At 33.2% G+C, this 72,089-nt stretch overlaps 1 protein-coding gene across 1 annotated transcript; it reads left to right on the top strand.

The window, feature by feature from the left end:
• Positions 1 to 41,052: 41,052 nt before the first annotated feature.
• On the top strand, positions 41,053 to 45,814 carry LOC147393221 (putative receptor-like protein kinase At1g80640). Its single transcript, XM_086456804.1, has 10 exons — positions 41,053 to 41,455; positions 41,775 to 41,948; positions 42,091 to 42,341; positions 42,438 to 42,570; positions 42,674 to 42,737; positions 42,855 to 42,951; positions 43,123 to 43,225; positions 44,666 to 44,784; positions 44,881 to 44,970; positions 45,066 to 45,814. Exons 1-10 carry the CDS (start codon positions 41,272 to 41,274, stop codon positions 45,228 to 45,230), a joined length of 1,380 nt encoding a protein of 459 aa, XP_086312930.1. The 5' UTR covers positions 41,053 to 41,271; the 3' UTR covers positions 45,231 to 45,814.
• The last annotated feature ends 26,275 nt before the right edge of the window (positions 45,815 to 72,089 follow it).

Below are 72,089 nucleotides of genomic sequence, written 5' to 3'. Positions count from 1 at the left end.
TTTAACATGAATATGCCCAAAACTTATTAATCTAATGTTATCCTCACTATTTATTTCCTAATTAATCGTATGCCACTTACTATTTTGGGGGGCCAGACACCATTTTTTGTGCTATATCATTATGGTCAGTCCTTTCATCTTCTACTGCGTGTGCTTGGTTGTGTGTCCTTTGTTTTCAATTTGGAACCAAGTTGAGACAAGTTGGTTCTTCGAACTATTAAATGTGTATTTGTAGGTTATTCTCACACTTAGAAGATTATCAGTGCTATAGTCCAAAGCATCATTAGTTTTATGTGAGTGTAGATGTCATTTTATTTGAGTCAACACATTTCTTTTTTGAAAGGGTGAAATTTTTTTAGTCAGATATGATCTCTTCGAGCTAGTGATAGTTTCTTCAATCTACCCTTGTTCCAATTATTCCTTTATTTATAGACAATATTTTGGTTTCATTGTAAGTTTATCAGTGAAACGATATGAGAAAAGCAACACGTGAAAGCGCCCTTGATCCGCGGGGTGCGCGGATCTGCTTTTGACTCTTGAGGTTTGGGAGTCGCCACCTAGTTATTGTGGTCTAGGAACCAAACTGACTTTAACATGGATAAAAAGAACTAATCTACCACAAAAAATCTGAATTCGGGGATCATGTTACGGGGTTGGAAGGTGTTAGGCACCAACCCCGCCCGGCCAAAGTCGGTCTCTACTAACTTCCCAAATATATCACATTGCTAAAAACCTAGATAAAAATAAAAAAATTACATACCTTTCCGATAGCAAGGATTTTGTTCCCTCAGATCTGACAAAAAGAGCTCCTTGTACTGTACTCCCTTGCTTCGTTTTGTCTCCGGATTTGACTTCGGATCTCCTAGATCAAGGTATCTCCTTGTTTTTGGATCTGAACTCTTCAAGTTTGTTGCGGATTTGGGGGTGTTTTGGAGGGATTTTAGGTGTTTTCTAGACTAAAATTGAAGGAGAGATGTTAGGTAAGGAGTTGGGGCTCCAAAACTAGGGTTTATGGGGGGCTAGGGGAGCTTCTAGACCTACTTCTCTTAGGGTTTATGATTTGATACGAAAATAGGGTGTGAGCACCTCTATTTATAGAATTTTTTTAAGGTTGATTTGGATAGAGTTAGTGTTTAATTAGAGATCTTTTAATTAGAGTTGTGTTTTAGTTAAAATTGTTTTAGGTAGAATTGTGTTTTAATTAGAATTGTTTTAGGTAGAATTGTTTTTAAGTTAGAACTCTATTAGATAGAGTTATTATTTAATTAGAATTCTATTATGACTTTTGGTCTTATTTGATTGACTTTTAATGTTTTGACTTTAGTCTTAATTGATTGACTTTTAATATTTTGACTTCAGTCTTGCTTAATTGACTTTAATTTTGACTTTAGTCTCACTTGATTGACTTTAATACTTTGACTACAGTCTTTCTTGATTGACTTTAAATTTTTGGAGAACCCCCTTCCATTATTTCTTTAATTCTTTGGACCCCCAAATGGAGGGGTCCTTAAAGAAATATCCCACGAACCCTCAACAATTTTACCCGAAAGTCCGATTGATCGATATTTTAGGTTCAAAATTTTAAATTAATTTCATCAATGTTTCACTTTAATTATTTAATATTTTATTTATTAATTTCGAATTTTTTAATTATGAAAATTGTGAAATTACCGTTTTGCCCCCGGAGAGGACTTTTCACGTTTCAAGTCGATTTTTAATGTTTTAGGATGTTTTAGAATCAATTTTTCGTGAGGAATTCAATTAGAATGTTGGTTTGTGTCATTTATGAAAATTTTTATGTGAAATGATTGTGAACTTTATGAGGGGCATTTTCGTAATTTTGTCAAATTCTGTTAAAATTGGTAAAATGATTTATTTGGTTCCGATTTGTTATTTTATGTGTTCGAGAGAGTTTTCCGAAGCGTAACGTAGGCTCTAGGGTTGTTTTGAGGTTAGGGGTATTTTGGAAATTTGGTAATTTTTTAGTGATTTTTATCGTGAAGTTTCTTTTTGGTCTGCAAGATGATGATTTCTATGTTTCTGGGGTCGTATTTTCCTAGCGTAGCGTGGTTTCTAAGGTTTTGTCAATTCGAGATACCTCATCCGGATTTCTGAAACACATCTGGTAACAAAATAAAGCAACGGAATACACATTCATCATTAGGAATCATTGCAATCGGATTGACGAGTTGATTAATCAAGCGAGTGCAAAAATGGGGTGTCTACAGATGCCCCTCTTTGGCAGAGGGTTGAAGCAAACTAGATTGCAAATCTATTTTGGTAGATAGTGCGATATCTGAATGCCAAAGGTAGTGACAGTTCATTTTGCAGCCTGATTTAGCAATTCGTCGGGGTGTTCGGATCCTTGAGGGTAAAGCTCTCCCCGAATTAAAAGATTGTCAGGTCCTTGAGCGAGAGCTCTCACTGACAGTGTCAGATCCTTGAATTTTAGAGAATTCTCCCTGACTAAAAAGTGCAAGTGTGTGCACTGTGTGAAATTGATTAAAATCTGAGTAAAACAAAACTCGAGAAAATTTGAATGATATTTGAGACATATCTGAGCAAAAGTTGGGAGAAAGTTAAATGTCCTACTCTACCTACTCTAGGTGAAAGAGTAATAAATTTAAATTTTTTGAGAGTCTTATTCTACCTACTCAGAGTGAAAGAGTAATGCACTAAATTTTTTTTGGGAAGTTCTACTCTACCTACTTGGAGTGAAAGAGTAATGAACTATTTTTTTTTTTTTTTGGAAGTTCTACTCTACCTACTCGGAGTGAAAGAGTAATGAACTAAGCTTTTTAGAAGTCCTACTCTACCTGCCCAGGGTAAAAGAGTAATGAACTAATTTTTTAGGAGTCCTACTCTACCTACCCAGGGTGAAAGAGTAATGAACTAATTTTTTTTTGGAAAGTTCTACTCTACTCTACCTACTCGGAGTGAAAGAGTAATGAACCAAGCTTTTTGAGAGTCCTACTCTACCTGCCCAGGGTGAAAGAGTAATGAACTAATTATTTTGGGAACTTCTACTCTACCTACTCGGAGTGAAATAGTAATGAACTAATTGTTTTGGGAATCCTACTCTACCTGCCCAGGGTGAAAGAGTAATGAATTAATTATTTTAGGAAGTTCTACTCTACCTACTCGGAGTGAAAGAGTAATGAACTAATTGTTTTGGGAGTCCTACTCTACCTTCCCAGGGTGAAAGAGTAATAAACTAATTTTTTTTTTGGAAGTTCTACTCTACCTACTCGGAGTGAAAGAGTAATGAACTAAATTTTTTTTTTGGAAGTTCTACTCTACCTACTCAAAGTGAAAGAGTATGAACTAATTTTTTCTAGGAAGTTCTACTCTACCTACTAGGAGTGAAAGAGTAATGAACTAATTTTTTTTTTTTTTAGGAAGTTCTATTCTACCTGCCCAGGGTGCAAGAATAATGAACTAAGCTTTGAGGGAACAAACGGGGGATTAACCTCGCATTTGACTCTTTTTTTTTAATAAAAAGTTGGATTTTATGAAGCTCTGGTAAATATTTTAACTCTCTTTGAATCTGAGGAGTTTTCAAAATTGCTATCAAGAGGGTAACCTTTAATGCAAAGTTAACCTTATCCTTTGGGGTTGAAATTGACCAGGCATCAGAACAAAAATGCCCTTAGTTTGACAAGGAACATTGCACTAGGGATAATTGAATATAATTTGAAAATAAATGCCCCTAGTGTAAGGGGGGAAACTGTACTCTTTAGAAAAAAGAAAGTGCCCTTGTTATGAAAGTTTGAAATCCTTGATTACCGCAAGCGCCATAAAGGTTTAACTTTTAATTTTGACTTTTTATATTGAAGATTTTGAGTCAGGCTCAAAGACATTGGAACAAAATATTTCTTTCTGAAATTCATCATAGAATTTGTTCTTTTTCCCCGTCGATTCGCTTAGGGACATGAAACTCTTCAGATCAATCATAAACGAGATACTTGTATCCACTGAGTCTATATTTGGTTCAAACTGGGTATTGAAACTTGATCATTCGGACTTCTGATATTTCGGCTCGGGCTACCTTTTCAGCTTCTCAACTCAACGGAGATTTTCTTTTATTTTTTTGATAGCTCTAAGTTTTGCCTAGATTGCCTATCCAGGTTTTCAATCTAGCGAGCATGCTCTAGATTTTGCCTAGATCGCCTTTTTAGGTTTTCGATTTAGCGAGCTTACAATTTTTTCTTTTTTCCTTGCTTTGATTGTTGCCAGGGTCATCCTTTCAGATCTTCAACCTTGCGAGCTTACCTTAATTTTTGCCTAAGCCGCCCTTTTTGGGTTTTCAACTTAGCAGATTTTTTTCTTCTTCTTCCCTTCTGAACTTCTGGAGTTGTTGTCTGATCATGCTTTGCTATCTTCCTTGACTTCTCGCACGGTACTTAGGAGGACTTTCATTGGTAAGCTTAGGACTAGGTATAAAAAGAAAGGGATTTTGAGGCTCAAAAACCCAAATGCCCCTTGTGTGACATTTCCTTTTAAATTATTTTCTCTATCCTTGAATTTTCTTCCCCACTTTGACAATTTTTTTCTTTTGAATTTTTTTTTTTTATAGATTTTTTCTTTGTCGGGGAATCTATTTTTATTTTTTTGATGTGGTCGGGCCTGAAGTAACTTCTAAGGTTGCCTACGTACCCCAGAATTTTGGGATCAGACCAAAACGTAGTTCGAATTTTCCCTCCCCTAGGTTAGGTGATCGGGCTAAGAAATAAAAAGGCATCATTTTTTTTTTTGAAAAGGCTGCAAAGGGCTGAGAAAGGAGATAATGAACTGGGTAGCAGGAAAATTGATTCGGCCAAAGATGGCCTCCTTAAATGTAGTACCATTTGATCCGGTCAAGGTTGGTTGACTCTGGTTGTTAACTTTCATCATAATCTTGAAGTCTGACGACTTTTCCAGACAGTATTTCCTTAATTAATGAATTTCTCCAATTTGGTTCAGACTTTCTCCTATAGTCGAGGAGGAGTGTTCAATTTTCTTTGAAGTCTAATAGTTAAATCCTTGACTTGTAAAGGATGAGCTTTGACCTTTTTGTCAAATGCACGGGTGACTCTTCTTAGATAAGCTTGTACATGGTACATGGCTTTAACTCGTTTTCTTCAATCAAGTTTAATTCTTCATACTGCTGACGAACCCAATCTGTTTCTAACAAATGATTTTCCAACAAGACCCTGAGAGACGAAATTTTCATTTCAACTGGCAAGACTGCTTCCATGCCATACACTAAGGAGTAGGGAGTAGCTCTAGTAGAGGATCGAATTGAAGTTCGATATGTCCATAGCGTGAATGATAATTTTTCTGACCAATCTCGATGTGATTGACACATTTTCCTGATGATAGTCTTGAGACTCTTACTAACTGCTTCAACCGTTCCATTGATCTGAGGACGGTAGGAGGATGATTTGTGCTTCTAGATCTTTAACTTTAAACATAGAGTAATGATTTATGCTTTGAAGTACGACCCATTATCAGAGATCAGTTTAAAAGGTACCCCCATATCGACTGATAATATGTGATTTGAAACTCAATATGTAGTAAGGATAGTGCTGATACATTTTATAACATCTCTATCGATATTTTCATCTCATCAAGCGAGTATCTATTCCGTGTTGAACAATACCCAAGCTTGCACCTAACATATCCTCATCGGATCACACGAACAAGTCTTTTGAAATTTCTGAGTAAATTCATTATCCCCTCGTGTTCCTCTAGGGATATGAGGGTTTCTATTTTAATCTCTTTAGAAATTATTTTCTGTTTTGAGGTCAATAACCTTTGTTTTCTCGATTAAACGTTGAACCTGACTCTTATCTTCTTACTCAGGAAAGAAATCTATCCTTGAAGCCAGATTAGTAGTTAATTCGTTAATGCGCTCGAGGTATTCAAATATTTCCTTTAGCCAATCAAATTCAAAAGGGGCGACAGACACCTCTATGACTCGACAAACTAACTCGACTCAACAGAAAAAGAGTAGACTCGATCTAAAGAAAATATGACATTGAAAAATTGGACTCGAGCTAACTCAAATAACTCATGAAAACTCAATACAACTAATCACACGAGTCTGATTAGGACTGAGGACTGAGATCTTGCTTATAACCGGTAGGATTGAAGCACTATGATCTTCAAAGAACAACTGGACGATGTTGAGAAATTTTGAAGTCATTTCTGACTATTGACTTGATATTGACGTTTACTCTAACTGACCGGATTTACAACCCTAACTAGACGATGGACGATTGAGCTTAGATACAATGATAACCCTTAAACCTTTTTAAAGATGAATTTAACCAATTTCAGTGTCACCCCCTTGATAATATTTTAAATGAACCTTGAGATTTTATTGAATTTTGTGCACCAATCCATTAAACAATTCATTCATTCAATGATTATTCAGAAGGAAAATAATTTTATTGCACTCTTGAAAATAATATTTTTATTGAATAACAATTTTCACAATTCTGATTATTTTTTGCAATCATTTTCTTTTGAGAAAAACATATTTTGATAATTTTACAAGGTCTATGCAAAAAATAGATTTTTGGTAAAAAACATATTTCAAAAATTTTCCATGCAAAAATAGATCTTTTGTAAATCATTTTTCCTTCATTTTCTTTTCTTTCGAAAAATATTTTCTTCTGAAAAATAGTTTGTTATTTGGAAAGCATTTTCTCTTGGAAAATCTTGTTCTTATGGAAAACACTTTTTCTTAGAAAACATTATTTTCTAGAGAATAACACTTTTTCTGAAAAATATATATATATTTTTTAGAGAACATTTCTTCTAGAAAATACTTTCCTTTTGTAAACCATTTCTCTTCTTTAAAAATGGGTTGAAACCCGAATTTAGAAAAGAATTTGATTTCCATTTTGATCTAAATGGCCCGACCCATCATGATTATTGGATCGAGATAGACTGGGTCATTATAGATTATTGCAAAAAATTGATTCTTTATTGGCTCGATGCACCCATTTTATTTTCAAAAAGAAAATTTTTTATCCTTGAGGACAACCATACATTCTTGATCTCATCATTCACATCACTCACATACATTCATCAATCACATGCATTCATTCAAAAAACAACCCGGGAACACTCACGATAAGTTCGAGTCGTGACCTACTAGGAAGGTTTCTAGACTCTAAGTTTACTACGTGCAATGCATTTTTATCTGGCCACCCTTGCCCAAGCACACCTATATACCTTTCGATACGTGGTGACTTGGTTTGATATACCGTATAGGTGATAATCTAAAACCTCAATTCACTTCTCTGAAGCCAAAAACAGCCAGTTTGATCTCCAGTTGAGAGGTGGCGCACAATGCTGAGCAAGGGCCCACTTAAATACCTCTCGTCTAGAATAGACGTAGTCTATCCCCCTTGTACAGTAGGGTACAACGGGGCAAGATCTTGCTTAGGCACCGGTTTTGACCAAGAAGTGCAATTGATATACTTAGACTATCTTTTATACCTACGGGTACGAGTCAAGAGTTGTAGCTTTCATAAATGGTTTGGCATCCCACGAGGGGGCTGACCACGTACTAGTACTACGTTGGCAATCGGGACATGTGACTGTGTGGCTTACAATAGGTCAAAGGCTCAGGTCGCTCCAGCCTGGGTGCATCAACATACTTCTCAGAATCACCTGATCAGATGGTATTGATGCCCCCAGTTTGATATACCCTAAGGTACGTGACTGGAGTTGTGGGTTTCATGAATGACGTCGCATCTCCGAAGAGACCGGGCCACGCACTAGTGCCACGTTGGCTAAATGGGACGTGTAAGTGAGTAAAACAGTAAATGTGCATGTGGTGTGTGCAAAACAGGGTGGGGTGTGCCCGGGACCTTTTTCAAACAAATGGGCCCATGGATCCAATCAAATCAATCATACATTTAATCAAAATCAAAATCATTCAAATCATATGAATATTCAATTAAGATCACATTATTCCCATCACATAAGCACATTAACATTACAATCAACATCAATCATGTATTTCAAGCAAGATCATGGTAAATTAATCAATAAATATGGCATATGATAATGATCAAACAAACATTGCAATAGGCATAATTTTTATAATTTTTAAGGTCCAATCAATGATCACTTTTGGGTGATCCAAAATAAATCGAGATTCCAATAGGTGTTACATTGATAATAGAATGACAATGGTTGAGATGAGCTCACTCTCAAGAACATTAATTGTGCCAACATTAGATAAATTCAGATTTTCTGTGAATTAGGAAAATACAATCTGAACTTGCATCGATGATATCTAAGGCTCCCGATAACGAAATCGAGTGAACTCAAGTTCTAAATTAATCTACTCGATGAGATCTACATTTTATTAATAGGTGTCCAGACTTAGTTCTGACCAGAATGTTCTGTAAAAACGTTTTAACGTTGCTGTCCCAACTTTCATTCAGAAATAATTCCAAATTTATAAATTTAACTTGCATCGATGATATCTAAGGCTTCTGATAATGAAATTGAGTGAACTCAGATTCTAAATTAATCTACTCGACGAGATCTATGTTTTATTAAAGGCTCCCAGACTTAATTCTCACTAGAATATTCTCTAAAAAAGTTTTAACATTGCTGGCCCAACTTTCATTCAGAAATAATTCCAGATTTACAGATTGAACTTGCATCGATGATATCTAAGGCTTCCAATAACGAAATTGAGTGAACTCAGATTCTAAATTAATCTACTCGACGAGATCTATGTTTTATTAAAGGCTCCCAGACTTAATTCTCACTAGAATATTCTCTAAAAACGTTTTAACATTGCTATTCCAACTTTCATTCAGAAATAATTCTAGATTTACAGATTGAACTTGCATCGATGATATCTAAGGCTTCCGATAACGAAATTGAGTGAACTCAGATTCTAAATTAATCTACTCGACGAGATCTATGTTTTATTAATAGGCTCCCAGACTTAATTCTCACTAGAATATTCTCTAAAAAAGTTTTAATATTGCTGTTCCAACTTTCATTCAGAAATAATTCTAGATTTACAGATTGAACTTGCATCGATGATATCTAAGGCTTTCGATAACGAAATTGAGTGAACTCAGATTCTAAATTAATCTACTCGACGAGATCTATGTTTTATTAATAGGCTCCCAGACTTAATTCTCACTAAAATATTCTCTAAAAAAGTTTTAACATTGCTGTTCCAACTTTCATTCAGAAATAATTCTAGATTTACAGATTGAACTTGCATCGATGATATCTAAGGCTTCCGATAACGAAATTGAGTGAACTCAGATTCTAAATTAATCTACTCGACGAGATCTATGTTTTATTAAGAGGTTCCCAGACTTAATTCTCACTAAAATATTCTCTAAAAACGTTTTAATATTTCTGTCCAACCTTCATCATTCCATCATTTTCATAGGTCAATTTGAATCTTTCATTATTTAGGGGTCATCAAAAAGTGATCCTTAATTGGAAAAAAAAATGCAAAACCCAAAATCATCTACAATCAAGACAAAAAATAAATAAACAGAAAAAATAAATAAAATAAATCCAACTAAATAATAAAAAAATCTAGGTCATCTTGGCAATGCTCCCATACTTAGGGTTTTTCAAGTTTCATCCTCAATAGTCCCTAGTGGAGTCGCCACTGAAAGCGCCCTTGATCCGCGGGGTACGCGGATCCACTTTTGACTCTTGAGGTTTGGGAGTCGCCACCTAGTTATTGTGGTCTAGGAACCAAACTGACTCTAACATGGATAAAAAGAATTAATCTACCACAAAAAATCTGAATTCGGGGATCATGTTACGGGGTTGGAAGGTGTTAGGCACCAACCCCGCCCGGCCAAAGTCGGTCTCTACTAACTTTCCAAATATATCACATTGCTAAAAACCTAGATAAAAATAAAAAAATTACATACCTTTCCGATAGCAAGGATTTTGTTCCCTCAGATCTGACAAAAAGAGCTCCTTGTACTGTACTCCCTTGCTTCGTTTTGTCTCTGGATTTGACTTCGGATCTCCTAGATCAAGGTATCTCCTTGTTTTTGGATCTGAACTCTTCAAGTTTGTTGCGGATTTGGGGGTGTTTTGGAGGGATTTTAGGTGTTTTCTAGACTAAAATTGAAGGAGGGATGTTAGGTAAGGAGTTGGGGCTCCAAAACTAGGGTTTATGGGGGGCTAGGGAAGCTTCTAGACCTACTTCTCTTAGGGTTTATGATTTGATACGAAAATAGGGTGTGAGCACCTCTATTTATAGAATTTTTAAAAGGTTGATTTGGATAGAGTTAGTGTTTAATTAGAGATCTTTTAATTAGAGTTGTGTTTTAGTTAAAATTGTTTTAGGTAGAATTGTGTTTTAATTAGAATTGTTTTAGGTAGAATTGCTTTTAAGTTAGAACTCTATTAGATAGAGTTATTATTTAATTAGAATTCTATTATGACTTTTGGTCTTATTTGATTGACTTTTAATGTTTTGACTTTAGTCTTAATTGATTGACTTTTAATATTTTGACTTCAGTCTTGCTTAATTGACTTTAATTTTGACTTTAGTCTCACTTGATTGACTTTAATACTTTGACTACAGTCTTTCTTGATTGACTTTAAATTTTTGGAGAACCCCCTTCCATTATTTCTTTAATTCTTTAGACCCCCAAATGGAGGGGTCCTTAAAGAAATATCCCACGAACCCTCAACAATTTTACCTGAAAGTCCGATTGATCGATATTTTAGGTTCAAAATTTTAAATTAATTTCATCAATGTTTCACTTTAATTATTTAATATTTTATTTATTAATTTCGAATTTTTTAATTATGAAAATTGTGAAATTACCGTTTTGCCCCCGGAGAGGACTTTTCACGTTTCAAGTCGATTTTTAATGTTTTAGGATGTTTTAGAATCGGTTTTTCGTGAGGAATTTAATGAGAATGTTGGTTTGTGTCATTTATGAAAATTTTTATGTGAAATGATTGTGAACTTTATGAGGGGCATTTTCGTAATTTTGTCAAATTCTGTTAAAATTGGTGAAATGATTTATTTGGTTCCGATTTGTTATTTTATGTGTTCGAGAGAGTTTTCCGAAGCGTAATGTAGGCTCTAGGGTTGTTTTGAGGTTAGGGGTATTTTGGAAATTTGGTAATTTTTTAGTGATTTTTATCGTGAAGTTTCTTTTTGGTCTGCAAGATGATGATTTCTATGTTTCTGGGGTCATATTTTCCTAGCGTAGCGTGGTTTCTAAGGTTTTGTCAATTCGAGATACCTCATCCGGATTTCTGAAACACATCTGGTAACAAAATAAAGCAACGGAATACACATTCATCATTAGGAATCATTGCAATCGGATTGACGAGTTGATTAATCAGGCGAGTGCAAAAATGGGGTGTCTACACACGAGGGATACCAGCCCCACATCTAATGTTTTCTAGTTTTGAGGCTCTGAGACCAATTGATTTAAACCAACCAATTACTCACAGAAAAGGTACTTTAGAATATACTAAGCATCTAAAAGTACTCTTAATCTGTGATTGCGGATCCGATTTTTCTATTTTGGGAGTCGCCACTTAATTTTATGTTCTAGGAACCAAAAAAATGACTTTAAATAAATAAGGAACACAGAACTATGAAAAGATTATAGGTACGAGGATTAGATTACGGGATTGGAAGGTGTAAGCACCAATCTCGTCTGGTGAAAGTCGATATCTACTCTTTTCAAAGATTTACATTGCAAAATAACCTAGATTTAGAATAAATGAAAAATTACCCTTATTTTTACCTGATGATTTCGACGGTCGATTCCCTCAGAAAGTGACGGAGAGCGTTCATCATGTAAATCTTCTAAATTTATCGTTATTGTTAGATATGCCTTCAATATTTGAAATGAAACTTATTTCTTCTAGATTTTGATATTTTATTGATTTTTGAGGGTGTTTTTATGGTTTTTAGGTTGAAAATTGGGCCTTGAGGTTAAGTATGGAGTTGAGACTTTAAATTTAGGATTTTGTGAAGTATTGGAAGAGTTTTTTATCTTTGTTTTTTAAGATTTCTCTTGATTTTGCTAAATTAGGTGGTAGAAAGTCCTTTTTAAAATGCTTTCTGATAAGATTAGGTTTTTCAGAGATAAGGTCTATCTCTAACTAATTTGTTAAGTTGTTTAAATTATGATTTAACTAGATTTTATTTGAATTTTTAAACTTGCATAGAATGAGAATTTTTTAAATTTTGGAGAACCCCCACCACCCAATAGATGGATCTTTATTAAATTATTCTAAATTCTTTGGGACCCCCAATATAGGGTTTTTTTATTAAATATTAAGTGGGCACCACTTAAGTAAATGGGCCACCATTTAAAATTTGTCCCGTGGGCTTAATTAATTGATTTTATTTGTTTAAAAATTTTAATTTGATTTATTAAGATTTCATTTTACGTTAATTAATATTTTAATTATTAGTTTTCAATTTTAAATTTTAGGGATAAAAAATTATCGTTTTGCCCTCAAAGATAATTTTTGTATTGAGAGGTAGTTTTTCAACATTTTCAAATGTTTTGGAATTAATTTTTCGTAAAGAATTTAATGAGAATATTGGTTTGTGTCACTTATGAATTTTTGGTGTGAAATGATTGTGGATCGTATGAGGGGCATTTTCATAATTTTTTGGAAATTGACGTAACGATTTATTTGATTTTAGTTTATTATTTTATATGTTTGAAAGGATTTTCCTAAGGGTAATGTGGGCTCTAGAAATGTTCTGATGTTAAGGGTATTTTGGTAATTTGATCATTTTTAGTGATTTTTCTCATAAAACTTATTTTTGTCTCAAAATAATGATTTATATGTTTTTGAGGCATATTTTTCTAACGTAACGTGATTTCTAATGCTTTGTTTGCTTGAATATCTCATCTTAGCTTTGAAAACATATTTAGTAATAACTAAAAACACTATAATAGTCATCATTGGGAACCGTCGCAATGAAGTTTATGAGTTGATTAATCAGGCGAATACAAAAATGAGATGTCTATAGATGTCCTTCTTTGGCAGAGGGTTAAAGCAAACTTAGATAGTAAATCTACTTTGGTAGATAGTACGATATTCGAATGCCAAAGTCAATGACAATTCATTTTACAGCCTGATTTAGCAATTCGTCAGGACATTCAGATCTCTAAGGGTAAAACTCTCCCCGAATTAAAAATTGTCAAGTCCTCCAGCGTAAGCACTTATTGAAGTGTCAGATCCTTGAATTTCAGAAAATTCTCCCTGAATGATGCAAATGTAATGAATGTGCACGTGTTTGTAATAATGTAATGCTGATTTTTAAAAGGTGTGCCTCCATTTTGTGCGTTCATGATGAGAGGATGATGAACTTTAAAAAAATGCAAAAATTGAGTGAGATAATTGAACAAAAGATCTTATGAAAAATCTGGGTAAAATTTGAGTAGATCCAAGCAAAATCTGAGTAAGGTCTGAGTAAAGTCTAAGCAAAATTTGAGAAAAATCTTAGCAAGGTCTATGCAAAATCCAAGAAAAAAAATCCTAGCAAGGTCTGAGCAAAATTCTTAGAAAAAACTTAACAAAAATCTGAGAAAGTCTTAGAAAAAATTCTAGGAAAAATCTAAGTAAAATATGAGAAAGAATGAATATCCTACTCTACTTATTCTGGGTAAAAGGGTGATGAACTATTCTTTGGGCAAAACCAAATGTGATGTTAGAAATACTTTTGCTTAAACCTTAGGAGTTTTTCAAAAAAAATTATGAATCTCAAACCAACATTTTACTTCCTTTGAACTTCAATGGTTTTAAAAAAAATTACAATTATCTTTAGGACTAAGATTGATCAAGTTTGAAAACAAAATGTCCCTAGTTTGAAACAGATCATTCCATTGGAGATAATTGCACACAGTTTGAAAATGAATGCCCCTAGTGTAAAGAGGAAAACTACATGCTTGAGAAAAAAAAAGTGTTCCTTATTATGAAGGATTGAAATCTTTGATTACCAAAAGCACAATAAAGGTTTAACTTAGAATTTCTACTTTTTAAATTGAAGTGAGTCGGACTCAAGAGAACAAAATATTTTCTTTTGAGATTCATCATATAATTCATTCTTCTTCATCTTGGTTCACTTAGAGAAGCAAAAATTTTCAGATCAATCATAGACAAGATACTTATGACTTCTAAGTCTTTAAGTTGGGTATTGAAGCTTAGTGATTAAGAGTTTCCCCCAAAGTCGATAAAGCTTGGTTATTCGAACTTTTAATATTTTGGTTCGGACTGTCTGTTTAGATTTTCAATTCGTCTGAGATTTTCTTTTGGTTGCTCTAACTTTTACCTAGATTATTTTTTCAAGTTTTCAATTTAGTGAGCATGCTCTAGTTTTTACTTAGATTGCCTTTTCAGGTTTTCGATTTAGTGAGCTTACAAATATTATATATATATATATACATATGTATTTTTTTCTTATTATTGCTTAGGCTATCCTTTTGAATTTTTAACTTTGCGAGCTTACCTTAATTTTTTCCTAAATCGTCTTTTCGAGTTTTCAACCTAGTAGATTTTTTTTATTTCCTTTTGTTCTTCCAGAGTTACTGTCTGGTCATGCTTTGCTACTTCTTTTGACTTTTTCGCACGATACTTAGGAAAACTTCCATAAGTAAGTTTAGGACTAGGCATAAAAAAAAAGGTAGTTTGAGGTTCAAAACCCAAATGCCCCTTGTGTGACATTTCTTTTTTTCTTTTGAATTTTTCTCCCTTTCTTGACAATATTTTTTTCTTGTATCTCTTTGTGGGAAAATATTATTTTTTATTGTTGATATGGTCGAGCTTGAAGTAACTTCTTAGATTACCTATGTACCCCAAATATTTGGGATTAGACCAAAACGTAGTTCGAGTACATTCCATCCCCTGGGTTGAATGATTGAGTTGAAAAAGAAGAAGATAATTATTTTTTTATTTTAAAAAATGCTGCAAAGGGCTGAACAAGGATATATTGACTTGAGTAACAAGAAAATTGATTGGATCAAAGATGACCTCCTTAAATGTAGTAAATCTTGATCTAGTCAAAGTTTGTTGGTTCTAATAGTTCAATTCCATCATGGTCATGAAGTCTGACGACATTTTCAAGCAGTATTTCTTTGATGAGGAAATGACATCCCCAATTAGGTTTGAAATTCCCTTTAAGGCCAAAAACAGGTGTTCAATTATCTTAGAGTACCAAATCCTCGACTTGCAAGTAACGAGCTTTGACCTTTTTGTCAAATGCACGAGCGGCTTTTCTCTGATAAGTTTGCATGTGATACAAAGCCCTAAGTGATTTTTTTCAATCAAGTTTAACTCTTCATACAGATGATGGACTCAGCCTGCTTCTGACAACTAATTTTCATCAAGACCCTAAGAGACAGGATTTCCATTTTAACAGGTAGGACTGCTTCCATACCATACATTAGAGAGTAGGGAGTGACTCTTGTGGAAGACTGTATTGAAGTGAGATATGCTCATAACACGAATGGTAACTTCTCTAATCAATCCCTGTGCAATTGACACGTCTTCCTGATGATTGTCTTGAGATTTTTATTGACGGCTTCTACTGCTCTATTAGTATGATGACGGTAGGGAGATGATTTGTGATGCTGAATCTTGAACTTGACCATAGAGTAATAACCTCAACTTTGAAATGTGGCCCGTTATCAATGATCAATTATGAAGGTACCCCGTATAGACTAATGATATTTATTTCGATAAACTTTGCAACTCGAGATGCAGTGAGGACAGCATTGATACATTTTGTAACATCTTTTTTTATTTTATTGATATTTTCATTTTATTGAGTAAGTATCGTGTTGGACAACACCCAAGCGAACATATCCTCCTAAAACTATTAGAACAAGTCTTTTGGAATTTCTGAGTGAATTCATCATATCTTTGTGTTCCTTTAAGGATAAAATGGTTTATATATGAATTTCTTAGGAATTATTTTTTGTTCTAACGTTAATGACTTTTACTTCCTTGGCATTTATCTTTTCATTCAAGTAATTTGATTAATTCATGAATGGGTTCTTTGTTAAAGGAATATCTTCTTGAAGTCATATTATTAGTTAATTCGTTAATGTGCTTGAGGTATTCAGGAATTTCTTTTATTGAATTAAATTTAGATGGAGCGACATATATCATTGCAAACTCAACAAACCAACTCGACTCAAAGGAGATAAAAATGGTGGACTTTATTGTTAAATTGATAAAAAAAAATTAGATTCAAGACTCATCAAAAACTAAAGACAATTACCCACAACGGACTTGATTATAGACTGAGAACTCGGGACATTGTTTCCAAGTAATAGGATTGAGGCACGATGATCTTTAGGGAACCTCTAGGCAATGTTAAAAGATTTCACGATAGCTTGCTAGTCTTAAATTTTTCTTTCAAATTCTTTACCTTGTCCACACTTACTTCTTCTCCCTTGGGCAAGACTGTATATTGGTGGTGAGAATCTCATTAGGGACTATCACTTTAATAAGAGGGGATCTGGGTGAAAGTGCCCTCGATTCACTAGTGTGGATCTAATTTTATTTTGTTGGGAGTTACCACTTAGTTTTACGGTCTAAGAATCAAAACATGACTCTAAATGAATAAGAAATACCGAACTACGAAAAGATTGTGGGTACGGGGATCAAGTTATAGAACTGGAAGGTATTAGGCACCAATCTAGTACAACAAAAATCGGTATCCTCTTCTTAAATATTTACATTGTAAAACAACATTTCTTTTCTAAAATTTCTTGACTTACAAAATCAAGTGGTAGAGGCTCTTTTTTAAAGAGTTTTGTTGATAAGATTAAGATTTGATTAGGTTTCTTAGAGATAAGAAATTCAATGAGAGTATTAATTTGTGTCACATCTGTTAAGTTGATAATTTTATCAAATTTTGTAAAAGTTGATGAAACAGTTTATTATTTTATGTATTCGAAAGGATTTTCCTAAGCATAACGTAGACTCCAGGGATGTTTTGGTATTAGGGGTATTTTGATCATTTTTTATTATTTTTCTCATAAAGCTTTTTTTTATCTCAAAATGATGACTTTTATATTTTGGGTCATATTTTCCTAGCGTAGTGTGGTTTCTAAAGTTTATTTGCATGAAATACCTCATCTGAGCTTGGGAAACACATCTAGTAAAAATATAAAAAACTTTATAATATTTATCCATCATCGGGAATCGTCACAATCAAGTTAATGAATTGGTTAATTAGGCAAGTACAAAAATGAGGTGTCTACATTGGATAGCTTAGGATTGACTAGGCGAATGAAAATGACTAGGTCAAACGAGAGTTAAGTATTGGATACCATATTCAAAGTCTAAGGAGGTTGGTAAGTGGGTAGAGAATTAGTTGTAACATTTGACTACGCAAGGAAAGGGACAATAACCTTTTTGGCATTGACGAGGTCTTGAACTATATGACGAAAAGTGACGTAAAGATGAATAAGATGACTGAGATTTTAGTGAAACTCACAAAATAAGTTGAGATTGTGAGAAGTAGGGAGTAGATTTAGTAAAGATCAAGGTTGGAGAGGTATAATAAACCCTTTACTTAATAGTTTTTAAAAAATAATACTCAAATACATCCTAAGATTAGTGAATTTCTTGCACAGTCGAGGCTGATTAGGGTTAACTTAGTTAATAGGTAGGGTATTAGATTTGATGGGTATAGTAGATGTTGGTTACATAGGCATGATTAGTACTAGACTTAGAATTGGTGAATGATTTTTTGAACTTATTGTTAGAAGGGTTGAAAATGACCCTAGAAGTGAAATCATCTTCCAGTTGGCTACCGCCTTACAATAGAGACTCGAATGTAAGAAGATATTGGGAGACTAGATGATGAGCATACCCTTGTGAGAGATTTTTCAAGATGATAGGTATGTGTTCCTTCTCTGATAGTTTATCCGACATTTGTGCAATCTTAGCTATCTAACGACCAATGAAGTTAATAAATGTTTTCCCGTTCTTTTACTTAGTCAACTCCAAATCCCTTCGAGAAGTTTCAATCTCAGTACTATACTTGTATTGGTTCTAGAAAAACTTTGACATATTCTCCCATGTTTTGATTGCAGACTGATCTTAAGACATTAACCATCGTAGCATCGATCCTGATAGGGTATGTGGAAAAAGTAATGTCATCTATTCATCACTTAGGCCCAAGGTACGCATATTAGTGACGTATACCTTGAGATGTGTATTTGCACAACCTATCCCATTAAACTTTTCCATCTCTGACATTATGAACTTTTTAAGTAGACGGATCTTAGGAATTTGATTCAAAGTCTCGTTATCTATTGCGATTTCATCAATCCCTTTTATATTCCTTTGGATTACTTCCAACTGAGTCATTTTGTTGGTTAGTATTGGACTCTTCGTTTCCATCAAGTTCATAAATCTTTTGCGGATTCCTGTTTCAAATACCTTACCCCTTTGATCGTCAAAGAGATTTTTGTTCATTTAGAGATTTTTTATAACACTTCTACTTTGCTCTTTATGTTGTTTATGTCCATTACAAAGACTGCCAGGATTTTGTAGGTCTCAACGAGTTTAGATTCAGAGGACATTTCTAATGGTTCACTTGGTGCTGATGTCCGCCTTGACTGACTTGACTTTCGACTCCAATTAGGTGGTGGATGCTTAAGTTTGGGCACAATGGTGTCTTGAAACACCATCAAAAGTGGATTATTGGTTGTAGACCGAAGAGTAAGTTTTTAGTAATTAGAAATAAAGGTCCTTCTTAATAGCATTTATTAAGTTAACCCCCTAGATTCAGAGTCTTTGATCGATAAAACCTTCCGAGCAAGAAATTGCATGAAGATAATTTACCGATTGATCAGGAATCTTAGAAAATTTTAAACCATGATTAAGGGTTGTACGATCTACAAAAAGTAAGATCTGGGTTTTGCTAGTCGGTACACTACTTAATATGTTTTTTACTAATCTTGACTTGTCGATTATGGAATATCTAGTCCATTGAATTAAATTAGCCAATATAAAGAAATTGGGACTATATACCTATTTGAGTTTGGGTCGATTAGACCTAATGGATCTGGATATTCTACTTGAATCACATCATCCACTATTTTTAAGTTAATTAGTCTAACTGGTCCATGTGTTGATCTATAGGATTTATTTATCAATTGGGCTAATTAGTTTAATTTGATATTGAGTGGCATGTCCCATTAGTTACATCTATTGGGTTAGACCGGTATTGCAAGTTCAATTTGAGGTATGTGGACTGGTCTACCTACTTACCTTTTGGATGGATTGAATATAGCAACCCGGGAGCACTTATGGTAAGTTCAGGTCATGACTTACAGGAAGGTTTCTAAACTTTAGGTTTATTACATACAATGCAATTATCTAATCACTATTTCCCAAGTACACCTATATACCTCTTGAGTGTATTCAATTAGATGGTACATGGTAACTTGGTTTGATATACTATATAGTTATGAGATTAGGCTTGTAACTTTCGTAAATGATTTAACATCTTACAAAGAGACCGACCACGTACTAGTACTACGTTAGCAATCAGGACATGTGACTTTACGGCTTACAATACGACAGAAGTTCAGGTCATTCTAGTGTAGGTGCATCGATATATCTTTCAGATTCATCTAATCAAACAGTACGAATACCCCAATTTTATATATCATAGAGGTACGTGATTAGAGTTGTAATTTTCATGAATGACGTTGCATCTTACAAAGTGATTAGGTCATGCACTAGTACCACATTAGCTATAAGGGACATGCAAGTGTGAAATGCATCATAACTTAGATATGCTAGTGGATGTGCAAATAGGGTGGGGTGTGCCCAGGGCATTGTTAGATAAATGGACCCAAGAGCCACATCACATCGCTAAAGTATGGGTATTAGAAAAATATGATCATAAAACATAAATGTATCCATAACATCAATCAAAATAAATGTACGGACATTAAAAATATATATTAATCAAGATCATAGTATATCATACATGTAATTAATCAAGACAGTGTAAAAAAGAATAAAGACGATCAATCAATCATGATAGTACAAAATAATATCAATCAGCGACCAACCATTGAGATGGCATAAGTAAAACTCTTTTTTATATATTTTTTTAGGGACATGCATGGCAAATTTTTTGAGAACATCGGTTATTGTGGAGGGTTCTTTATTAAATATCAAGTGGGTCACCACTTAAAATTTGATCCGTGGGCTTAATTAATTGATTTTATTTGTTCAAAAATTTTAATTTGATTTATTAAGATTTTATTTTATGTTCATTAATATTTTAATTATTAGTTTCAAAATTTTGAATTTTAAGGTTAAAATTTACCGTTTTGCCCTTAATGAGGGTTTTGCTTTGATAAGTTATTTTCTGATGTTTTAGAATGTTTTGGAATCAATTTTTCGTAAGGAATTCAATGAGTATTGGTTTGTGTCACTTATGGATTTTTGGCAAAAAATGATCGTGGACCCTATAAAAGGTGTTTTCGTAATTTTGTCAAATTTATAAAAATTGGCGAAGTTGTTTATTTGATTTTAATTTGTTGTTTTATGTTCTCAAAATATTTTTTCTAAGCGTAATGTAGGCTTTAAGGATATTCTGATGTTAGAGGTATTTTTGTAATTTGATCATTTTTTAGTGATTTTTCTCGTAAAGTTTCTATTTGTCTCAAAATGATTATTTATATGTTTTTTAGTCTTATTTTCTTAACATAGCGTGGTTTCTAAAATTTTGATTGCTTGAAATATCTCATCCGAACTTTGAAAATACATTTAGTAATAACTAAAAACATTAGAATATTCATCCATCATTGGAAACCATCGCAATCAAGTTGATGAGTTGATTAATCAAGTGAATGGAAAAATGACGTGTCTAGAGAATCCTATAAGTAACTTTGTGTCTCTTTATCGTATCTCATTCATAATAAAGTCATTTGCTTTGTCTTTGTTCTTTGCTTCTATTTCTCTTTCTTAAGCAGATGCATTAGCTTCACCTAATTGAAAGTTGGTTATGGATGTTGAGATGAGGGCATTACAGAACAATCAAGTATGGAAGCTTGCATCTCTACCTCTTGGTAAGAGAGCAATGGGTTTTAGATGGGTCTATACCATCAAATATGTACCAAATGGGGTCATTTAAAAGGCTAAAGACAAGGTTAGTAGTTAAAAGTTCTATTGAGACTTTTGGAGTTGATTACCTAGAGACTTTTTTCTTAATAGCTTGCTTCAACTCAGTTAAGATATTATTATATAAGCTACGTGTTGGGATTGATCTCTTTATCAGTTAGATATCAAAAATACATTTCTTCATGGAGATCTATTATAATACATTTATATGGACCAACATTAAGATATGTAGTTCTTGGGAAGTTAGAATTGGTATGCAGATTGAAGAAGTCCATTTATGGACTGAACCAATCTCACTAAGCTTGGTTTAACAAGTTCAACTCTGTGTTGTTCAACTGTGATTTTTAGTAACCATCTTATGACCACCCAGTCTTCATTCAGAAGACGATAGATGGGACTATAGTGCTTATTGTGTATGTTGATGACATAATCCTTTCTAGTTGTAATTTTGCAGGGATAGCTAAGTTGAAAATTCATCTTGCTAAGTATTTTCATACTAGGGATTTGTGGGTCCTTCGGTATTTTTAAGGTATTGAGGTTGCAGATCTAAATCTCTCTAAAAATGTGTTAGATTTATTGTCTGAGACTGGTATGCTTGATTTTATGCCTGTGGATATTTCTATGGACAACTTGGTCAAGTTTTATGGCCAACATAGAGAGCTATTTGATAACCTTGAAAGATATAGATACTAAGTTGGTAGCTCATTTATCTAACAGTGACTAGACCAAATATTACCTTTGTAATAAGTGTTGTGAGCTAGTTTATGCATTTTCCATGCTAGCCATATTGGGATGATGTGATCATGATTCTATATATCTCAAGAATACATCAGACATACAAACAATCTAAAAAATTAATAGTTATAGGTTTTTCAAATCTGGATTGGGCTGGTAGTCTTATTGACATGTGATTTACCTTGAGAAAATGCACCTTTGTAAGAGGTAATTTGGTTACTTGGAGGAGTAAGAAGTAGACTATAGTAGTTCGTTCTAGTACAGAAGTAAAAAATAGAGCTATGGCTCATACTACAACTGATATGATATGGGTTAGGTCATTGCTTCAAGAGATGGGATTTTTTGTGCCCGCACCTATGCATATATTTTGTGATAACCAAATTGCTATATTTATCTCTAAGAATCCAGTGTTTCATGAGAAGATTAAGTATATTGAAGTGGCTTGTCATTTCATTAGAGAGTTAGTTATGAGTAATCAAATTTTTTACTTCGTACTTAAGATCGGATAATCAGATTGGTGATATCTTTGCCAAGACTTTGTCTAAGGGGTTAGTTTCTAAGTTTTGTAAGAAGTTGGGTATGTTACATTTGTATGCTCCAGTATGAAGGGGAGTGCTGGAATTTATATTATTGAAAAAATAACATATTGGGCTCTTGATCAAATTAATATAAATAGGGAGAGAGAAGAACTCTCTCCATAATCTATTCTCATCTATTTTTATTCTTCTTCTCCATTAACCTAGATTTTTACAAGTGCCAATCCACTTGGATTTCACTATTTTTGGTCCTTAAGTACTACCACGCATTCATGCATTCATGCACTTACTTGGAAAATATTTTTTATTGGTTTAGTCCTAAGTAAACTTGATCATCTGGACTCCAAAAGTAACGAATAAATACTCTATTTTGTCTAATTTTTTATTTCAGATCTAATGGTGTGATCAATTTCTATAAATTCTATCTCTAACAAAATTTACATTTTTGGCCTGAGGTGACCCTTAAAATTGACGTCATTTTCGTTTTTGACGATAATTCAATTTTCTGTGCTTCAAAAATGATAAAATAAATAGTCCATATTCAATAATTTTCGTTAGGATCCCAATGGTGTAATCTAATCTTAATAATTCGTACTCTACCAAAAAGTCACTATTTTAGCTTGGTCCAACTCGGTAATCGAGGATTTTGTAACTTTTATGTTCGGACTCGCATTTGAACATACTTACAGGCTAAAGTATGTTTTTTTATCATTTTGAATCTTATGGTCAGGTCAAATTCCATTAAAAATGATCGGAAACATTCTAAAATTTTACCCCTAAATCCTACTTTCAAGATTTTCTCAAATTTTCACTATTTATTTCCTCGAGATACGAATTGAAAATTTGGGGCTTTACAACAATTCTAAGAAAGGGATAAAGTTATCTAAGACCCTTGACTTTGGGTCAACATCTAGAGAACTATTCCTAATGACATGTAATTGTGGATTGGGATTTTAAACTTTTAAGTTATTCCCTTTAGCTAGGCTTTTAACAATCTAATGATAGAAGTGTAAAAAAACATAGGGATTCTAGAGAGTTTTAAGAGATGGGCAAAGGGGTCATGATCCCTAGAATGTGGTCAATTTACAAGGAATTGTATGATTGTCTTTTGAATTATGAGTATGGTTAAAAGGGCAAAAGAGTAAACCACCTTAATTGAGACTTAACAAGATGAGGTTAGGGAGGTAATTATACTCATGTGGAAACCAAAACTTGACTAGGAGTCAAGATTAGAAGAAAGAGAGAAAAACTAAAAACTCTATGTAGGAAAGTGATGAGAGGTTTAATGTAAGAGTATAAAAGAAAACAATAAGATTTTTTGAGGATTAAGTCATTATAAGAGGAATTATGGGGTCTTTTTCCTTAAGAAAATCCTCGGCACTCATGTCCTCTAACAACCTCAATTGAATAGGGCTTAGGTGGGTGTGTTGGTATGCAATTTTGGCTGTGATGATAACCTACCCAACGTCTTGATGAAAAATAGATAGGGCCATAGGTGACTCACGGCCCTATGTAGAATTCCTTTAGGTCATGGGTTCCCCATGGCCTGGCTTAATTTAAGCTTTTGAAATTATTTTGGGAGAGTTAGCCTCACTTAGGCTCCATTGAAGTGAGCCCCATTTGATAAATTGAAAACCCTTGAATTAGGCTTCCCTTGCTAGACTTTGAGAGTTTTTATGCTCAGTTCGGACAAATTTGGGTGTTTACATCTTGGATGGGACATGATTGACAACTATCACATTATATTATATAGTTGTGTTGGAGTAACATTGAAATTGACATCGTTTCACATATTGGTGTGCACAGAACCATTGATTCTTCGTATTCGTATATTGATGAAAAACATATACGATTATGTACCTACATCCACATCAACAATATGTGAAACAATGTCAATTTTAATGTTACTTTAGCATTTTCCTATATCATATTTTATTTAACTTTCTTATCTTTCATTTGTGATCATACAATAATGATGTTTTATATTCGTAACACATCTACTAATTGTTGGATTAATGTAAGATTTATCCTAATGTTTGAATGGAAGTAGAATAAAAGTAAAAGCAAAAGTTAAAGTAAAAAAGTAAAAGTAAGAGTTAAGTAGTTTGTTTTTCAAAGTTGTGTAAAATTTTAGTCTCACATCAAATAGAAACAACTAAAGAGTGTAACTCTTATATAGAAGCTCTCACATAGTGTAGTAAGTGTGAGAAAGATATGGGTCAAACGTTCGTTCACATGAAGGCCCATGGGTTCTAAAAGGGATTTGGACCAATTGGTCTGAAAAACCTTAGTGCGTGTGTGCATATGCGATACGCGCACAAGGGGGGTGCAAATCTTCAAATTTATACCTCACGTGGGTGCACGTGAAAGGCCCACTTTTGCTAGTCAATTCATGATTGTTCTAAGAGACACAATTGGTGTCTCAACTCTACAGACATGTGTGTCTATTCGAGTACTCACAACTCAACTCTACAAACATGTGTGTCTGTTCAAACAGTCACAACCCAAACTCTATTGGCAAGTGTGTATGTTCAAAAAGTCACAACTCTTGTCAACAATTTTGGTGACTATCTTGAGAGGCACTTCTATTTTTATAAATTCAAATTACATTCCTCATTCGAATACTTCTATTTTTTTATTTGCATAGCTCCCTTATTATTTTTAAGAGATTTCTTTGTGTGTTCTTGAGAGTATTAATCACAGTACAAGCTCAATTGTACGTGTACGCTTGGAGTGCTGTCTTGTACACATGTAGAGTATTGTATCCTAGGAAATAAACGTCCAAAGACTATTGGCACATCACAAGAGTGAAATATGTCTTAAGGTCATTATGTCCAATACAATCTTTACTCATTTCAACATTAAGATAGTATATTTTACGGTGTTTAGAATATACTTTATTACTTTATTACACATTATTTTTTTGTTTATTGTTTGTAATCTAACGTCATAGGTTTTAACAATCTTAAGACAGATTTATTAATATTTTTATGTCGAATAGATTTTCAAAAAAGAAAATAAATTTTACAATACATACTCCACAAGAAAAGCCTGAGAAGTTTGATGCCATAGACTTCAAAAGGTGACAACAAAAGATGTTGTTCTATTTAACAACATTGAACTTGGCAAAATTCCTCCAAGAGGATTCTCCTGTTCTCAAAGAGAACGAATTTGACATAACTACAATTGTTGCTATTGAAGCATGGAAACAAGCAAACGATTGGGATTTTAAAAGATTCAAGGGGAATTGTTATGTGTGCAACAAACCTGAACATCAAACAAAGGATTGTCCCAAACGCAAACAACAAGATTCATCAAAGAATAAACTTGTTTAAGCCCAATTCACTAAAATAGAAAATCTTGTAGCAGTTGTTTCCAACATTAACCTTTCTGTTGTTATCTCTGAAATCAACTTAGTTGGAAATATTAAGGAATGATTGATAGACATAGGGGCCACTTAATATATATGTTCTGACAAGAATTTATTTTCAAAATATAAAAAAGTGGAAAATGGAGAAAAGTTGTTTATAGGCAACTCTTCGACTTCAACAATTGAAGGTTAAGGAAATGTTATGTTGAAATTTACTTTAGGGAAGAATCTTACTTTAAATTATGTATTGCACGTACCCAACATCCGAAAATTTTTTATATCCAGATCTTTACTTAGTAAGAAAAGTTTCAAATTGATTTTTGAGTCTAACAAATTTGTACTTACTACGAATGGGATGTATGTGGAAAAAGGGAATTTGTTCGATAGTTTATTTAAAATGAATGTAATGACTATTGTACCTAACATTTCTAATATAAATAAAATTAATTCTTTTACTTACATGCTTGAGTTACTTGATGTATGACACGATAAATTAAGGCATCTTAATTATGGTTCTTTAAGAAAAATGACTAATTTAGGATTGTTGCCTAAATTTATTTTTGATGTTAATTATAAATGTAAAATTTGTATAGAATCTAAGTTTTCAAAACAATCTTTCAAATTCATTGAAAAAAATTCTAAACCTTTAGATTTAATACACAGTGATTTTTGTGATTTGAAATATATTCAAATTAAAGGTGTTAAATCAATACTTTTATTGATAACTGCTCAAGATACAGTTATATGTACTTACATAGAAGTAAGGACGAAACTTTGGACCTATTCATTATTTATAAAAATGAGGTTGAAAATCAACTCAATAAAAAGATTAAAGTCGTAAGAATATATCGAGGTGGTGAATATGATTCATTACTTTTTGATGAGCTATGTGTACAACATGAAATTATTCATCAAACAACAACACCATACACGCTTCAACAAAATGAAGTTGCTGAAAGAAAAAATTAAATATTAAAGTAATGCTAAATGCGATGCTAATTAGTTCTAGCTATGACAGAACTTGTGAGGACAAGCTTTGCTTTTCGCAAATTATATTCTTAATAAAATATCCCATAAGAAAACTAATAAGACACCTTATAAATTATAGAAAGGCAAAATGCCTTCATATAAATTCTTCAAAATGTAAGAGTATTTAGTTAAAATAGCGGTCCCAACTTTAAAAAAAAATCAAGTTAAGACCTAAAACTATTGACTGTGTATTTATTGGCTATGCCAATAATAATAGTATATATCATTTTTTTGTGTGCATAAATCAGACATAATTGCTGTGCATTAAAACACAATCATTGAATCACGAAATGCGATATTTTAAAAAAATAAGTTTCCATACAAAACTTATAGATGATGTACATTCCATTAAAAGAACATATGATACTACATCAAATGATGTTCATGATAATTAACTAAGAAGTGGTAAGATAGCGACGATATCTACGTCATTTGGTCTAGTTTTTTTAATTTATTTGTTTGAAAATGAACCCAAAAACTTTAAGGAAGCCATATCCATACCTAAAACACCATATTGAAAAGAAACTGTGAATAGTGAGATTGAATCCATTATACAAAATCATACATGGGAGTTGGTAAATCTTCCATCAAGAAACAAACCAATAAATTACAAATAGATTTTCAAACAAAAACTAAAATCCGATGGTTTCATAGATAAATATAAGGCAAGACTTGTTGTCAAAGAATTCAAACAAAAAGAAAGTTTGGATTATTTCGATACATATTCACCTATTATAAGAATAACATACATTATGATGTTAATAACAATTGATGCTTTATATAAACTTAAAATACATCAAATAGATGTGAAAATAATATTTTTAAATGATTAATTAAATGAGAAAATTTATATAGAGCAATCAGAAGGTTTTATTGTCAAATGATAAGAAAAGAAAGTGTGTTGACTTATTTTCAAGAGATTTATTTGTGTGTCCTTGAAAGTATTAATCACAATACAAGTTCAATTGTACGAGTACACTTGGAGTGTTGTCTTGTACACATATAGAACGTTGTATCCTGGGAGATAGACGTCTAGAGACTATTGGCACATCATAGGGGCGAAATCTATCTTAAGACTATTGTGTCTAATACAAATCTTGCTCATTTTAACATTAAGATAATATATTTTATGGTATTTAGAATATACTTTGTTACTTTATTTCACATCAGTTTTCTATTTATTGTCTGTAATCTAACGTCACAGGTTTTAACATTAATTGTTGCCCCAATTTAACCATGTCTAGGAGATACTAATAATCTATCATGTCGAATGTTCTATAACTAATTGTCGTGCTTGGAATGAGAACATTTTTCGTTGACTCAAGATTAAAACCCCTTCTTAGCATTTGATGTGCTTGACAATTTGCTTATTGTTTCTTCTCGAATTGGAGAAAATTGACCCAAATGTTCTCCTGTATCCGAGTTATTTTCCTTAATGTTAGGCCAATGTTCCTAGGGATATTTATAAGGCATGGACATCAATAATATCATGTATTTTTTATATACTCAATAAAAGACCTCTTTCACAAAAACATGATCAATAAAGATTTATTTTCCAATACTCATTTTATAAATTGATTTATGTTTTTATCATCATGTAATACCCAAAAAAAAATTTCTCGTATCTCAAGGGAACTTGAAAATGAAATTGTGGAAAAATTCTAAAGGAAAACTTAGATTAAAATACTTGAATATTGTTATGTTCATTTTCAATGAAAATCGACTTCGCCATTAGATTTAAAAATATCGAAATATATATGTTAACCTATAAGCAAGTTCGAATTCGAGTTTGGATAGAAAATTAATAAAATTCTCGAATTTCGTGTTGAGTGGGACTTAGAAAGGTAAATTTTTATTAAAATGAGATTCAAAAAAATTTGATGACACCATTAGTTCTGTAGCGAAAAATTATTCGAAATGGAATATTCATCCGTTAAATTTCGAGTCCGGAAAATTAAGATGCCGTCAACCATCAAAAGGAATAAAAATTACGAAGATGCCTTCAGCCTTGTTATAAAAGAAATCTAACTTTCTTTTAATTCATTTCTTTCTATTCTTCTATAAAGAATCCCAAATCAACCATTTCTCTATTCTAGGATTTCAACCTATTCTCACCAACCTCCATCGTGATCAAGTCCATATTGATCGTCGACGAAAAAGGAAAAATCATCGGCATCAATGAATTCCACGTTCTTACCCCCATTAAATCCTTATTTTCGTTTCTTTCTCTTAATCTCTTACCAAAAATAGAATGAGGGTTGAGTCTACCCACTTGGAGGCCCATCCAACATCGAAGAGGAGTGGTCCACCATCATTAAAAGAGGAAGGACACTTCCATAAAGGGTTTCGTGACCAACTCGTTCATTTTTCACTCAAGTCACTCCAAACTCGTTTCTCGTACCGTCGAACCTTAATCTTTCATATTAGCTCACCACCTTTGGCGTCCACAAACTTCGGTAGGGGACTCTCGATTCTTAGTGGTAACATTTAGATTTCAAAATATTCATTTAGGAATTTTTATCGAATATGTGTGATATTTATAAATCGTAGAAATCTTGTGTTTGATTTTAAATTCATGTTAGAATTAGAGATTTGATGTGTTTTTATCAATTTTTAACAACAAATTTGTGGGTGGATCGAAGGGTTCGAAGAACGGAAGAAAAATCTGAAAAATGATTGAAAAACCCAAATTTCGTAAAATGGTTCAATGCTATCGGCAGGAGTTGTTAGTTCCACCGACAGCCACCGATAAAATTTTATCAAAACTGTCTCTGACTTTTGGACTGCCCTCCTCATGACTTGTACATGGTTTTCCACCCTTCATTTCATTAAAAACATTTAAGTAAATAGACATTTACTTTAAGTTCTTGAATGAAATTAAGGTTTTACCCTCCATTTTGTAACAATGGGAATGGTTTCAAGATCCAAATCTCAAATGATCAAAATTCTAATTTTGATTTCAAGAAAAAAACGTAAAATTCGACGTTTTTGACAAATTTTCAAAAGTTAATATCTTTCATGTTATTTTGAATTAGACTATAAAAATTATATGGTGTCGAATCTCGTGATCAGGCTTTCATTTCCAAAAATCCGTTTTCAATTTTGAGAACTTTGAAAATTTGAATTTTCGACACTTAGCCAAATTTTCACCAACTTTTTTAATTCTGACAGATTGCCTTCACGTATCCATTGAGACCCCGTTTTAACAAAAAATTGATAGTTTGTCGATTGAATGATCAGAGTGAAGTTGAAAACTTGAAAAAAAAGGTTTTAGTTTGAAAAGTTGAAAAATGAAAAAATCGAAGAATGAGAAAATGATGAAACGGTAAAATATCAGAATCACATCCAAGGGGTGAAATTTGCATTTTACATTATATGCTGTGTGTAGGTTGGTAAAGGGATATCTAGTTGTAATGAAAGATTACATGTTTATTTAAATTATGTTGGTATAGAGGCTCCGAATACTGTTATTTATTTTAAGTCGGGTGGCTATTGTTGAATGGTAGGAATTGGATATCCATTCTCAACTTTGTTATATTGTGTAATTTCTTTTTTGTTTGAAAAAAAGTAATATATATATATAAGTAGCTATTTTGTGAGCTGTTAAAGAGTCTGTGAATGCCTAAGGGATAGTGCATCATATCATCCAGAGTGGTGTACTATCTTAGGATGTACGGTAGGGACCACCAAGCTCATATGTGGTATGAGAGTGGAGTCACAACTGGAATCCGAGTCCATTCCTTTCTATCTTTACCAGTGAACGTGTATTGTAAAGGTCGTAGCCGAATAAAGTTGTTTATTTTGAGAATCACATGCACGCTTGATAGGCATAGACGAAGATGATTAGTTAGTGATTACTAACAATCTAGTAGTAGTCGAACATTCTGACATATTGAAAAAAGACTCATTGCTTACGGTCACGTCAAACGGCCCGTTTGAACTGGATAAATGGTCACTAGTGTGGTAAATGCGGTGATCGACCACAAAATCAAGAACTAAAAATCAAATTTATGTTGTAACATCATGTCCAACTGAAAGTGATCCGATCGTAACCCCAACTCTCTAATTCTATTACTCCACCATTTTGTAATATGTATCTGTGTTCTATTTTGAATTATAGACTAAAAAACATGTTTACTATTTTAAATGTTGTCAATTATATTTGCATAAGAATAAAAATGTATACTGAGTATAGATGACTGATGCCATGTGAAATTTTAAACTGTTTAGTTGCTCATCCCTAACTATATGTACCAGTTAATCGTAGTTTGATTTATAAAAGGTTGCATATTTTGAAATGTATCAGTATGATTACTCAATCATGTTAGGTGAGGTTATTAGTAAGAATTGTTTGTGGACCTACTGGGTAACCCTTGTTACTCACCCTTTACTTCCTATTTTTTTTATAGCTTCAGAGCCTGTAGTCGGAAAGGCACTCGTAGAGCTATCGCGCGAGGATCATCTGGTTGGTCATACCGACGACCAGAGTCCATTATCCGGTAAGCAGTGAGACTACTTCCCTTAGGAGTTTATTCGTTCTAGGAAGTGTACATAGTGTTTTGGGCCGAGTGATTGGACTATGTTAGAGTGAGGATAAGTTTTTGTAATCTTGTATACTTTACCATTTTGCGTAACTCTGATCTAATCTTATGCCTTTCGTAACTTACTATCTTTCGTACCTTATATAATTTTGGCATCTATTATATTCAGGTTTGGTTATATATTAATTTATTAGATTTTGAGTTTCGTGGAACATTAATATAAACAGAGGAGACCATGCCGAAATTTCGAGGCACCACTTATTGCCTCGATGTGTCATTGGGATTTGTGTTAGCGTTTGGCGGGACGCCACACATCATATGCAATTTGGTGTTGCTAATATAGATTCCTACACCTATTTCTAGGCCAATAAGGGTATCAATGGGTACCTAGTTACTAATTATCCAATGTACTTGGAACCGATTAGTCAATTTTGGGTCCATCATTGTGGACCTAATCATTTTTGAAGTCAATTTTATGTTGCCATCTTAGAGAATCGTAGGAATTGGGTCTTTTTTTGGGTATTTGACAAGTAACCAATGGAAGTCTAACTAGTGAAGTTGTTCCACTTATAACTTATTCATAAGAACATTATGTTGTATAATTAAGTACTAACTAAGGGTATCTAAAGGTAAATATATTGTAACTAAAAGTAGAATCTAAAGAAAATGTAGAGTCTATATTATTATTAATATTATTGCTTTCTCTTTACATAATTATGATTTCTCATTCCTTTTCAATTTCAACTACGAATAAAGACTGCATCCAAATTTTTTAACATTTTTCCTCAGGAGCTTGATTTGCTTGAAGAATCCACTATTGGTGTCACTATAAAGTGAGGACTTAAAGGTTGAGATTTTCTTTTTTCCTAAAATAATTATCTATCTTGTAGGGTACTTGTAAGTATTTGTATTTATTTTATTTTTATTTTTTGATAATGAGAGTATCTAGACCACGACTACTTAAGTACACACAATACTCCACAAGCCACACATACCAGGTAAGCCAAGATAAATCATTGTGGATGGGTAACGAGGGGGCTTGAACTCAAGACCTCTCCTTTTTTGGAGGTAAGCTCTAGCCACTACGCCCAACACTCTTTTATTATTATTTGATAAGCAAGTAAGTTAGTGGTTAGTAATTAGTAAGTGAATGCAGGTTTAAACCTAAGTCATGGTATTGAGAAAATATGTAATCGACTCATATTCCGAACCTTTATTCCAAGTATATACTTTGCATCGATGCCCAAGATTTGAAAAAAGTGGCCAAAAGATTGCACACATGACAACCAGATGGGGCTAGTATTCTTGATAAACAATAATATTCCACATTTAAAGGGAGTTCCCATTACAATTATTTTCATCTGCTAGGTCCATGACTCCACATTTTTAACTACCTTCGTCCTACACCACAAAATAATATCTAAGATAACTGTAATGGAAATAATAGTAAAATATTTTTATTTCAATATATATAGGATGGCGTTATTACGACCCCCATTACGACTTACCGTTTGTCTTATATGGGCAAAAATGTTTGGAATGGGCTGATTTTTTGTGAGGATGATCTCTGTGATGAGGGGATTATCCTTGCAAAAAATCATCCCATTCCAAAACTTCTAATCCCATCAAAATTGATTTACAAAAATTGAACGGTCTAAAATTTTTCAACTTGTAAACATGGGGCTAGAAGTTTCATAATGAGCTGATTTTTGGCAAGGATGATCTCCTCACAAAAAATCAGCCCATTCCAAACATTTTTGCCCATATATCGTAATGGGGGTCGTAATGGGGGTTTACGAACCCGACCCATATATATATATATATATATATATATATATATATGGGTCCCGTTCAGCAACAAACATTTTGACAAACATTTTGGCAAAACATTTTTCAAAACATGGGTTAGAGGTTTTGGAATGGGCTGATTTTTGGTGAGGATGATCTCTACGGTGAGGAGATCATCCTCACCAAAAATCAGCCCATTCCAAAACTTCTAGCCCCAGTTTACAAGTTGAAAAATCGTGGACCGTCCATTTTTTGTAAATCATTTTTGATGGGGTTAGAAGTTTTGGAATGGGCTGATTTTTGGTGATGATGATCTCCTCACCGTAGAGATTATCCTCACCAAAAATCAGCCCATTCCAAAACCTGTAACCCATATTTTGAAAAATGTTTTGCCAAAATGTTTGTCAAAATGTTTGTTGCTGAACATTTCCCATATATATATATATATGGATGGCGTTATTACGACCCCCTTTGCGACACACCATTTTCTCTTATATGGGCAAAAATGTTTGGAATGGGCTGAATTTTTGTAAGGATGATCTCTGTGATGAGGGGATCATCTTGGCAAAAAATCATCCCATTCAAAAACTTCTAATCCCATCAAAATTGATATACAAAAATAGGATGATCTATAAATTTTCAACAAAAATTGGATGGTCTAGAAGTTTTATAATGAGCTGATTTTTGGCAAGGATGATCTCCTCGCCATAGAGATCATCCTCACAAAAAATCAGCCCATTCCAAACATTTTTGCCCATAGAAGACAAAATGGTGTGTCGCAAAGGGGGTCGTAATAACCCGACCCTATATATATATATATATATATATATATATATATATATATTGATTAAAAAATAGTGCTGATTTAAACCATGTGATAACGGTACACATCCTTGTCATTTCAACATTCTTATTTTCTTTTAAATATTTTTTGAATTTAACTAATAAGAAGTATTTACAATTGTTTGAAAAAAAAATCACATTGTTTTTTATTAATAATTATTTATCTAAATTTAAATAAACTAAATTTATTAGTTCAAATTTCATTTTCAAATATAATGTTTGAAATTGGTATGGACCCCAAAACTATTTATAGTTATAATGGCCCACTTTAAAACTTAACAAGATAACCCAAAACCATGGTTTATTAATTCTCCTGAAAATCCTTCCTCATCGTCAACTTTAATGATCTTTATTATCATCAAACAACAAAATCATAAGATAAGATACATCCAGATTTTTAGTTTAAATTCCAATAAATAAATAAATAAATAAAAATCCGCTCTCATTGCACCCACATTCTTTTTCAAGTGATTTAGACATAACCCCACATTTATGTGGATTTTTAAGTTGTCTCAACTATATTTTTTAAATTAATGATGCCCCCTTAACTCAATTCTATTATAATATAATATATAAAAAAACCTAAATGCTCTCATCTTCAACTTTAGCTGAAATTCCTTGATTCACCATGGCAAATTATTTTTAATTTAAAATCAATGCCATCTTTAATCCATCATTTTCAACACCAACTCTTGGCCCATTTTAGAAAATCCTTAATTTTTTAACCGAAATTCCATTGACTTCCACTTCTCAAAAATCATGTCTTATTCTTGAAAGTTTAAATAAATAAAATCTTAAGGTTGAAAATGCTGATAATTTAATAAAATTTCCAATCTTATGGAGGGTTATGAGGTCCTCATGGACTGACATCCTCTAGAGTTCATGGAGTATGCTAGATCTAAAAGAAGAAAGTTTGTATTTTATAAGATTTTATCTACAACTTTGAAAATGGATGGTAATTGAACTCTCAAATTTAAAATTAACATCCAATAATGAATAATAATTTTATGAATAATGCTGATGTGAAAATGTATAAGAATCATTGATGCTTTTCATCTAGATACGAGAGAAAAAACATCTATGCATACACTTTCACATTAAGCTGTCTGATATGAGATACAATCTTGAGGTCACTCCAGCACAACTCTAACTTTATACATTTGTTTTTAAAACTCTTAAAAAATTTGAAATCTACATCCTTATAGCATTGGATCATGTTTTTGCATCTCACAAGGAAGGGCCAATCATGAAACTTTCTTGATTAACTTAATCAGGAAAGTGTTTTTCAAAAAAAAAAAAAAAAAATCGAGGTGTTTGAAGATGATTGATATTTTGAAAAGAAAAATCAAAGATTTTTTACCTAATAAGTTGAAGATGAGGGTATTTAAATCATTTTATTAGTCTGTAACAACAGAAGACAGAGGTCAAGGTACATGTCATAGATTTAATCATTTAAAAACATTATGGGTTTCTAAAATATTTAATGGGGATGGATCATGGATACCTCTAAATCAATTTTTTATTATTCAAATTCTAACAATTTAAATTTTATAGTTTCTATTGGGAGTAGGGCCAACGTATATAAATGGAGACAATAAATGGCCGCTGCACGTCCTACCACTCAACCCACGTTTTTGAACCGCTGCCTTCTAAAGTAAAATTTCAAATTTCTACTACCAGTCGACACCCAATTTTATTGGACTAAAATGTCCTTATAAGAAAAACTCGTACGTCATTTTGACATACTCCTCGTCGTTTATAGTGAATATTTGAGGTACCCCTTTATATTTTCAAATCCTTAACACTCCTCCTTGAACTTGGTCTTCTCTTATGGATTGATAAAAATGACTAAATGCCCTCATTTTCAACCAGTAATAAAAAAAACCAAAGGTTTTTCTCACCTAAATAATCATCTTCAAGCTCTTAAACCTTCATGATGAAGTACTTTTGAGTCTTTTACCCACCAAAACCAACCCACACATTATTTATGAATTTTCCCTTAAAAGTTAAAACAACATTTTCCAATACTTGCCTTTTGAACTTCTACACAAATTCCCTCTCCACCAAATCCATTAATCTTGTAATGACTAGATCATCTCTCTTTCCAACGATTGAATGTAAAAGTAGAATTAACAAAATGATAATTATAAGGTGTAATGATGTCCATTACAAATAATCTATCACTTATTTTTAAAGATAAAATTTCACTTAATTTTTTAATAGTATCATTAGGTGGAGGCAGTGGTCCAAGGAGATACCTCCCCATCCTATTAGCTCTTTGTTTTGCTTTGAAGCTTTTCCAATCTTGAGGATCGATTGAATAGCCCCCCATGACACATCCTTTGGCAGAAACCGGTTCGACAATGCCCTGTTGGTTACTTTTTTCTTTTCCTTTGTGATTTTTATGAGAATTTGTATACAAACACATATGATATTTCCCTAGTTTAATCGTGTTTCGATTAAATTTTTTTTTTTTTTAAATCGAATCAATACTAAAAATTTGATGCACCCAATATATTAAAGGCTTGGGTTTCTATCAGGGGCGAACCCAAAAAATTTTACTTGCTGATGCTAATTTCAAAAAAAAATAAAAATCCTAAGTTCTTACGAAGATCAGAAACAAATAAATTAGGAGTACACTGACCGTCAACTTTTAAACATTTGACTTAATAAAAGAAATTTGTTTTATATATTAATTTTTTTTTTTCAAATGTGACCTATACCATGAGCACAAGAGGATTGAGTTGTTATTTTTTTTTTGGAAAATTACTTAAAGGACTGTGACAGAGGGATTTATTTCTAAATAGTCCCTAAGTTTTGGCCGATAGCTTGATAATCCATGTAGTAAACTTTTTATTTCTTAATGATCTTCATTATTATTGAACACACAGCTTTTTATGAATTGTTGAACTCACCGCTTTTTTTATTGTCGAGTTCACAACTTTTATTGTCGAACTCACCCCTAATAAAGTGGTTTACAAATTAATGGTAAAAAATTGACGGTCCAAAATTCTAAACCACTTTTGATTGGCTGATTTTTGTGAGGATGATCTTCTCATCATAGAGATCATCCATACAAAAAATCAGCCCATTATGAAATTCTAACCCATACAGGACAAAGGGCGTTGACTGTATATATATGACAACATCTATGCCAATGATTTTTGTCTTATATGGATTACAAGTTTCAGAATTGACTGAGTTTTGGTGAGGATGATCTCCTCACCATAGAGATCATCCTCACAAAAATCAGCTCATTCCAAAACTTTTAACCTCATCAAAAGTGGTTTACAAAAAACCGTTGTCATATATATTGTCGCATGAACCATCCCCATATATATATATATATATATAGGGAGCAATTCGGCAGCCCTAAAGTTTGTCAAGTTTTGTGCCAAACTTTTTTTGTAAATCACTTTTGATAGGGTTAGAAGTTTTGGAATAGGCTGATTTTTTTGTGAGGATGATCTCTACGGTGAATAGATCATCCTCACAAAAAATCAGCTCATTTTGAAACTTTTAACCCTAGTTTACAAGTTGAAGAATCGTGAACCGTCCAATTTTTGTAAATCACTTTTGATGGGGTTAGAAGTTTTGGAATAGGTTGATTTTTGGTGAGGATGATCTCCTCATCATAGAGATCATCCTCACAAAAAATCAGCTCATTCCAAAGCTTTTAACCCATATTTTGAAAAATGTTTGGCACAAAACTTGGCAAACTTTAGGACTGTTGAACCATCCCCATATATATATACATACATATCAAGTCATATAAAAAAAATTGGGCTTTGTCCAAGATTTTGAAAATGGACAACTATCGGACTTCCACATAACTCTTGAATTTAAATTTAAAATTCAATGATGAAAAAATAACTTTTTTTAGAATTCATAGAATTTTGCCCTTTACAACCCTAAAGCATAGATCATGTTTTTGGTCTCATAAGGTGATCCCAAAGATCCTTACTAAGGGTAAAATCCTTATTAACTTAGTAAGCCTAATTTGACTATATATATATATATATATATATGGTCCCATTCAACACCCTACACTTTACCCTACGTGTTTTGTCCTACATGGGTTAGAAGTTTTGGAATAGACAGATTTTTGGTGAGGATGATCTCTATGGTGAGGAGATCATCATCACCAAAAATCAGCCCATTCCTAAGCTTCTAACTATGTAGGACAAAACATTTTGGATAAAGTGTAGGGTAAAGCATAGGGTGTTGAACATTTCCCATATATATATAGGGTCTCGTTCAACACCAAATATTTTGGCCAACATTTTAGCCAACCATTTTTGTCCTACATGGGTTATAAGTTTTGAAATGGACTGATTTTTGGTGAGGATGGTCTCTACGGTGAGGATATCATCCTTACCAAAAATCAGCCCATTCCAAAACTTCTAGCCTCATATTTACAAGTTGAAAAATCGTGGACTGTCCATTTTTTTAAACCATTTTTTATGGGGTTAGAAGTTTTGGAATGGGCTGATTTTTGGTGATGATGATTTCCTTACCGTAGAGATCATCCTCATCAAAAATCAGCTCACTCCAAAACTTCTAACCCATGTTTTGAAAAATGTGTTGCCAAAACGTTTGGTGCTCAACATTTCCCATATATATATATATAGGGAAATGTTCAACACCCTAAGCTTTACCCTACACTTTAACAAACGTGTTTTGTCTTACATGGGTTAGAAGTTTTGGAATGGGCTGATTTTTTGTGAGGATGATCTCTATGGTGAGGAGATCATCCTCACCAAAAATCAGCCCATTCCGAAATTTTTAGCCCCATGTTTACAAGTTGAAAAATCGTGGATCGTCCATTTTTTGTAAACCATTTTTGATGGGGTTAAAAGCTTTGGAATGAGCTGATTTTTGGTGAGGATGATCTCCTCACCATAGAGATCATCCTCACCAAAAATCAGCCCATTCCACATGTAGGACAAAACACGTTTGTTAAAGTGTAGGGTAAATCTTAGGGTGGGGAACGAGACCCATATATATATGGGTCCCATTCAGCACCTTACCCTTTACCCTCCTACGTGTTTTGTCCTACATGGGTTAGAAGTTTTGGAATAGGCTGATTTTTGGTGAGAATAACCTCTATGACGAGGGGATTATTCTCTCCAAAAATAAGCCTATTCCAAAACTTTTAACCCCATCAAAAATGGTTTACAAAAAATGGACAATCCACGATTTTTCAACTTGTAAACATGGGGCTAGAAATTTTGGAATGAGCTGATTTTTTATGAGGATGATCTTCTAACCGTATAGATCATCCTCACAAAAAATCGGCCCATTCCAAAACTTCTAGCTCATGTAGGACAAAACACATTTGGTAAAGTGTAGGGTAAAACTTAGGATGTCGAACATTTCCCTATATATATATATATATATATATATATAATAGTAATTTTCAAAATATTGTGAGGGGAGCCATGGCTCTCTATATGGTCCCCTATATATATATAATCCTATCTTTTAAAAAATTTGTGAGGGCTATGACCCTCCTTGTTTCCACATAGTTTCGCCTTTGGTTCGATGACTCATAAAGAATGTTTCATGAGAAAACATTTGATCTTAACCATTTAGATACAAAATCCAACAGTTGAGATTCATGCATATCTTGATAACACACATCTTAAAGATACTTATCCCGGGTATAAATCTCAATCATTGGATTTTGTCTTTTAACAATTGGAATCATGCATTTTTTTCATGAGTCATTCTTCATCAATCGAGGGATTCTGATCTTACATTAACTTAACATTTGATAAAAATATTTTATAGGAGATCGTGGTCAAAAGGCATGCTAGGTCAATGGCATGTCATTCGTTGAAAATAGCTTTGTTTTTCAAAAAAAAAAAAAAAAATCACAAATAAGAAAAGAAGTGTAGAAGAAGAATTGGACTAGGAACTAATCTTTGGCATGAATTCAATGCAATTTTAATGACTTAGGTGCCTCTCTCTATCTCACTTAGGAGTTTCGCTAAAATATTTGAATATTTCAATTTTATCCTTTTTTTCGTTTCAAAATGTAAAAAAATGGGAAAGTTTTAGTCAAAATTTTCCGAAATGAAATGATATTTTACCAAAATTGGGTGAGTGTTTTGTCAAAATTATATATATATTTAAAATATTTAAGAAAAAGAGAATATATATTCATTTTTTGTATTTTGTCTATTTTAAAATACAATTAGCTTTTTAAAACAAATAATTTTGCTATAAAATGCAAAATAAGGGTACTAAAATAAATTCAATAAAATGAGCAAGAAACATATACTCATTTTAATAAAAAAAATAAATGAAATATCAAAATGAATATATGCTCTTTTTAATAATTATTTTAAGAACTTGTATATGTTTTTTTAATGTCCTCAAAATTAAAAATCTCTAAGGAAGTATTGATTTAAAGCTTCATTCTTTTGTATTTTGGGATGCATAAATATGTTTGTTCTATCTAACCTTTTTTTAGGGGCAATTTTTTTATTATTATTATTATTGTGGTTGCTTTAAGCTTTTGGCTAAGCCTTGTTGCTTAGTTATCAAACTTGTAGTATGATATTATTGAATTTGGGGCTATTTTATAATATTCTTAGAAACAATAATTTTTGATTGATTTATTAGCAGTAATAATTATCATGATTTTCTATCCTTTCGAAAAGGACTATGAGAAATTTCTCGATCTTCTGTAACAAGTTCAAGAACTACATACAAATATTTGTTTTTATTTGAGAAAAATAGGTTTATGGAACTTTTCTAAGATTTGGTTAAAATATATTCTTGGATCTTGATATTATTTGCAATGAGTTGGTAAAAATATATTTTTGGGTCTTGATATTATATACAATTAAGATGTATATTATACACCTACTATTATTATTATTGAACTACTCAAAATTTATTTTATTTAAAAGTTAACAAAATCGTCAAATTTTTATTTTTGCCCGAATTTTTAAATGATAACACCAATTAAATTAAAAAAAAGGGTAATATAATCATTTTACTTTCTCCCTCCACTTTCCCCCACTTTGCCACAGCTTTTGGACTTCACCTTTGATAACTGCCACATGATTGTTGTGAATCTGCCCACTCAAGATAAATTTGTTTCCTTGAAAAAACAATCTTTTTTGTCTCTTTTTTTCTTGCAAAAATAGATACAATTTTTTCAAAAAACAAAAAAAGTCAAGAAGATCCATAACATCTATGCGTCTTTCTCACTCTCTCTGATACTGTAATACATCCCTCTCTCTTTCTCTGTATCTTTTCAAGAGAAATGAAGCTACTACCTCTTCTTCTTCTTCCTTCACCCATTTGGGTATTTTGCTTTTCTATGTTTTTAGCTCTCAATGATGCCAGACCAGTCCCTTTGGTTTCCTCCATTTCTGGACCTATTCTTTCCCCTGAAATCCAACCCATTTCTCCAATTTTTCCAACAACAATGGCTGCAGTTTCTCCAGGTATATATATATGCATTTTCTTCCTATTTTCTTTGCTTTATTTCATGGGTTTTGTGAAATTTTCAATAGTTATGTTTATTCAACTTGTTTCCATAAATGGGTAAACTTCAAAATTCAAAATTCAAAATTCAAAACTTTGAATTACAAAGGTCATCTTTTTCAGGTCATTATTTTTCAAAACTAAGTCTTTTCTTTGTTTTTTTGGATTCTTTTCAACAATTTATCTTGTTTTCATTAATGGGTTTTTTTTATCTTTTCCCCCCAAAGTCCCAAAACAGCACCTTTTCTCAATTTCTTACTTGATCTTTTCTGAAACCAGGGTTGCAAGAAGAAAGAGTAGTAGTCCATGATCACCATTTAAATAAAAAGATGCTCATAGCACTCATAGTTGTGTCTGCTGCCCTCTGTTCAATCATATTGTCTTTATTTTGTTTCTGGATTTACCGACCCAAGAACTCGTGTAACTCTGATTCGAAAAGCATTCATAGTTCAGGTATCTTCTTTTCCAATAAAACCCAATTCAGTTCACTTTATTATATGTTTTCATTTGATGAAATTACAGTAATTATGCTTGTACTTCTTCTATGATTCTTATGTGTTTTTCTCTGGTTTTGTCTTTGAATATCGATCCGAAGATGGTACTAGAGGGCTTGCATTAGGTCCCATTTTTGGTAAATTTAATTCCTTAAAGATGAATGGTAGAAAGGGATCTGTCTCAGTAATTGAGTATCTGTTGTTGGAAGCTGCGACGAACAATTTTCAAGATATTAATATTTTGGGGGAAGGTGGATTTGGATGTGTTTATAAAGCTCGCTTTGACAACAACTTCCTTGCTGCTGTGAAGCGACTTGATAGCGGAGGTCAAGACGCAGAACGGGAATTTGAGGTATTGTTTCTATGGAAAAATTTCATCTAAGCTTTGAAGATTTTGGGTATTCTTCTCTTTATGGTACTTTTTTCTAAATTCGATCTGGAATTGCAGAATGAAGTGGATTTGTTGAGTAAAATCCAACACCCGAATATAATTTCTCTCTTGGGTTATTGCATTCATGGAGAGACAAGGTTTATTGTTTATGAATTGATGCAGAATGGATCTCTTGAAACTCAATTGCATGGTATTTCTTACTTTTCTCTAATTCCCCATTTAAAGTAAGTGACTCAAAAGGAAAAATATAGTAAAACAATATTGATTTTTCATATTTGATTTATGATTGACAGGAACATCTCATGGATCGGCCTTAACTTGGCATCTCCGTATGAAAATTGCACTTGATACGGCAAGGTTAATCCACTAAATCTCCATTCTTCTCTAATTTTTAGTTTCTGATTTCAAATGGTGATTCAATTTCTCCATAATTATCTCATGATGCTTACTATTGCATGTTTTGATGTTGATCAGAGGACTAGAATATCTTCATGAGAACTGCAATCCTCCTGTAATCCATAGAGATCTAAAGTCATCTAATATTCTTCTGGATTCTAATTTCAATGCCAAGGTAATAAAAAAAAAGAAAAGAAAAAGAACTATTCAATTCTTTTGAACCTTTTTATATTACTTATCGAATTCTTAGAATATTGTTTATTTGTAGTGTGGTGTTGGGATACTTATCTTTTCCTCCATTACTAAAAACCTCCTTATTTTTCTATGATATGTGTTTTGTATACAGCTCTCAGATTTTGGTCTTGCAGTAAGTGCTGGGACCCAGAACAAGAACAACATCAAACTTTCGGGCACTCTGGGCTATGTAGCCCCAGAATACCTTTTAGATGGTAAGCCAGTGCAATTTGTATTTCGATTAACAGTATAACATTTACTCTATTTAGACTGATTTGCCTCACCCGATGATTTTTCTTCTCTCCTTCTGATAATTGTGCTTTCAATCTTCTTTTGAATTTGAACTGAAATCATGTCCTAAACATTCACTATTTAGATGAACATCCTTTCTTTCTCTTTGTTCCTTTTTTACATAAAGTAGACTCATGATGCTCATCTGTAGATCATAGATCGATGGCACGACGACCACATATAAACATATAAGGAAGTGTGTTACATGATAGAAAACTGCATTATCAAATGCATCCTATTGGATTCTCTTGAATGGTCAATCTAATATTGCAAACTTTCTAGAAAAAAAAATTACTCTGAAGTTTTTTACTAGAAGATAGTCTTATGTGGAACCCATGAAATGGGTGTTCCCCGTCAGCCTGCTGCATGTGTGTGGCGTGTGCAGGTAGGCTCTCATTAGGCAGCATGGTTTCAAAACTCGGTTTGATGTGTTGTCTTGTTCATGGATGAGACCAAGTTGTCTTGGACGAGTCATCTCAATCAAAGACGATTCATCTCTTTTCCTACCTCTTATTTTTTTTTCTCAAAACCGGTCATCTTCAACCTCTTTAGGTAAAGATTTTAACCCTCATCATCAACTTTCAAACCTCAAGTAAGATAGGATTTTCTTTTTATAAAAAGATGGAACTTTGGTTAGAAAATTTAGGATTTGTTTGTAATGGGTTAATGGTAGTTGAAAATGATGAATCTAAGATAAGATTGAGCTGACATAAAAAAGAAATATATAATGGATTTTGAAGATGTTGTAGATGTTTGGTTTTGGGAAGAAAAATCTGAGGTTTTTTACCGGGATTGAAAATGAAGGCATTGGGACTAATAGGGGGTTGAAGACGAAGATGTAGACAAATAATTGCCAAAATGTGGGGAGCATATTTAACTCATCCTTTCTGTCTTAATTTTTTTTTTCTGATTTTTCTGAGTATCTTGCTTATCTTGTTTATCTTGTCCAAGATATGCGAAATCTCAGAACAGAGATCCGAAATATCAAATGAGTCATTGTGAATGTTGTCTCACAGTCAATATCCGTCTCGTTCATGAACGAGACGGAGACGACTCGCCCAAGTCATCTCGGTCTCGGACGATGTTTAAAACCATGTTAGGCTGTCTTTGTTTACCAAAAAGGTGCTTGCGTGTTGAACGAGATGGAGACGACTCGCCCAAGTCATCTCGGTCTCGGACGATGTTTAAAACCATGTTAGGCTGTCTTTGTTTACCAAAAAGGTGCTTGCGTGTTTTGCTATTGTGTTATTGCTAATTAGGCCCTTTTCAACTCAATATTCAGTTGTTACTTTGTGTTTGTCAGTTCGAGTATTGTTGGATACAATAAGTTTGCAGATAGAAAATTAAAATCATCAGATTTTCAGGTAAACTGACTGAGAAAAGTGACGTCTATGCTTTTGGGGTTGTTCTTTTGGAGCTTCTAATGGGAAGAAAGCCCGTAGAAAAAATGTCACCATCACAATGCCAATCTATTGTAACATGGGTATGGGTTGGTTTCATTTTACATCAAAATTTTCTCTGATATAATTTCAAAGTCGAAATTTTAATGATTGTATGCTTCACCATGGATATTGTGCAGGCCATGCCTCAACTCACCAATAGATCGAAGCTTCCAAACATTGTGGATCCCGTGATAAGAAACACAATGGATCTAAAACACTTGTACCAAGTCAGTTAACTTGAGGCCTTCAAACTACTACCTACCTCTTATTTTTAGTAGTGTTGTTTTATAATGCTAACTTGACTTTGAACATGGTTATGTAGGTCGCTGCTGTAGCTGTGTTGTGTGTACAACCTGAACCAAGTTACCGGCCGTTGATTACGGATGTCCTGCACTCCCTCGTCCCTCTCGTTCCGGTCGAACTTGGAGGGACACTAAGAGTAGCAGAACCCACACCTGTTTCTGGTCATAAGTCTTTGGCTCAATAATTTCACTATTTGGCCATAATCACTTATTACACATTTTGCTATAACACAGGTCAGGGATTTCATTTATATGTCCTGTTTCTCTCCTTCTACGTGTTGCCATTTATTTGTCCGGACAATTATTTCCTTTGGGGGTTCAAATGTTGGTGAGTCATGTTATAAGGGGAAAAATCTTGTTTCCTTCATTGTAGTTGTAAATAGAAAGCAAATTGAACATGTGTTGTTGAAATTATTTGTTTAGACTTCAGAAAAGGGTCCTTGAGATGGAATTGAGTTGATCACTTGGAAACTTGAACCAATTCACTTAGAAGAACCCCCATTGCTGAGGAATAAAAGTTGGGTTTTTGTGATTATTTTTGGATGAAGCTGACGATTATTTTGGATAGTTGGAACACATTCTGCAAATACGACTCTAATGCCACTATGATTCCATAACTCGTCAAAGTTTCCAAAAGACCAGATTGATGAATATTATCAATGGTTGAAAATTTGTTCTAATTATCCAAAAGAATGTGATGGAATGATGCTAAGGATTGTCCTTTAATCCATGTTTGTATTGATTCCTTGAAATGTGTTTGGTTCTCACCCCCCCCCCCCCCCCCGTGGAGGAATGGAATGTATTTATGCCTTTGCAGATGTGGTAAATATACTTTTCTTTGAGATGCAGAATAGTCCACCTTTTGAAGAAGAAAGAAACCTTGAGTTGCAGTTGTTCTACAAAATTGCTGCAACGGTGTTATCCTAACACAATCGAACATAAATGGTGCGAGCGAAAAAAAAAAAAAAATTACATTCTGTAAGTTACCTGTGCACTTCTAAGTTTCTAATATATCTAAACTGTTTGGGTTGAAGCAATTCTTATTGCTTGTTATCTTCCAATGAATCATGTATCAAGTACTACTACTCAAATAAGAGCCGCAGTAGCATTTGCTTTCAATTTCATCATCTTCCCCTATCGTTTACTCGTAAAGTATGCCCAACCATCAAAAAGGAATGTATGTAGCTATATATGATCCCACTACTTATTTAAGTTGTAAGTAGATCAGGTCAAGTGTGTTTGTTAATGGGTTAGAGTCCAAATTGGATTGGAATTGATATGCGACCAATCCAATAAGGCTCAGATAGGATTCTTGTCGAACTGGACTTTAATCGAACTCAATCATGTTCTGATTCAGTAAAATGTGAGAAGGTATTTAGATTTTGTATGTCAATTCTGCTTTGGTCTGATAAGGATCTGATCTGAGTGTATTGGATCGGATTTGAAACATTTCATTGGATCCGATGAAAGTCGAATTCCATAAAATTTGATACCAACGTGATGCATGAAAGAAGAAAAAGAGAGAGCTGCTATTGACACCATGACTTTTACTTATTACACAACAATCAAAATTTAAAAATAAAAGTTGAATCACCCCTTCCTGCGCTGAATATGATGAAATTCTGATTTTGATACAATTCATTTAGTTTCCCAAAACATGCCTTTACCGTGAATTCATCACTTTAAATGATTGAGAATAAGTAAAAGTTGGGGTGCCAATTGAAGAGCTCTCTCTATTTGATTTATTTATTATTATTGTTACATTTAGGATTTTGTTTCAATGTTGATACTTGAACAATACTTTTGTAATGCTTGAATACAAAATATTTTAATCTTTAATTAGGATGTGATAAATAATTTAAGAAATTAGAGTGTAATAAGTAGAAGTTGGGGTGCCAATAATAGCTCTAAAAAAAAAGTTGGTAGATTACGTCTGATAAAGCTGTTGGGTAGGATGTCAATGGGTCGGTTCCGGTTCCGGTTCGGTTCTTATGATATTTGGAACCATAATCTTTATATTTTATTGGTTCCGATTTTTGTCGGTTTTGGTTCCGATTTTAAAATAAGTGAAATCGGAATCGGAACCATCAAAAATCACGGCTACCCGTCGGTTCCGATTCTCAATAATCGAATGAGAAAAATTATTTCAAAATCATTATAATAAAAAATTCCTTTTAAAAAATAACATAGTATTTATAAAATATCAATTTAATAATAATTTGTTCCACTAAAATGATGATTTAATGATTTTTATTTTCAAATATTAAAATGCATTTCCTTTACAAATAATAAATTTAAAAAGAAATGACTCATCTTAAACTCAAATATTTAGTTTATGTGAAATTTGTAGGATTTTATATCATATATGTTAATTTTAAAATATAGAATTTCCTTGAATCATGTATAATCTAAAAATAATTGACAAAATAAATCGGTTCCGGGTACCCTTGGATACCCATTGGATATAATTTAATGGTTTCGGTTTTTATCGGTTCGATTTTATATTAAACCCGATTTTAATCGATTCCAATAAAAAGGGAACTGGCGTTTTCAATTTCGGTTCAGGTTCGGCTCCGGGTAAATGGGTACCCATTGACACCCTTACTGTTGGGTGTCTTGATTTAGAGTAGAATTCTGGTTAGTAAAACTGAGTAAGGTTCAATGCTAAGCAGCCACGCATAAAAACTTTTTATATCTTGGACACGTGGCAATTTTTAATTGAATGAACAGCTAAGCAGCTATTTTAGTTAACAAGAAAATATACTCTCCTACTCCAACTCTAACTCTAATTCGTAATCTTAAGCTTATAAAAATAGAAACTCCAGACCTCAACGGCTCATACAGCGCACTTAAGAGAGCTTCTTTACTTGTCTTCATATTTCTTCTTTATTAATAATAGCTGAAAGGATTGATTAGGGATACTAGAAATCATGTCTCTCGATCAATCAGCAAATATTTTAGAATTGTATGGATTGCAATCACAAGAACAGTTGCAGCCATCTTCAGCCTATGAAACCAAAGTGTTGATCTCACTTTTAATCAAAGAAAATTGCCAATGGGTTACCCGTTCGAGGAATGGCGAAGGTGAAATAATCATCGTTTGCGAGGAAGATCGTCCCGTTGTAGAGAAAGAGGTTGTGACAGATTTTTTTTACTTATTGATGCCAACACTTACAGATATCTTTGTTTCACGTATGTTATCATCTATCGATTTTCTCCAACAAGGCACACACGAGTTCATAAAGAAAGAGATCTCAAGTTTCGCTTGTGATTTTGCCAGTGCTATGCTTGCCAATAAGCCCAAGGCAATAGGAGTTGTTGCAAAGATAGAGGTCTTGACGAGAAAAGAGTACCTCGAAGGAGAGATTTTGTCAAGGCCTTGTATGTTAGATGCATTAAAATCGAAGATAATTGAGAATGGAGAGTCGGAGGAGGTTTGTGCGATTTGCTTGGACAAGTTCTCAATAGGGGTTGAAGTTTCAGAGATGGCTTGCGCTCATGTTTTTCATAAACCATGCTTAAATCATTGGTTAGAGAAGAAAATATCTTGTCCTTTGTGTCGCTTTGAGATGTAAATTGACTCAAATGTCATCTTCATTTTGTCTTAATAATCATGGTTTGTCTTAAAGTTGTTACTTGTAATCATCATTCCTTTTAAGTTATCGAATGATATGGTCTTAGTCTATGTTTTTGTTTAATCATATAAATCTTATAAAAAAGACTAATCATAAATTGACTTGAAATTCACTCATTTAACATGGTATGTGCACATAACCATAGATCTTTTCCCTTGTGTATCCCAAGAAAGAAAAAGATATTTTGTGCACATGCTACGTCAAACGAGCGAATTTTGAATCAGTTTTCTATAAAAAATTTCCATTTTCTTTGGAAATTATATTTCAGTGTTTGGAAAACTGCAATTAATATTAAATTAATTCTTTAAAATAAAAATATAAAATACTATTAGAGGCAGTTAGGGAACCACTGTAAATAACATTATTATGTAAAAAAAATAAAAGAATTGGGAGTGGCTATAAATTGCCATTATGATTTGAAATTCTTTCCTTTTTTATTATTTAATGCACTAGTGTCCCCAAAACACATTATTATTGTTTCCCCCTCCATTGTCAAATTCCATGGTAACAAAAAATATCCATACTTCACTGAAAGCACCCTCGATCCGCGGGATGTGTGGATTCACTTTTGATTTTTGGGGTTTGGGAGTCACCACCTAGTTATTACGGTCTAGGAACCGAGCATTGACTCTAAATAGATAAAAACAACTAATCTAAGAATAAAAAGAAACTATGGTCCGGGGATCATGTTACGGGGTTGGAAGGTGTTAAGCACCAACCCCGCCCGGCAAATGCTGGTCCTACTATTTCTCAAAAAAGGATTACATTGCTAAAAGACCTTAAATAAATAAAACAAATAATAAAAAATAAAATAAAAAAATATACCTAAATGATCGCAACGATTTGTTCCCTCAGAGCTGGCGGGGAGACTTTTCCTATAAGATTCCTTCATTTGTTTCCGTCATTAGATCCACTTTTGATCTCGAAGATGAAGTATTTACTTCTTAGATCAGAGTATTTCCTAACTTTTAAAAGAAATTTCTAGGTGTTTTTGAAGGGTTTCTTGGGGTTTTTTGAGTAAAAACTGGGGTTTGGATGATAGGTAAGGAGTTAGGATTTCAAAATTAGGGTTTGGAGAAGGTTAGGGAGACTTTTTGACCTACTTTTTCTAGGATTTATTTTGACCTGCGAAATTAAGTTGTGGAGGCTCTTATTTATAGATTTTTTTGGAAGAATTAGGGTTTGATTATGTCTCCTTTTAGATAAGGTGAATTAGGGTTTTGACTTAAGTCTTATTTGATTGACTAGGTTTATTTAGATTAGGGTTTTAATTCTTACATACAATGAAAGAATATATTTTTAATTTTTGAAGAACCCCCCTTAATTATATTTTAATTCTTTAGGCCCCCAAATGGAGGGGTCTTTTAATAAATATCAGGGACTCCACTTAAATAAGTGGACAATCATCAACAATTTTGCCAGAAGGCTTGATTGATTAATTTTCTTGGTTCAGATTTTTAAATTAATTTTATTAAGATTTTACTTTACGTTAATTAATGTTTTATTTATTAATTTCGAAATTTAAAATTGTTAAAATTAAAAAATTACTATTTTATTCTCGAAGAGGACTTTTGTATTGAGAAGTCGTTTTTCGATGTTTTGAAATATTTTGGAATCGGTTTTTCGTAAGGAATTCAATGGGATTATGGGTTTGTGTCATTTACGAATTTTTTGCATGAACTGATTGTGAACTCTATGAGGGGTATTTTTGTAATTTTATCAAATTTGGTGAAAATTGGCAAAATGATTTATTTGGTCTTAATTTATTGTTTTGTGTTTGAAAAGATTTTTTTAAGCGTACTGGAGGCTCTAAAAATGTTTTGATGTTAGGGGTATTTTGATAATTTGATCATTTTTTAGTGATTTTTATCGTAATGATGATTTCTACATTGTGAGTCATATTTTCCTAGCGTAGTGTAGTTTTTAGAGTTTTGTTTGCTTGAGATACTTCATATGAATTTTTGAAACATATCTACTAGCAGATATAACATTGGAACAATCGTCCATCATTTGGAACCATCACAATCGGATTGACGAGTTGACTAATTAGGTAAGTGCAAAAATGGGGTGTCTACAGATGCCTCTCTTTGGCAGAGGATTGAAGCAAACTAGATAACAAACCTATTTCGGTAAATAGTGCGATATCCGAATGTCAAAGCTAGTGACAGTTCATTTTATAGTCTGATTTAGCAATTCGTCAGGATGTTCAGATCCTTAAGGGTAAAACTTTCCCCGAACTAAAAGTTGTCAAGTTCTCGAGCGTGAGCTCTCAATGACGGCGTCAGATCCTTGAATTTTAGAAAATTCTCCTTGACTAATGGAACAAATGTGTACGTGTGTATTTGAAATTTGAGATAAATCTCATGTGGTATGAGTAAAAACTAAGTAAAAATTGAGCAAATCCAAGATAACCTTCGGTGACATCCGAGCAAAATCGGAGATAAGCCTTGACAGCATTTGAGCAAAATTCAAGAAAACCCTCGACGGCAACTAAGCAAAATCCTAGATAACCCTCGGCGGCAATGTAGACACCCCATTTTTGCACTCGCCTAATTAATCAACTCGTCAACCCGATTGCAATGGTTCCCAATGATGGATGATTATTCCAATGTTTTATTTTGTCACTAGATATGTTTCAGAAATTCGGATGAGGTATCTCGAACTGACAAAACTATAGAAACCACGCTACGCTAGAAAAATATAACCCTAAAGCCATAGAAATCATCATCTTGCAGACAAAAAAAAGCTTTACGATAAAAATCACTAAAAAATGATAAAATTACCAAAATACCCCTAACCTCAAAACATCCCTAGAGTCTACATTACACTTAGGAAAACCCTTTCATACACATAAAATAACAAATCGAAATCAAATAAATCATTTTGCCAATTTTCATAAAATTCGATAAAATTACGAAAATCCCCCTCATAAAGTTCATGACTATTTCGCACAAAAAATTTCATAAAAGAAACAAACCAATATTTTCATTGAATTCCTTATGAAAAATCGATTCCAAAACATCCTAGAACATAAAAAATCGACAAGTCATCTCCGAGGGCAAAATGGTAATTTTATAATTTTAATAATTAAAAATTCTGAAATTAATAAATAAAATATTAAATAATTAAAGTGAAATATTAATAAAATTAATTTAAAATTTTGAATAAAAAAAATCGATCAATCAGGCTCTCAGGAAAAATTGTTGATGATTGCCAAGATATTTATTAAAGGACCCTTCCATTTGGAGGTCCAAAGAATTAAAGATATAATAGAGGGGGGTTCTCCAAAAAATTAAAGTCAATCAAGTAAGACTAAATTCAAGATATTAAAGTCAATCAAGTAAGACTAAAGTCAAAATTAAAGTCAATCAAGTAAGACTAAAGTCAAGATATTAAAAGTCAACCAAGTAAAACTAAAGTCAAAATCTTAAAGTCAATCAAATAAGTCTAAAAGTCAAAATCCTAATAGAGTTCTAATTAAATAATAATTCTGTTTAACAATCCTAATTAAATAATAAATCTATTTAATAGAATTCTAACTAAAATATAACTCTACCTAAAATAATTCTAATTAAAATATAACTCTAACTAAAAGAATTATAATTAAACACTAATTCTATCTAAGAGGAACTTAAAAAAAGTTTATAAATAGGAGCCTCCATACCCTATTTTCGTATCAAAGAAATAATAAATCCTAGAAAAAGTAGGTCAAAAAGTTTCCCTAACCTCCAATAAATCCTAATTTCGAAGTCCTAACTCCTTACCTAACACCCATACCTCAACTTTAGCTCAAAAAACACCTATAAGCCCTTCAAAAACACCCATAAACCCATAAAAAAATCCGAAGAATTCAGATCTAAGAAAGATATACCTCAACTTGGAGATTAGAAATCAGATCCGGTGACCGAACAAAGCAAGGAATACTGTACAAGGAGTTATTCTATCAGATCTGAAGGAACAAAACCATTGCGTTCGGAAAATGTAACTATTTTTGTTTTTTTATTGATTAGGTCTTTTTAGCAATGTAGTTCTATTTGGGAATTAGTAGAGACCGGCGTTTGCAGGACAGGGTTGGTGCCTAACACCTTCCAACTCCGTAACATGATCCCCGGACTTAATTTCTTATTTTTCGTAGATTAGTTTCTTTTGCCTTTTAGAGTCAATGTTCGATTCTTAGACCGTAATAACTAGGTGGCGACTCCCAAACCTCAAAGGTCAAAAGCGGATCCGCTCACCCCGCGGATCGAGAGCGCTTTCAGGCAACTGAGCAAAATTCGAGATAACCTTCGGCGGTATTTGAGCAAAATCCGAGAAAACCCTCGATGGCAATTGATCAAAACTGAGTAAAATCCGAGATACCCTTCGACGACATCTAAGCAAAATCTGAGATAACCTTCAATCGAGGGCGCTTTCAGGCAACTGAGCAAAATTCGAGATAACCTTCGGCGGTATTTGAGCAAAATCCGAGAAAACCCTCGATGACAATTGATCAAAACTGAGTAAAATCCGAGATACCCTTCGACGACATCTAAGCAAAATCTGAGATAACCTTCAACGGCAACTGAACAAAATCCGAAAAGACCCTCGGTGGCATCTGAGTAAAATCCAAAAAAACCCTCGGAGGCAACTGAGCAAAATCTGAGATAACCCTCGGTGGCATCTGAACAAAATTTGATATAACCCTCGGCGACATCTGAGCAAAACTGAGCAAAATCCAAGATAACCCTTAGTAGCATCTGAGCAAAATTCGAGAAAACCCTTGGCGGCAACTGAGCAAAATTTGAGATAACCTTCGGCGGCATCTGAGCAAAATTCAAGATAACCCTCGGCGACATCTGAGCAAAATCCGAGAGAACCCTTGACGGTAATTGAGCAAAATCCGAGATAACCCCCGACGGCATCTGAACAAAATCCGAGAAACCTTCAACGGTATTTGAGGAAAAATGAATAAATCTGGGAAAAAATAGATGAATCTGAGAAAGAATGAATAAATTTGGGAAGGAATCAATGAATCTAGGAAATAAATAATGCCCTATCTCCTATTCTATGTGAAAGGGTAATGAGTTAATTTCTGGGCAAAACCAAATATGAGATTAGAAACGCTTCTGTTTGGACCTCAATGTTTTTTTAAAAATTTTATGAATTTTTTAACTTCTTTGTACCTTAGGGGTTTTCAAAAAATTGTTATTAAAAGGGGAACCTTAAATTCGGGGTTCCCATTATCCTTTATGATTAACATTGATCAAGTTTGAGAACAAAATGCACCTAGTTTCTGGAAACATTGTATTGAACACATCTTGTAAAAAAATGCCCCTTGTATAAGGGGGAAACTACATATCAGAGAAGAAAGAAAGTGCCCATTGTATGAAGGTCTGAAATCTTTGATTACCATAAGTGCAATAAAGATTGAACTTTTAATTTTGAATGAAAATTTTGAGTCAGGCTCAAGAGAACAAAACATTTCCTTTTGAGACTCATCATAGAATTCACCCTTCTTCCACTTGGTTCACTTGGGGAAGCAAAAAATTTCAGATCAATTGTAGACAAGATACTTGTGACTTCTGAGTCTTTGCCTAGTTTAAGCTAAGTGTTGAACTTGATTATTTAGATTTTAGATGTTTTGGCTCGGACCGCCTTTTAACTTTTCGACTCTATGGAGATTTTCTTTTATTTTTTTGTTGTTGTTCTAATTTTTGCTTAGATTGACCTTTTAGATTTTCAAACTAGCGAGCATGCTCTAACTTTTGCCTAGATCGCCTTTTCAGATTTTTGATCTAGTGAGCTTTCTTTTCTTTTTTTCTTTACTTTGATTGTTGTTAAAGTCGTCCTTTCAGATTTTCAACCTTGCGAGCTTGCATTAATTTTTGCCTAAGTCGCCCTTTTTGGATTTTCGATCTAGCAGACTTTTTTTTTTCTTCCCTTCTAAACTTCTAGAATTAATGTCTGATCATACTTTGCTATCTTTCTTGACTTTTCACACAGTACTTAGGAGGAATTTTATGGGTAACTTAGGACTAGGTATAAAAAGAAAGAAATTTTGAAGCTCAAAATCCGAATACCCCTTGTGTGACATTTTCTTCCCTATTTTGACAATATTTTTTTTTGTAGAAAAATCTATTTTTTTTATTTTGATGTGATCGGGCCTGACGTAACTTCTCAGGTTGCCTACGTACCCCAGAATTTTGGGATCAGACCAAGACGTAGTTAGAAATCTTCTATCTCCTAGGTCAGGTGATCGGGCTAAGAAAGATGAAGACATTTTTTTTGAAAAGGCTGCAAAGGGCTGAGTAAGGAGATATTGAACTGGGTAGCAGAAAAATTGATTCGATCAAAGATGGCCTCCTTAAATGTAGTACCGCTTGATCTGGTCAAGGTTGGTTGACTATGGTATTTCAATTTTATCATGATCTTGAAATCTAACGATTTTTTTAGGCAGTATTTTCTTAATGAATGAATCTCTCCAATTGGGTTCAGACTTCCTCCTATGGTTGAGTATGAGTGCTCAATTTTCTTTGAAGTCTGATGGTTAAATCCTTGACTTGTAAGTTACGAATTTTGACTTTCTTGTCAAACTTGCAAATAACTCTTCTCTGATAAGTTTATAGTTGCTGCAGAACTTCTAGGTTATTTTTCTTCAATCCGATTTAGTTCTTCCTATCGATGACATACCTAGTATGTTTCTAACACTTTCCATCAATACCTTGAGATATGGGATTTTTATTTCAACTGGTAAGATTGCTTCCATATCATGCACTAGAGAATATGGAGTAACTCCAGTGGAAGACTGTATTGAAGTACGATATATCCCCGGTGTAGATGGTAACTTCTCTGACCAATCCTGACATATTTTCTTGATGATTGTTTTGAGATTCTTATTGGCTATCTCAACTGTTTCATTGGTCTGAGAATAGTAATCTATTTTGGGAGCTCTGCCTCGACTATTTTATTGGTCTGAGAATAGTAATTTATTTCATAACCACTCATCTGATTATGTGAGTCCTTTTTGGTTTGCGCATGTGGTGTTCCATAAGACGAGTATATATTTCGCGTTGAACAACACCCAAAGTTAACCAACATATCCACATCAGACCACGTGAACAAGTCTTTTAAATTTTTTGAGTGAATTCATTATCCCCTCATGTTTTTTTAGGGATAGGATGGTTTCTATTTGAATCTCTTTAGGAATTATTTTTTGTTCCGAGGTCAATGACCTTCGCTTTCTGATTAAAGGTTGAGTTCGACCCTTATCTTCTTGTTCAGGAAAGAAATATATCATTGAAGTCAGATTATTAGTTAATCCGTTAATACGCTCGAGGTATTCAAAAATTTCTTTTATCCAATCAAATTCAGATAGGGCGACAAACACCTTTATAGACTTGACAAACTAACTTGACTCAACAAGAAAATAATAGACTCGATCTAAAGAAGACATGACATTGATGGATTGATAAAAAAAAAAGAACTCGAGCTAACCTAAATGACTCATGAAAACTTAAAATAAGTACCCACAACGGGTTTGATTATTGACTATGGACTTGAGATATTGCTTACAACCGGCATGACTGAGGCACTGTGATCTTCAAGGAACAATTGGGCGATGTTGAGAAATTCTAAGGCCATTTTTGACTGTTGACTTAGTATTGACGTTTGTTCTAACTGACTGGACTTACAACCCTAGCTAAACGATGGACGATTGAACTTAGGTGCAAGGATAACCTTGTAACCCCAATTAAAGGTGGATTTAATCAATTTCAGTGTTACCCCCTTGATAATATTTTAAATGAACCCTGAGATTTTATTGAATTTTGTGCACCAATCCATTAAACAATTCATTTCATTATTTAGAAAGAAAAATAATTTTATTGAATTGTTGACAAATGATATTTTCATTGAATGAAATTTTCAACAAATATGATTTAAATTATTTTTTTTTTTGAAAAAAATATATTTTAATAATTTTCCAAAGTCTATGCAAAATATATTTTTATAAGTCATTTTTCTTTGAAAGAATAAATCTTTTGTAAATCATTTTTCCTTTATTTTCTTTTGGAAAATATTTTTCTGGAAAATAATTTTTTTTTTGGCAAACATTTTTCTTCATTTAAAATGAGTTGAAACCCGAATTAAAAAAATTTTCGAGTACAATTTGATTTGAATGATCTAACCCATCATGATTTTTAAATCGAGATGGACTGGATCATCATGAATCGTTGTTCATTTAAAATGGATTCTTTATTGGGTTGGTGCACCCAGTGATATGATAGCCTTGAATCAAATTAAACAACAAGTTCGGTCATCTTGAGGACAAAACTGTAACTTCCTAATCTCTACATTTGTAAAGTCCATTTTTGAAAAGTAATCCGGGAACACCCACGATAAGTTCGGGTCATGACCTATAGGGAGGTTTCTAGACTCTAGGTTTACTACGTGCAATGCAATTTATCTGGCCACCTTTGTCCAAGTACAACTATATATATCTCTCGAGTGTACTCAATCAAACAGTATGTGATGACTTGGTTTGATTTACCGTATAGGTGATAATCTAAAACTCCAACTTACTTTTCTGAAGTCAAAAGCAGCCAGTTTAGTCCCTAGTTGAGAGGTAGCACACCATGCTGAGCAAAGGCACTCTTAAATCACCTCTCTTCTAGAATAGACGTAGTCTATTCCCTTCATACTGTAGTACATCGGGGCAGGATCTCATTTTGGCATTGATTTTAACCAAGAAGTGCAGTTGGTGAACTTAGATTAACTTTGATATACCGTATAGGTACGATTCTAGGGTTGGTAATCGGGACATGTGACTTTGCGACTTACAATAGGACAAAAGACTCAGGTCGCCCCAGCGTGAGTGCATTGATATACTTTTCAGAGTCACCTTATCAAATGGTACTGATGCCCCAATTTTATATACCTTAAGGTACGTGATTGGAGTTGTGGTTTTCATGAATGACGATGCATCTTCGAAGAGATCGGGCTACGCATTAGTGTCACGTTGGCTATAAGGGACATGCAAGCGTGCAATGCAATAAAATAAACGTGCTAGTGGTGTGTACCAAATAGGGTGGGGTGTGCCTGGGGCATTTTTTCAAATAAATGGGCCCGTGGGCCAGATCAAATCATCACAATATGGATCTCACATTAATACTAATCAAAGTATACACAATTCATAGCATCGAGATTAAAATTAAAACAAGCATATCAAAAATATATATGTAGAGATAATAGCATATTAGATGGGCAATCACAACAAGACTAACAAGCCGAGCCAACATTGAAACAAACACATAATTTTTAGTCCAAGCCGAAAGGAATTTTTTTTTCTGATCCAATCAATGATCACCTGTGGGTAACCCCAAACTAAATCGAGATTTCAATGAATATCGAATCAAGGATATAATGATATTTGGATATGAGACACAGAGTGATGTTATTTTTCTAATTTTTTATTTTCATTTTTTAAAACTACCTTTTAAAAAAAAAACGAATTCCTAAAAAAAATAATAATAAAAAATAAATAAAACAGAATATTATTTACACGTCCATTGTTTACTTAGAACACATCAACTCTTTTTTTTTTAAATGGTTGTTTTCATACAGGTTGGTGTATTATAAGTAAACATTAGTGTGTTAATAACAATTCATGGCAAGATGAACCGAATGATCACAATTTGCATCAGTTAAATTAAGCGAAAATTACATAAAAGACAAACTTATTAAACCGCGGTTTCTCGTTTGATCCACTGGTTTTGGGTCCCCAGAAATTTAAAATTTTTTCAAAAAAAGTCTAAATCCATAGCCTCCATGTTTGAGCAATCCCCAAATTGAACTAACATCCAGTGGGCTAGATTTTGATATCTGAGATCAGAGACACAAACGAACTCAATTAAAGAAGTTCTTTTTAAAAAAAAAAAATAAAAATTAAACCAAACGATTTGATGATGAAGATAACTAGACAGAGATCAGGAAAAAAAATTATTTTCCTTTCTTTTCCTCTACTTTGTTGCAACGTCTGATTCCAAGATAAATGGACATTATCGTTATTTTTCTCACCATCCGATCGATGTTTCAGCCGACGAACGGGCTCGACCATAGTAACAGAAGTAACCTTCAAAGCTACAACAACTTTGGTTGCAATGTCTGATTCTAAGAGGAACTCAAATCTCAACTAAAAACATTCGATATGGCAACAAAAATCCCTTTCTCTCACGGTCTCATACATAAAACCAAATTTTAAAAGAAAAAACAAAATTTCCACCATTAAAGCTTTGTTAGAAATCGAAATTGATGCAGAAACGCTTATGGAACCAATTCTACTGGCCACAGTTTTCGTTCACCTCTATTACCGATTCAACAATTACAAGATTTCCCATGTTTGATCGAAATACAGTAAAATTCTTGGTTCAAATTCGAAACTCACAAATCAGATTTTCGCCAAGAGACTGACACAAATCAAAAGGATTTTTTCTTTGATTGAGATCTCAAACTTTCACTCAAAATCATAAACTGATCGGATTAAGGGGTGGAAATCGATCAAGCTGAGAGGTTTCTCAAATCTCCGTTGGAGACGATGGAACTGGGGTAGAAATTGGGTTAAAAAGACGAGGGTTCGAAAATAAAACATGATTTTTTTACTAGGGACGCACCATCGAATTAAAATAGTGAGTTGCTGCTCTTGCTAACAGCATGCCAAAGAACTCCTTTTTTTTTTATACTATCAAGAGATAGATCAACACACACCTAAACCAAAGTTTCCTTAAAAAAATAATAATAATATTGCCAAAGGGCAGATTGACACGCACCTAATAAAATAAAAAAATACTGTCAAAAGACATATCGATTCCTAAAAATAAATAAAATAAATAAAAAAATCTATATGGTTTAATAACTATCACTTCATCCTCAATGAAACCATCCCTTTGAAATCTCACATTATTTAGAGTCACCCTAAGTGACTCTTGATTGAGCCATTGAAAAAATAATATGCCAAAGTAGAATATTCATAATCCAAACAAATGATCAATAACTAGGTTTATTTAGATTAGGATTTTAATTCTTACATACAATGAAAGAATATATTTTTGATTTTTGAAGAACTCCCTTAATTATATTTTAATTCTTTAGGCCCCCAGATGGAGGGGTCTTTTAATAAATATTAGGGGGCTCCACTTAAATAAGTGGGCAACCATTAAGAATTTTGCCTGAGGGCTTAATTGATTAATTTTCTTGGTTCAAAATTTTAAATTAATTTTATTAAAATTTTACTTTATGTTAATTAATGTTTTATCTATTAATTTTAAAATTTAAAATTGTTAAAATTGGAAAATTATCGTTTTACCCCCGTAGAGGACTTTTGTGTTGAGAAGTCGTTTTTTGATGTTTTAGAATCGGTTTTCATAAGGAATTTAATGGGATTATGGGTTTGTGTCATTTACGAATTTTTTTGCATGAAATGATTGTGAATCCTATGAGGGGCATTTTCATAATTTTGTCAAATTTGGTGAAAATTGGCGAAATGATTTATTTTTGTTCAATTTGTTGTTTTATGTGTTTGAAAGATTTTTTCTAAGCGTACTGTTGGCTCTAAGGATGTTTTGATGTTAGGGGTATTTTGGTAATTTAATCATTTTTTTGGTGATTTTTATTGTAATGATGATTTCTACGTTGTGAGTCATATTTTCCTAGCATTGTGTGATTTCTAGAGTTTTGTTTGCTTGAGATGCCTCATCTGAATTTCTGAAACATATCTACTAGCAGATATAGCCTTGGAACAATCATCCATCATTGGGAACCGTCACAATCGGATTGACGAGTTGACTAATCAGGTAAGTGCAAAAATGGGGTGTCTACACACACTAATGCCATAGTTTAACACGATGATCCCTTGAATAAATGCTTGGATGATGATGAGGATATCCTTCTCACATTATCTCTTCCAAGTATTGAGCCTGCAATCTCACCTATTTAAGATCAAATTTAGAAAATATAAGTACATGTCGAGAAAGAGAACTAGCTTCCCTTGTGTAGAGAATGGCTCAGGCAAAATATGCTTATGAGGAAAATATGGAACTACAATGCAAAGCTACACATTGGAAGTAGTGATGGACCTAAAGATATATAAATAAATAACAAACAAATATTATAATTGTACACAGGGAAATAACAATGCAAGATGGGCATTTCAAATTGATCATGGCAAGTACAATGTGAAAAGGATTCAGTTTCATCTCCACTATACCCATAGTTCATGCATAGCTTCTCCCCATTGTGCATACTAGGAGTAAAAGAGGGACTAAGAAACGAGTTATAATCCTAACTAGAAGATACTAAGATAACAAAGCAATCCCCATTCCGTTAAAGCCCCATGTTTGTAATAAAACTCTGTTTTTCTGGTTTTAATTTAGTTTGAACATTTATTACCATAACAATAATCCACTCAGTGCATAACATAAAAATTTCCAAGAGCTACAACTTGTCCACTACAATGACAATAATCCAAAACATATAATCAACTAAAATTGTTTCTAAGACATAAACTGTTTAATACAGCCAACGAAACAAAAGAAAATGAACTAAATATGAAATATGTCCAATCAAATACCATCTGGTGGCTGAGTCGAGGAGTTTGGTGGAGTCGGGTGTGAGCCTTGGAACTGCAAAACTAAAATAACAAAAATGCACACACACACACACACACACACACTAGATTATATGTTTAGATTATTTATCTAAAAATTGAACAAATAAGAAAATTTGGTGATAGGACCACAACCATAAGCCTGAAATCATCCATCTCGACTTGTCTAAGTTGCTCGATCTCTACCATATTGGCATATCTTTGTTTCTTCATATCAGATTTGTCTGAGTCACTCGACGTCAAACATATTGGGATGTCGATGAAGCATTTCTAGAATTACCTAATACCTCACCCTTGCACCATAGCAAGTAAATGGCTCCGTGGACTGCAATCGTCAATGAAATTGACAAAAGATCTGACTCCTCTTCTATATGAAGTGGAAATAAGAAAAGAATATAGACGAGTATGTCTACAAAAAGAAATATTACTAAGATGGATCCTTCAATATATTGGAAAGGTCTCATAACTATGGAACTATCACAACATGTAATCTAACAAACTCTAAATATAACATTCATATGTCATGAGCATCATGCTTATGTATACAGAAAATAACCTTGTTCAACGTATCAATTCAAACATACAATATTATGCATTTTAACCTGAAAGAATAAACCATTCAAAGAGAAGTTCGTTTGTGATAGATATTTTCTAATGCATCAAAGAATCTATATACAATATAGCTTCCGCTGATGCCAACTTTAGATATAAATCGGTGAGTAACATTACATTCACATGCAAGTCCCAAATCAATTACATTAATGACACAATTATTCTATCTAATAGAAACTTTGCAAGTGATAGCCATATAAATTACATGCCAGTCTCACCCTAAGTTGCAACCACTCTAGGCTTATCCCAAGGATTGAAGCTTGTTGAAATAATCACTTCGTGAAAATCCTAAATTTTAATCAAAAAATTTATTGGGCCTGATTCAACGAATTTTAAAACCCAAAATTCCACGGCCTTTCGACCACGTTTTCAGTCTCTTTATCGATCTATCTCTCACTGTCATTTTCTCGATCTCATCTTTTTCTCTTTCTCACTGTCTCTTCTCGATCAACCTCTCTATCTCTCTCTCACAGTCGCTATCTTTCTCTTTTTCACAATTGATTGACTTTTCCATCTCTCTTATGGTTTCTCTCTTGATCGACCTCACTCTTTCTTTCTTTCTCTCTCTCTCTCTCGATCGACTTTTCCATCTCTCTCTCTTGATCTTGATCTAGATTTAGATCTAATCCTCGTTCTCTCTGTATTTCATCTCTCATTTCTCAAAGTAATCTATCGATCTTGCTACCTGTCTTTGATAGCTCGAAGTGATCACATTGGTCACAAGGGCATGGTCATCTGTTGCATCACCTCACGCGACAATTTAGGAATCATTTTGAGTTCGGGCTAGGTACTCTCTCTAATCACTCTTTTCTATATATAGATTCTATTAGGGTTTTTTATCTGATATATTTAGATTTGGATTGAAAATTTGTAAACTTGTAAACTTCAAACCCAAAGTGAAGTTGTGCATTGAAATCCTAATGCAAGTCAAATCTGGACTAATTTCAATTTCTCATGGATATTGAATATTGACTAAGTTTTTCCAAATTGGTCTAAAACATAAGGGCGTAATACTTCGAATTTTAATTAGTATCTCGAGAAAATAAAAATAGTGAAATTTGAAGAAAATTATGACAAAAAGATTTAAGGTAAAATATTTAGATTTTGTTCTGTCAATTTTTAATGAAATTTAACTTTGCCATTGGATTAAAAATACCCGAAAAACATATTTTAGCCTGTAAGCAAGTTCAAATTTGAGTTCGAATGGAAAAATTATAAAATCCTCATGTTTCGCATCAAGTATTTACCAATTAGGTAAATGATACTTTAGATATATAATTTGAGGAATCTTATTATACCATTAAATTCGTGTTGAAAAATCATCCGAAATAGAGTATAAGATTGTCCAAATCGACATTCGAAAAAAATAATTCTTGAAATGACGCTTACGTCCTACTTAAGTTATAAATATATAATTCTAAAGAAAAATCTAATTTTTCTTATTCTTCTCTCCAATCAAGATTCAACCCATTTTTTCTCGAGACTTGTAACTCAGATATACATCAATTTAGAAGGATTCGAGTCTTGTTGCAAGAAGGAAAGTTGTACATGTCGTCAATAATTACGCATGGATGTGAGAAAATACGATTGTCGTCGGGGGAAAGTTTACGTGGTTGGACGGAGGTGATCTTTGACTCGTTCAACCGTCGAATATAACTCGAGGTAAGATGCCTTCCCTTCTACCTTCTAGTTATACAACAAATTCATAGAAAATTTCATGTTATCCTTTAGATTGCGATTGTTATTTCAAATATCAATCATTTCGTTAAACCTACGCTTGTTTGAATGGATTAACTCATGTTTACATATTTATTTTTGATTGATTTGGACTCTTTAGGTGTTATTTAAGTTGTTCATATGTTGGACAATGTTTTAGAACAAAAAACTATAGAGTTGGTATCGATTTTAGATGATTTTCAATGAAAAAAATTGAAGAATGACAAAACTGGGTGGAGCCTCCCGTTTGCTAATGGCGCCGTAGTCAGCTTCTAATGTCTCCACCGTCAGTTTTGATGGCAGCGCTGTTAGACCCAAAAACTTCCAGATTTTGAAAAAATAGCTTCAACACTATTTCCTCCACAATATATATATATATATATATATATATATATACTATTTTCATTCTTTTATTTCATTAAAAATATTTAAGTAAATATTCCATTTATTGTAAGTTCTTTAATGAAATTAAGATTTTACCCCCCATTTGGAAACTTTGAAAATAATTTTGAGATCTAAATCTCATCATATCAAAATGTAATTTTTAGTTTCAAGAACAAAACATAAATTTTGACGTTTTCAATCAATTTTCAAAATCCGATATCTTTTGTGTCACTTGGAATTAAGTTATAAAAATTATGTGGCCTTTCTTATGTTGTTGAGGTTTTTCATTTATAAAAATCCATTTTCAATTTTGAAAACTTTGAAAAATTATTTTTTCCAACACTTAACCGAATTTTGACAGTTTTTCAAACTTTTATGTCTTATAATTTTATTGCATTTTTTGAGTCTTTCTACTCAACCAAAACCATCAAATGAAATTGGTTGATACTATATGAATTTTGAATAATTTTAAATACGAAAATACTTTGATAGATATGTAAGAAGTTAGACGATAGATTGATCGATTGATTGATGGATGACTAAAGAAAATGTATGTTCTTGATTGATTGTTGGGACAGTGTTTCCAGTTCTACGTAATGGACATGCCACGTAAGACATGATGTAATGATAGATGGATGAAAATGACAGATGGATGTCATTTGAGGACACTACTAAACCTTGTTTGTATTTTTGATAAAAGAAACGATATACTATATACAAAACAAACTAATTTTTTTACTAGAAAAGAGTCATGGAAAATCTATAACGAGTGATCCATTGCTATATATCTAGAAGCGGCGGCTCAATCTAGGATCAACACTAAATGTCATATGCTCTTCAATAGTATGGGATACCATAGAGCATATTACAACTTATGAGATCCGAAAATTTCTCCTATTTCTTTATTGGGAAATATTTTGTGTAAAGACGATCTCTATATGGTGTAGAGGTAGGCAGGGTTCACATGTATTGCCTCTTGATAGGTTTCGACGTTAGGGATCTCCTGGGCTAGTTAGTGATCACTTTTAGTCTATAGTCGTTAAATGGTAGACCTCACTATAAAGTGAACTCAATCTTGGGTTCTTGGCCAACGGCTAGTCTGAGTTGGATAAACGGTCCCATAATTGTGGTATACCAACCGGTCACACAATCAAATTTTAACAATGGGATTTCATATCAGAGGTTAAGTTTGGAATATCAATTTTCCATGCTGAGACCGTTGTATCGACGTGTTCTTCTAGTCTCTTATCGACTATACCGTCGTGTTCTTATTATGTATTTTTATTTATTTTGTGATGTGATAGATGTTTTTCATTGAAAGGATGTATATGCTACTTTAAATGATAGAAATAATAGATTGAAGCTATTTACAACTATTTACTAAGTATGCTTAAACATTTATCGTATGTTACGTTATGAAAAATTTGCATTATTTTACTACTTAGATGTTTACTCATGCATGTATGACTCACTGTTAGAACAGTGTTCATTCTACTGAGTAACATTCCCCTGTTACTCACCCTATCCTTCACCTTTCAGATTGTTCAGTTTTTGAGGAGTCTTACTCTTGAGGAGCTACTCATAGAATTCCCTGTTGAGAGTTTGTCGAGGATCTACAGTCTCCATCAGCTTGAGGATTATCTTAATGGTTTAGCGGGTGTATTGTAATTCATATTTGTGGGATTTGATGTATATTTTTTTGAGAGGTTGTATTTGGAAGATGGGTACGATGTTATGGATTTTGATGTAATTACATGTTGACTGTTTAGTTTCCACTACTCAAATTTGAGATTATCTAGTATAGTATTTTGTTGAGTGTATGTTTTTCTTATAGTGTTATTATCTATGATTGTTCTATTAAGTTATGTGTATGTTTACCTCACACCTTGAGATTTCTGATGGATGAATCCTCGGGATTCATGTTAGGATTTCGGGGCATGAAAAAGGGTGTGTTGACCAATATGATATAATCATTTGATAACATAGAGGTTTTACTATGAATTATGTAACCAAAAAAGAAAAGATGAAAATTACATAGTAGAGAAGATGAACTATTTAGTTCAAGTGAATAAAAATCTCCTAAAGTTGCAAGAGTGAAACTATGGATGTAGTTGAATTCTAATTCTACAAGATTTAAAATATCATTTTGGAGGAATGTTTCAGTTAAGGAAAAAAATGGTACTGAATACATTTGAATAAATTCACTATTTCGTATCAGTCTCAATACTGATAGATTCCTATATTTTGAAGCATGTAATTTGATTTGAATGAATTTGGAATTTGGATTTGGACATTAAAATACAGATACGAAATTGTAAATAAATTAACTTTGGCTTTTTGCCACAAGATTTACCCATTTCGACAAGTTGTGGAGAAGCTAGAATTGATTTAAAAGAGCTTAGAGAATACTAGAGTTAGGCAAATTATTCAAGATAAGTGTGGAGGGTTCTTTAATTGCACCATAGTTTCTAAAGAATTTTATGTTGTACATAAATAGAAAATCTATTTATAGGTTGAGTATAGAAATTTGCTTCGATGATTTTTTATAGAGAATTCTAGTATTCGTGTACCATTGGATTGATCTAGTGTGTGTATGTGTTTTAATGAGTTAGCTGGACTTGAACCTACGACCTCAAAGTTGTTTTGCATTGTGAAAAATCAATTGAGCTATGGGTCTAAGCCCATCTTATGTGGTTTGATTTCAATTGTCTGCCTCCTCCTTCCTATATAAAGGGATGGATGTCTCATTTGTACATATGCTTGAATGAGTAAAACCTTTAAGATTCTAAGTACTTTGTGTTTTTGTGTGTGTTGCCTTATGTGTGTCTGATTAACTAAGAGAGTTGTGTTAATGGGTAACTTCTAATTCATTTTGGGATATAAAATTGACTTGAGCTTCATCAAGGAGATTAGTTTAAGACTTTAAGTTGCATGGGCGCTATATCAAGATTTTTTAAGTCCAGCTCAAGAATTTTTCAAAAGAAATTCGAAAGAAAATGATCAATCCCTTATTGCACATATGATAATCTTAAGAGTCTTAAATTTAAGGGAATGTCAGTTCTTCTATCTGTCATACATCAGAGTCCATATTTTTCAAGCGTAATCCATTCCATTAGTCTTGTAGTCAAGCTCCAGTTAAAGCCAACCTTGAAATTAGGGGCATTTTTGAAAGTCATTTAATTCCAAAGTTTTGTTCTTAATCACATGATAAAAAGGAAAATCTTACTTAAAAGTCCGATGATAATTATGAATCCAGATGCATGACAAGCCAATAAAGGCCCGATCTTTCAAACTTTGAGCTCGATTTTGAATCATAGAATGAATTAATAGGATTGTTTAAGTTCCTATAAATCTAAGTCCGAGAAACGTGACTTAGTAAGTTAGAGTCCGAGAAACTAGACTCCAACTTTTTTTGAATCATAGAATGAATTAATAGGATTGTTTAAGTTCCTATAAATTTGAGCCCGATAAATGTGACTTAGTGAGTTCGAGTCCGAGAAACGAGACTCCAACTTTTTTTGAATCATAGAATGAATTAATAAGATTGTTTAAATTCCTATAAATCTAAGCCCGAGAAACGTGGTTTAGTAAGTTCGAGTCCGAGAAATGATACTCCAACTTTTTTTGAATTATAGAATGAATTAATAGGATTGTTTAAGTTCGTATAAATCTAAGTCCGAGAAACGTAGCTTGGTAAGTTCGAGTCCGAGAAACGAGACTCCAACTTTTTTTGAATCATAGAATGAATTAATAGGATTGTTTAAGTTCCTATAAATCTAAGCCCGAGAAATGTGGCTTAGTAAGTTTGAGTATGAGAAACAAGACTCAAACTTTTTTTTGAATCATAGAATGAATTAAACGGATTGTTTAAGTTCTTGTAAACCTTAGCCCAAGAGGCATGACTTTAATGAGTTTGAGTCCGATAAACGAGACTCTAACTTTTTTGAATCATAGAATGAATTAACAAGATTGTTTAAGTTCCTTAGCCCGAGAAACGTGGCTACAATAGGCTCAAGTCCGATAAACGAGACAAACTTTTTCAAACTCTAAAAAAGAATTTCAAATAAGATTTAACGAATTTCCTACAATGTTATGACTCCAATTACCTCATTGTTCAACCTTGCCATGATTGCTTTCGTTGCATAAGTACATTTCAATTTTGAATCATTATTGTCAGTGAGAGAAGATCTCTAGGACCTGACACATTTTTACTCAGTAAACATCACACCATTGTACACACGTGCACTTTTGCATTAGTTAGGGAGAATTTTCTAAAATTCGAGGATCTGACATCGTCATTGAGAGTTCAAGCTCGAGGACCTAACAAACTTGTTCGGGGAGAGTTTTACCCTCAAGGATCCGAATGTCTCGACGAATTGTTAAATCAGGCTACAAAATGAACTGTTACTAGCTTTGGCATTTGGATATCGCACTATCTACCGAAATGGATTTACTATCTAATTTGCTTCAACCCTCTGCCAAAGAGGGGCATCTGTAGACACCCCATTTTTTCACTCGCTTGATTAATCAACTCGTCAACCTGATTGCGACGGTTCCCAATGATGGATGGTTATTCCAATGCTTTGTTTGTTACCAGATATGTTTCAGAAATTCAGATGAGGTATCTCAAGCAAACAAAACTGTAGAAACCACACTACGCTAGGAAAATATAACTCTAAAAACATAGAAATCATCACCTTACAGACAAAAATAAGCTTTATGAGAAAAATCACTAAAAATGACCAAATTATCAAAATACCCCTAACCTCAAAACATCCCTAGAGCCTACATTATGCTTAGGAAAACCCTTTCAAACACATAAAACAACAAATAGAAACCAAATAAATAATTTTACCAATTTTCACCAAATTTGACATAATTACGAAAATGCCCCTCATAAAGTTCATGACCATTTCGCACAAAAAATTTCAGAAATGACACAAACTAATATTCCCATTGAATTCCTTATGAAAAATCGATTCGAAACACCCTGGAACATTGAAAAACGACTTAAAACGAAAAAAGTCATCTCCGAGGGCAAAACGATAATTTTACAATTTTAATAATTAAAAATTCTAAAATTAATAATTAAAACATTAATTAATGTAAAGTGAAATCCTAAAATCTGGTCAATTAAGTGAGATTTAAGTCAAAATCCTAAAATCAAGTCAATCAAGTAAGACTTAAGTCAAAACCCTAAATTTTAATCAATCAAATGAGACTTAAGTCAAAATCCTAATCAATCTAATAAGACCAAAGTCAAATCCTAACCCTAATAGAATTCTAATTAAACTCTAAAACTATGTAAAAGAATTCTAATTAAACTCTAAAACTATATAAAAGAAACATAATTAAACTCTAAAACTATCTAAAATAATTCTAATTAAACTTTAAAACTATTTAAAAGAAACATAATCTAACTCTCACTCTATCTAAAAAGCTCTTAAAAAAATCTATAAATAGGGGTCTCTACAACCTATTTTCGTATCCAAGAGAAAATCCTACAAAAAGTAGGTCAAGGGGATCCTTAGCCTTCCCAAAACCCTAATTTTGAAGTCCTAACCCCTTATCTATCATTCAACCCCCAACTTTTACTGAAAAAACACCTAGAAACCCTTCAAAAACACCCAGAAATCCATCAAAAATTAGAAAGCACTTAGATCTAAGGAGAAGATACTTCATCTTGGAGATCTGAAGCGGATCCAGTAATGAAAAAGAAGCAAGGAATCACAAGCAAGAAATCTCTTCGCCAACTCTGAGAGAACTATCATTGTGATCATCTAGGTATTTTTCATTCTTATTATTTTTTTTATTTAGGTCTTTTAGCAATGTAGTTTTATTTGGGAAAAGTAGAGACCGGCGTTTGCTGGGTGGGGTTGGTGCCTAACACCTTCCAACCCCATAACGTGATCCCCGAACTCGTATTTTCTTTCGTAGATTAGTGTTATTTGCCTTTTAGAGTCAATGTTCAGTTCCTAGACCGTAATAACTAGGTGGTAACTCCCAAACCTTTAAAATCAAAAGCGGATTCACGTATCCCGCGGATCGAGGGCGCTTTCAGGGGTTCGGATTGATTTTTGAAGATAAGAGTGCCTTATTCAATTGCGCATCAATCTCATCTTAGTTATTCAAGCGTAAGTTGTGTTTGCCAAGTTCACACATAATAGGGAAACCTAGTAGAATGAACAAATCTTCTAAGGTAACCATCATCTCATCCCATGTAAAACCCATCAAACTGGGGATGTCTTTATTTATCCTCAAGCATGTCGAGATGCATAAGGCGTCGTAACTACCTGCCAACTTCAATTTCTGAGCAGATGCATTATTATTTATCATTGCCATTACCCAGTCCACCCACGATTTGGATGGTGACATATGACTGCAAATTTCATAAGCGAAGGGGCGAAATTGCCTAATAGAAAAATGCAAAATGTACTCAATGCCTACCATATCTCATTTTTCACCTCCAGAGATCATAAAAGCCCATGAGTGGTCTTGTGGGGGACTAAGATAACGAAGGGTAGGTTTCTCAAAAGGAAATTGATCGTCTACACAGAGAAAGGGATTTTGTGAAAGAAGATGTCTTTTTGGGAACAAAGGAGGCGGTTTTCTTTTGGTAATTCACCTTTAAAAGTCTCAGACTCTTGCCCTTGCTCGCCATGAAGACTTGTACGAAGACACGCTTACGACGATTTGATAGATGAAAGGGAGAGAGTAGAGTAAGAATGCGAAGAGAGTGACGAGTAATGCAAAGTAAGAAATTCTGAAGACCCACATTTTTTCTTTTAAAGTAATATTTCAACGTTTCGAGAAACACGCGTCTTGGAATCTAAAAAAAGTCATGACATAATGAGTACAATCCTCGATAGAGTTGCGCCATTTTCGAACCAAAATTAAATGGTGAGCACAATTTTCAAAAGAACTACACTGTCTTTTTTGATGTCATGATATAGTGATGAGATGGTCAATAAAGGCTTCGCACAATTTTTGAGAGTTTGTCAGAGAGGATGTTAGGTTTAGTCTTATGATTGGACATCCAACTATCTCGAAAGGAGTGAAGCCATTAATGAAGATTGGGAGACCAGAGGAAGGATATGATTACTTCGAGATTTGGTTTGGGAACCTTAATGGCGCCATCTCACACCTTGCAAAAATCATACCTGCACATAGCTATCGCCATGTACAGGCAAGGGGACTAAATGTTGATGGTGTAAATTGTTAAGGGACACGTGTCAAAAGATGATGACGTATAATATTGATGGAACATGAGCATCGCCCTTATACTACTTGCTTATGTGGCACATGCTCATAAGATCACGTGAGGAGGTGCGCATGACTGGAGTTTGTTACGAAGTTGGAGGATCATCATAAATATGGGAGACAAGTGGGACAGCTGTCTGCTCACCATTTGCAAGAGCAAAAAGCCAAGAACATTGAATAAACGAGCGACAAAGACTGTAGTATTGTAGACACCCCATTTTTGTATCCGCCTGATTAATCAAGTCGTCGACCCGATCGCAAAGGTTCCCAATGATGGATGTCTATTCCAATACTTTATTTTGTTACCAGATATGTTTCAGAAATCCAGATGAGGTATCTCGAACTGACAAAACTTAGAAACCACGCTACGCTAGGAAAATACGACCCCAGAAACATAGAAATCATCATCTTGCAAACCAAAAAGAAACTTCACGATAAAAATCACTAAAAATGATTAAATTATCAAAATACCCCTAACCCCAAAACAACCCTAGAGCCTACGTTACGCTTAGGAAAACTCTCTCGAACACATAAAATAACAAATCGGAACCAAATAAATCATTTCACCAATTTTAACAGAATTTGACAAAATTACGAAAATGTCCATCATAAAGTTCACAATAATTTCACATAAAATTTTTCATAAATGACACAAACCAACATTCTCATTGAATTCCTTATGAAAAACCGATTCTAAAACATCCTAGAACATTAAAAACCGACTTGAAACGTGAAAAGTCCTCACCGGGGGCAAAACGGTAATTTCACAATTTTCATAATTTAAAAAATTCGAAATTAAT

This window comes from Akebia trifoliata, chromosome 10, assembly GCF_017979445.1.
Source record: "Akebia trifoliata isolate Shusen 1 chromosome 10, ASM1797944v1, whole genome shotgun sequence".
Lineage (NCBI taxonomy): Eukaryota > Viridiplantae > Streptophyta > Magnoliopsida > Ranunculales > Lardizabalaceae > Akebia > Akebia trifoliata.
This window is presented reverse-complemented; position numbering and strand designations above follow the sequence as displayed.

What these genes read in the sequence shown, in the direction of transcription:
- LOC147393221 (XM_086456804.1), top strand. Translation starts at nt 41,272, where the DNA reads ATGAAGCTACTACCTCTTCTTCTTCTTCCTTCACCCATTTGGGTATTT. An exon ending in TCTTGAAACTCAATTGCATG is followed by an intron (nt 42,571 to 42,673) that starts GTATTTCTTACT and finishes TATGATTGACAG; the next exon opens with GAACATCTCATGGATCGGCC. An exon ending in ATTCTAATTTCAATGCCAAG is followed by an intron (nt 42,952 to 43,122) that starts GTAATAAAAAAA and finishes TTTTGTATACAG; the next exon opens with CTCTCAGATTTTGGTCTTGC.